This window comes from Zingiber officinale, chromosome 2B (genome assembly GCF_018446385.1).
Source record: "Zingiber officinale cultivar Zhangliang chromosome 2B, Zo_v1.1, whole genome shotgun sequence".
NCBI lineage: Eukaryota > Viridiplantae > Streptophyta > Magnoliopsida > Zingiberales > Zingiberaceae > Zingiber > Zingiber officinale.
Window position 1 is genome coordinate 135468864 of NC_055989.1, and position 72089 is coordinate 135540952.

At 42.8% G+C, this 72089-nt stretch overlaps 2 protein-coding genes across 4 annotated transcripts in view; both read right to left on the bottom strand.

Moving 5' to 3' along the window:
* The window catches only part of LOC122047387 (probable mitochondrial adenine nucleotide transporter BTL3), a 14972-nt gene extending 9671 nt beyond the window's left edge, over positions 1-5301 (bottom strand). The window contains exon 1 of the mRNA XM_042608638.1: positions 4616-5301. Coding sequence (XP_042464572.1) covers positions 4616-5085 — 470 coding nt within the window. The 5' untranslated portion in view covers positions 5086-5301. The remainder of the gene's footprint in view (positions 1-4615) is intronic.
* Positions 5302-39976: 34675 nt separating this feature from the next.
* LOC122047388 (macro domain-containing protein VPA0103-like) lies at positions 39977-57090 on the bottom strand. 3 transcript variants are annotated; one of them, XM_042608640.1, is made up of 8 exons: positions 56704-57090; positions 42386-42434; positions 42189-42312; positions 42006-42101; positions 41827-41901; positions 41674-41743; positions 40331-40418; positions 39977-40213 (listed from the first exon to the last, which is right to left on the bottom strand). In XM_042608640.1, the coding sequence occupies exons 1-7, from the start codon at positions 57022-57024 to the stop codon at positions 40332-40334; spliced, it is 822 nt and encodes a 273-aa protein (XP_042464574.1). In that variant the 5' UTR covers positions 57025-57090; the 3' UTR covers positions 39977-40213; position 40331. The 3 variants fall into 3 exon arrangements, with proteins under 3 accessions (XP_042464574.1, XP_042464573.1, XP_042464575.1); XM_042608639.1 differs by having other exon boundaries at positions 39977-40248; XM_042608641.1 differs by having other exon boundaries at positions 39977-40418; positions 42189-42291; positions 56704-57088.
* Positions 57091-72089: the final 14999 nt, after the last annotated feature.

The window sequence follows — 72089 nt, forward strand, 5'->3', positions numbered from 1 at the left end:
ATTTTGTTTCCCATCCTTTAACTTTCATCACTTAATTCTTGAAGTCGTGTATATTTTCCTTCTATTGATACTATGATTGAGGTGTATATCCAACATTACTAACCTATGTTGGGTAGTTAAGCTTTCTCCGAAGATAACCTTACAATATTTACAAATCTTTTTATCCCTCTTTCTAACCATAAGAAAGTCAATTTACGATTTATTATTCCCACTTTTGAACATGATCAAGTGTTCTAGTGAGACAATATAGAGGAAATCAATTGTAAATAAATTTAAAGTTATGAAAAAAAATTAAATTCAGATTTGATATCAATTGTAAGCAAAAGTGAGATTTTTGTCCAAATAAGATGGAGACAATATAGAGGAAATCAAGAGTTGCCTTCTCGTATTTCACCAAAGGAAACGAAAGGAAAATACCACCAGTATCACCTTATTTTCCTTTCTGGGTTCCTTCCTCTATTGGAAGCACACCCTAAAGAGTCTCATAATGATTTAATCTCTTTGAGAAACACCCAGCATGCTACTGCTCAGATGTTAGGCAAACAAATTACAGCACCTTCATGTCATCCAACATGAAGAAACCAAACGAGAAAATTGAGCAAATTCAATCTCATAAAGAATTGAAGCCATTGAATTGAAAATTAGCAAACTAATTAAGATTTTCATATGTATATGTTGTTTTGTAATTATTTTGTGACTTTAAAGCTTGTTAAACAAGAAAGTTAATTTTCTTGTCTACTAGTTACCATTATGAGTTTTGTAGTGAGACAAAACTAAAAACACATGTCAAGGCTAGAAAAATAATTGTATTGGGCAATAACTACTAGAAGTTATTTATGTCATAACAATCTTAGGCACCTTCATGTCTATTTAGTCATGCTGTAAGAAATGTCCGTACTAATACATATTCATTTAATTTACAAACTCATTTAAAATTAATTTAATTTTAGATTTAACAAATGTTGACTTATTAGGATACATTCAAGCCTATATCTTAGGATGGTGACTTTATCACAAGATAAACTTCTTTAGTTTTCGTTAAGCTTCTTTAGTTTTGGGTTTGATAGATTCACCCTCAATAATCATTTCCATATCTCATAGTTGCTACAAAGAATGTTAACTTTATCCTCGCCACGTGATGATTTGAGACATTTTTTTAATTATTATATTGGGCAACCAAAAAGTATTAGAATAAAGTTGAGAAATCTTTAAGATTAGAAGGAGAAACGATACAAAATTTTCTCACTCGTTACAAGGGATGATGAAGAATCTAATAAAGAAATCATATTGAACAAAGTTAGCAACACAATTATTCCTTAAACTTAGAACAAAAGAAAGATGCTTAGAAAGTTTTCCTAAGTGTAGGAGAATAATACAAATTAAAAAACTTATTTCAGCTTAACTTTGCAAAAAAAAAAATAGATCCTTTTATTTAGGATAATAAATAAATCTCCTAATTGAAAGTAGGAGAGTTATTCCAAGTTTGATTTAGGGCCTTATATTTTCAGGTAAGATTCTTTAAAAAGGAAATACAATTCCCAATACTAGAGCATCTTTGCTCTTTGTGAGTTTTTGTTCTTTGCATGAGAATGCTTATATCTTGCTGTGTCAAATGACCAAAGATATCCCTGTGAGTTTTGACATGCTTTTAAATGCATTAAAAACTTTTAACTTTACACCAGAGCTAAGAAAAGTTATAGTGAACCCTTGCTGAAATGCAAATAATAAATCTAGTAAACCTTCAGCAAAAGAAATGATCTTCGATTTTTTTCCCTTAGGTTGCATTTACTTTGATGGAAAGTAAAGAAGGGGGAAAGAAAGACTCAAGAAATTAAATATTAAGCCTCATCATTATATAAATCTTTCGTCATTTTTCCTTCTACTCATATCTTACTTTCAAGTAAAGTCAAGGTAAAAGTAAGGTGAGATAAACATAAACGAAAATGGCATGACAAGAAAAAGATAAAAAGTTGTTGGTGCAATCATGCTCCAAGTGCTTTGGTGCAACCATGGATTTTAATGTTTAGGCAAAGGATTTAAATTAAATTTGCTTTGTGATTTGATGTGTCGACTCTGAGTGTGTAGAGATTTAGTCCGCACATGGAGACAATTTTACGCAGCCAAAGTTGTGGTTAGCTTATGGCTCAAGGTTCATGGAGATTAGAGAAGGATGCGGCATCAGTCATTCAAGGGATCAATGGACGAGGAGCATCAAAGTGCAATAATGAGTAGGTAGCGGACTATGTAAGTGAAGAGTGAAGGATGGCACAAAGAGAGAACAAAGGAATCGGTACATCCACGGGACGAGAAGCTTGACAAGAGAATACTCGGACAAGGGTAGCACTCAAGTTGGGCGGACTCAACTATTAGATTGGTTGTAGTCAACCTACTAGTTGACTAATGATTGAATCAATTGGGTAGTCTATTCAAACACAAACAAAAAAAAATTCTTGAAATCTAGTCGACTAATGATGATGATGATGATGATGATCAAATGATCAACTAGACATTGTTCATCAATTAACTAACTGTCACGCATAACAGTTGACAGTCAACTGCCTGATAGCATATAATGGTCAATTGATCTGTGCCAACGCAGCAAGATGAGTTGTCAATTCAATTAAAAGAAGAGGCTATTAAAAGGGTTTTAAGGGCTATGAAACATATTCAACAGTAGAGGCAATAGAAGACATTGACACTCTTATTCTTGTTATTTCTCAAGCTTTGTTGTAAACCCTATTTACCCTATTGTAAGTCTCTTATGCTAAACCTTTATACAACTTGTAAAAAATTTCTCCACCTTTGATGTTGCCATGGAGGAAAAAATATAGATGATTCTGGGAGCAATCCAACCAAGGATCATAAGCCATGGTGTAGGAGCCACGAGCCGATGAACTACGTTAAAAGCCTGTGTTAGCATTGTGGTATGTGTTTGTGCTTTTATAATCTATTTTTGTTGCTAACAAGGAATATATGACTTATTAAGATCGCAACAAAAGTATTAGTTTTATATTCATAGGCACAAAATATATTCACCTCCCTCTACAAACCATCCTTTCAATCTATGTGTTCCAACAAAAGTAAAGCCAAGTAACATATTGTTAGTGCAATCATCCCCTTTGTGGTTTGGCTACCTTGGATTTCGATGCTTGAACAAAAAGTTTAAGTTAGGACTGCTTTTGTATCTTATATGTGTGCAAGATGGTAAAGGAATTTAGCTTAAATACATATAGAGACTTAGTGTGGCCAAGGTTAGAGATTAAACCAATGGCTCGAGGTCAGTTGGAGATTGAAGATTAAAAAAGGATGAAATGTGGCATCCAAGGGACCACAGAACAAGGAGCATTAGAGTGTAGCTCAGTCGAAAAAGGCAGATCATGTTGATGAAAACTGAATGATAGCATGTGAAGCAAGCCAAGGGTTCAGTACATCCAAAAAATGAGTGACCTTATAGGAGATGGTCTTGTGGGCAAAGAGGAGTTGTAAGGTAAAACTCTTAAGTGATTTGAGAGACTCATACTTAGGAGACGAAAGTTATCAATTTATGTGAATACTTGACCATAGGATGGTCATAATCAATGGTCCAACCGATTAAAAGTAATTTTCAGTCAACCGGTGGTTAGGTTGACTAGGAGTCAACTTAAGTTGATCAGTCAGTAACTAAATGATTCTATTCATGGTTGAGTCAACTGAATAATCAACTAGCTTAGAGTCAATCTGATGTTGGATTTCAACCAACTACGGACTCATATGAAAAGCTAGTTATTGATAGGACAAATTAAACAATAATGGTCAGATGATCTAAGGGCTATAAGAAATCGACACAATGGTCGCATGATCTAAGGGCTATAGGAAACCAGTCAACCTGTGTGGCCATTGGTAGACTGAAAATTATTTCGATCAGAAATATAGTCCACTTAATGGTGGATCCAGTCAATTGATTGGCGACAGAACAATAGAGCAGAATGTGAAGTTGAAGATGTTTGAAGGGTATTATAAAAGGAGAACTAAAAAACTAATTCACCCTTCGTTTCTAACCCCTGGTCATCAACCCACCCTCACGGTCCTAACATATATAACCTATATTCAAGTGTATGAATAGGATTCTTCAGAGTTGAGCAATCATATAAACTATGAGCACTTTATTTATTGGGTCAAAAATCATAGTTTAGTTATTATGCATAACATGCAGTATGGGAATGAAAATTTGTATAGCAGTTTATTTTGCTCTAGTTTGTGGCTAGGGAAAAAAATAACAATCAACAACTTAACTTCAATATCCAACTGGGAGTACAAAAATACATTGTTTTTTATGTAATAACAAAATGATACAGCAATCCTGAAAAATCCTTAAATGTTGTCATCTTATAGTTACCCAAGAATAACTGAAGAGTTGAGACAGAGGACAAGGAAAAAAAAAACTAGGTATTTATGTAAAACTAAATAAATGACAAAAATGAAGAACAGTATAACTAAGTAGAAAATATAAGTCACACAAGAAAATTCAGTAGAAAATACAAGTCGTGGCCTTGTGCACAACAGCAACCCAATATGATTAATGAAACCATTCCCTTGTAATCACTTGAAAAGAGAATAAGAAATGTGTTCCCAATACCTTGAAACCATTGCTGCGACAGCTCCAGCCCAAAGATGTTTGGTAGTGTTCATAGCACCAGCTCCAGGCCCTCTCACCCGACTATGTCTATTCTTATTTTTATTTCTGCTCTTCTCCTCCTCCAAAACCACCAATCCGCCGTCCTCTTTCCCTTCCAATGCTGCCTCCTCCGACCTCCTTACCTCCTCCTTCCCCAACAAACCCGCAGGGTTCCGCATAAAAACTTGGCTTCCTTTGACAGAGAAGCTCATCGAAAGGAAACCGTCGCCATCGGCGCTCCCCCAGCTGATCCGAGCCGCAGGAGCTGTCTTTCCACGAAATCTAAATGGCAACTTGGGTGATGAATCAGGGGAACAGGACTCAATGAAAAGGCCTCCTCCTCCGGCGACGAGGGGCGGAGAGGAAGGTTCGTCGTGGAGACGGATGGGGGGAAGGATGGAGGCGTGGAAGCGTACCTCCAAGCCGGTCATCTCGAGGGATTGGTGGCAGACAGAGGCTATAGGGCGCAGAAGGGATTGCTAGGGTTTGGATTTGGAGGAAGAGGGACATGGATATTCATGGGAGGACTCGATCCGTGAGGAACAAGAGAGAGGAGAGAATCGCGTGCTTTATTTTTTATTTATTGGCAAAATGGCGACATTGGTGCATCTGATTCATTCCACTAGTTTCAATGTGGAGGAATATTGCAGCTTGCAATATGGATTAATCGACAACAGTAGATACATTACAAGGCCACGTTACATTAAAGGGACAAAAAATAAAAGGTTGTGCAACTACTTAGGCTTTGTGCTTATTCTAAGTAATCGATCCCGAGGACGTCTCAGTCATTAGACGTTAAAGGAAGAGACAGTTAGCCAATGTCGTAAAACATGATTTATTCATCCCAATATCTTCTGCAGGAATTTGATAATGTATTTGTTTTTTTTTTAAAGTTGTTGATGGATTGCCATCACTTCGGAAAATAGTTCACAAAGTTGATTTCGTTCAAGAAGCAACGGATTGACTAGCTTATTAGAGCAATCCCAAGGATACAAAAGAGCTTCAAATGCAATATAAAGAGTTGATTAGAAAAGGTGTTATTAATAAGATTATAATAAAATATCGTCATCTTATTTCTAAATTAGATGATATAATACATGATTTTTACTTTTTCTCTGAAATTTAATTAAAGTTTAGTTATCATCCAATTCACATCCTTAAGGAAACGAATGGTTTCCTTAAGGAAAATTGCTTTGAAAGCAAGAACAACTTGCTTGAATGGTTAGATATTGCATTTAGGTTAATTAATATTTTCATTAGATTAATAAATCATATCTTTCATGCCTATATTGGAAAGTTTGTTCTAGTATATTTTGATGATTTCTAGATTTCTCAACTTGTTTTGTGAAATTGGAAGTTCTATAACTCCAAGGTTGTTTTGATATGATCAACAAGTTAAGTTAGATCCTGTCATATTTTTAACCTTGTGTCTAAGTGTGCAGGAGCTTAGGAGCACATGGAGTCGAGCAAAAGACGCAGCTAGCGAGAAGGACGGCGCGGGAGGGAGCCGACGGACTCAGTGCGTTTGAGGTACGAGGCGTTGTGGAAGAGTACGCATGCGGACGAGAAGGAAGCACGCGGCGTTTCCGAGGGACGAGAAGCCGGAGTAGAAGGTTGCTCGAGAAGGCCGAAAGTTGGGTTCGGCTGAGCCCTATTCCGGATGACCGAGATCACCCAAGCGAGTGGAAGACCCGGACTGAGGCGAACGGAGCATGAGCAGAAGACCCGGGCTGAAAAATTCAACAAGGTTGACTTTCCCCACCCGGGGCGCCAAGAACTGTCCGGGGCGCCCGGAACAGTCCGAGGCGCCCGAAACAGCCCGGGGCGCTCGGAACAGCCTGGGGCGCCCGGAGTTGAATCTTTGACCAGGATCACATCAAACGCGATCCATTGCGAAGGGATAAAATTTTATCCCCCTCCCAGGCGCCTGGAACCCTTCCAGGCGCCCCGACCAAGGCTATAAATACAGTCTTGGTCCAGAAGCTTCATATCATCTCAAGAATTGTAATTTCAACACTTGTGTGCTTCCTTTAGAGCTTAGCTTCTTTCTTTTTGCGCTTTCACTGTTGTAAGAAGTTTCTCCGCCTGAAGGAGATATTCTAGTGAGTTTCACTCCTTGGATTAACAATCTCCCCGGTTGTAACCAAGTAAACATCTTGTGCCTTTTTGTTCTGTTTTAATTTATCGCTTTTCTATTTTATACAAGTGTTATTTTGAAAGTTCGAGAATGGTTGGTTTTAATTTTGTAGGCTATTCAACCCCACTTCTAGCCGGCCGCCGTGATCCAACACTATATATTGGACAATATGTTGCCAAAGATTTTTTAGAAAAAATAATGAATTTACAAACTAAATTCAGACTTATCTATTGAGATGACCTGAGTAGATAATCTCTAACTATCGGTCTTAAAAGTCAGGTCGAGCTGTTAGGTTGTCAGGAAGATTGCTGCTTTGTATCATCGAGTCTGAAAGCAGAGTTGCTGAGTCGGGAGTTGGAAGCTAAGTTAGGAATCAAAGTCGCCAGTCATGAAAGGAATTTGTCGAGGGAGGTGTCAAGTCCTGCACTCAACGCAGTTTCCTTGAAACAGATCATTCGCCCAACTCTAGCTATGCTTCGAGGTTCTCTCGAGTCATTTATTTCTCAAGATACAACGACAGAAATATGCACACAATTAAGCACTGGTTGTTCATGGCAAACTGAGAATGCACTTGAGTGTTATCATGAGTAGTTCAACCGAGTGGATGCACGATTGAGAGGAATGAATTGGGGAACGAATGTGGAGAAAGTCTTTTCCTTTCGCTTCTTGTTCTCTTACTCACGACCTCCTTTTATAGGAGGGTTCACCCATGGCTGCAAATGAATGACTGAGTTATGGTCATTCAATGCTTGGTTTAATGTCAGACATTATTATCGAGATGTTACTAAATCATTATTAATGGATTTAATATCAAACATTATTATCGAGATGTTATGGAATTGTCATTAATGAGTTTAATATCGTCCATTAATTTCATATTAATATTTTTGTTACACTCTTGAGTAGGTAATAAAAAGATATTCAAGTGGCAAAACATTGGCTCATTTGTCTGGATAAATTTTTCTTCGATCAATCTATCATTCAACTCATAGGTCGTGCTCTCACATAAGTCAACTTGATTCAGTACACATCTGGGTCATAGATTTTCACCCCCTATGCACTCACGCATGAGAGAGAGTCTCTCCCCATATATTTGTTCAGATCATCAATGCATGTGTAACAATATAAAGCAACTATAGTGCCTTGAAACTTTCAATGTAGGACTAAACTCATACATAAAAGAGTCTCCTTCTTCCTTTCCACATCCTTTGTCATTCATATTTCTAACAACCCCCCCCCCCTGCCCCCCGTAAATGGAAATAAGGTATATATGTGATAACATTCAATAATTGAGTTAAGTGTAGGATAGGTATATTTTACCCTTTGAACCTTTCTTTGTGAAGCTCTATTTGCTTAGTGGTTGACAGTAGATACGATGTCCTTAAACTATTCTATCATCTATATAAACATTAACATATATCACCCAGGACTCTCCCTAATACAACTCAGTTCTCATAAGTATGTTCGTTCTTGTCCATAAATATGTCGAATACAACTCAATTCTAAGAATTATGTCTCCAGTCTTGTTCGAAGTGGTCCCACTTCTTTCTCACATAAGTGGCATCTTCAGAGTATGCCACCTTACTCTACTTGATCATTAAAAGTTATGTATTTAACCTCCATTCTTCATTTATTTATTGGGTTGTTTTCCCATAGTAAGTAATTTTATCGGTACAGTTAGTGTATCCCCTTGAACCTAGTTCTTGGGGTCTCCAATCTATTAGATCGTAGAGCTCGCTAGAGGGGGAGTGAATAGCGATTTAAAATTATGAATTAAGTACGCATGGGAAATATGAATGGTAGTGCTAACACAGATTATTTTTACTTGGTTCAGAGCCTTCGTTGACTCCTACTCCAAGGCCCGCACTCGTCGAATGCTTTCGTTGGAGAAACACTAATAATTCGCAAAGATGTTACAAATGTAAGTACAAGAATAAAACAATACCGATAACAAAGAAAAAAAATCGAGCATAGGTTGTCGGAGGGGCTTCGCGGCATCACAAGAGCAAAGCGTAATGGAGTAGTCGTAGAAGCAGTTCTTGTGTTTGATGTTCCGTGGAGGTCTTCTTTTATAGGCATGCTCCAGGCGCCTGAATCCCTTCCGGACGCCCGAACCATGGTGTAGGTCTAGCCAGTCAGCGAGCTCCAAATCTACGACGAGATAGATTTTGCCTTCCAGGCGCCCAGATCCCTTCCGGGCGCTCAGACCAACTCCAAGCGCCCGGATCCCTTCCGGGCGCCCAGACCACCTTTCTCCAGAAATTCCTTTTCCTGCAAGAAAATGTTAGTCTAAGGTAAAATAAAAGTTAAACTACCCTGCAAAACGGAAGTTAGCACAATTCATAATCAAACAAAGTAGTAATTAGATTCCGTCTCCTCAAGACTGGAATCTAGTCACGATCTCAACTTAGATTTCTGAAATAGATCTAAGTTGGATCGACGCCTAAATTACCTGACCAGGAACGCATTCTCACAAGTCACTCCCCTCCAGTGACTTACCTTAACTTACCTGCTAGACGTCCGGTCAGTCCGTCGACCCGTCTGGACTTCGTGCTAGCTATCAGGTCAGCCCGTCGACCTAGCTAGACTTCGTGCCAGACATCCGGTCATCCCGTCGACCTGTCTAGGCTTTGTGCCAGCTATTTGGTCGGCCCGTCGACCTAGCTGGGCTTCGTGTCAAACATCTAATCATCCCATCGACTTATCTGGGCTTCGTGCCAGCTATCCGGTCGGTCCGTCAACATAGCTGGGCTTCTCCTGCACACTTAGTCAAAGTGTTAGATCATAACAAAACTAACTTAACCTACTTTATCATTCATAAAAACCTGAGTTAGACCGTCAGTGCTAACCACACCAACACAATCTACATAGGTTGGTTTCTTTGCACCAACATTTCTTATTGGCATCAAGTTCATCCCTCACGATGAACTTGCAATTAACTCTCTATTTAACCCTTTAATTAACAGATCTGTTAAGTTATCCTTTGATTTCTTATAGTCAATACTGCGATTAAGAATAATTGTATAATGATTTTATATCTATGACATATATATCTAAACTTACTATTATACAAATGGCTTTGTACCTAGTCAATTGTTGATTAACTATCGCAATGTATGTAAATTGTTGGTACCGATTTCGACCATCGAGGAACATCTTTTAAGAATTGACATAGCCAACCTCTTCACCATATTTGTCAACAGCTACAAACTTGGATTCCATCTTGGATCTAGTTATTACAATTTTCTTAGAAAATTTCCATAAAATGATTGCACTTTTCAAAGTAAATACATATCTACTAGTAGACTTTGAGTATTTCATGTCAGATAGTTAATTCGTATCATTATATCCTTCAATCACAACAGGATATCTTGTATAATGTTTGTCTATATTAACGAGTATACCGCAAGCACCTCAGTACTCTTGTTATCCCGTTCCAATGCTCAACAGTAGGACTACTCGTATATTGACTCAGTTTACTTACTACGTAGGCTAAGTCTGATCGTGTACAACCTATAAGATATATCAGACTTCCAATCACTCGAGAGTACTCTATCTGAGAGATACTTTCTCCTCTATTATTCGATAGATGTTGACTCGCATCTATAAGTATTCTTGCCAATGCAGTATCACTCTCAGTGAATTTCTCAAGAATCTTGTCCACATAATGTGACTGACTAAAAATAAGTCCTTATATGGTTCTAAGAATTTTGATTCCTATAATCACATCAACTAAACTCATATCTTTTATGTCAAATCTTAGTTCAACATGTCTTTAGTAAATTTGATTATCTTATTATTACTCTCAATAATAAGTATATCATCTACATATAGACACAAGATGATATAGTCATTCTCTGTGACTTTCATATTGACATATTTATCACATTATTAGTTTTAAATTCATATTCCTTTATAACATTATCAAATTTTTAATATCATTATTTTGATGTTTGTTTCAAGCTGTTTAACGACTTTACCAATCTATTTTTACCTTGACATAGAAAACCTTTCAGGTTGCTTAGTGTAGATTTTCTCTTTTAAATCCCAGTTTAGAAAAGTTATCTTTACATCTATCTGATATATTTTCAGATTTCATAGAGCGACGATAGCCAATAATACTCTAATAAAAATTATTCTCGACACGGGAGTATACGTATCAAAGTAATTAAGACATTATCAATATCGATAACCTTTAATTACCAATCTAGTCTTGTATTTATCAATTATCCATGTGATTTCACTTTCTTCTTGAAAATCCACTTGCAAGCCAGTGGTTTACTTTCCTTAGGAAGATCCATAAGTTCCCAAGTATGATTTTACAAAAGAGAGTCTATCTCAAATGCAATTGCCCCTTTCCAGTGAGATCCATCAAAAAAGTTTACTTCTTCTGAGTAACTTTGAGGCTTACTTTCTAAAATAAAAGTGATAAAATTCATTTTGTAAGATTTTTTCTCCTGAACTCTTTTACTTTGTCTTATCTCAACTCTAACTGTTTATCATCTTCTTCTTCCTCTTGTATTTCAATTGGCCATTTTGAGGAACTTACTTTCTTTTGGGTCTTATACCGAAATACATGCTCAAAGAACAAAGCATTTTTCGATTCTATTATCGAGTTCTTGTGTATATCCGATATTTGTGACTCATACATAAACAATTGTTACGCATTGCTATTATGTGCATATCCAATAAATATGTAATCAACAGTTTTTTGTCATATTTTAATCCTTTTCATATTGTACACCAAAACTTTAGCAAGACACCCCCTATATTTGTAAATATTTGTAGGATAGTTGTCTTCCATTTCATAACTCATAAGAGCTCTTATCTATTTACTTTCGGGACACCTTATTTAAAAGTAATTAACTATGAATATAGCTTCTCTCCACATGAACTATGACAATTTAGAACTCAATACAAGAACATTCATTATCTCCTTTAGAATGTGATTCTTTCGCTTAGCAACTCTATTTACTGGGTAATATAAAGAGCTATTGTTTCGTGTCTAATACATTTTCACCTTCTCAGTCAATTCGAACCACCTTAATCCTTTTATTAAGCTGGTTTTCAACCTCATTTTTATAGAGAATAAATTTCTCTATAGCTTTATTTATACTTTTAAGAATATACACATAACAGTATTTTGTATTATCATATACAAAGTGATGAAATACTTATTCCACTACTTGTCGGTGTACCTTTTATGTCACATATGCTGGTGTCAATTAGGCTGAGTAGTTCGTTACTTTTTTCAGCATGTTGAAAGTAGGGTCGTCTTAAGATTCCATGAGGCCCTAGGCCAAAAAAAATATTAGGTCTTTAATAATTTTTTTAAAAAAAATAAAATTTTTCCTCATCCTTTTTCATTCGGACTTGGGACCGACAATGGCGGGTTTAATTTTTTTTTTAAAAAAATAAATATTAATTTAAAAATAAGTTTTTATATAAAATTTAGTTTTCTAGCTTTTTGAGATGCAAAATTATTAATTAAATTTTTATATTCAAGTTTAATAAATTATTTTCAATTGATAAAATTGCTAGATTATTTAATCTTTCTTAAGACATTGTTGAACGTAAATAAGACTTTATTAATTTTAATTTTGAAAAACTTCTTTCTGCTGAAGCTACACTGGTATAGTTAATAATATTCTATAAGCTATCTATGCATTAGGAAAATAATTTAATTTTTTTATAAGGTTCAATACCTCAAGTGTGGCTTTTAATTCTGGATTTATTATTTCTTTTAGTTCTAAAAATAAATCTAAACCATCAAGATCAGATAACATGTCATGTGTTAAAATTTTTTCAAGATTTAAACATTTTATTTTTAAAAAATTATTATCAAACAATTTTAACTTTTCTATGTCATATAAAAAATTAAAATTATCTTCATATATTTTAAATTGTTCAAAGCTATTTGAAGTGAAGAAATAGCATGGTCAATAATATAGTTAAAGTAATTAATTTTAAAGGATTCTTCAGGTAAAAACTTCACCTCATTAATTTTATTCTCATTTATTTCTTCTAATTACATGTATTTCACGAAATTTTGATTCTATATTCATTTCATTTATAATCTTTTTGGCAGAAATCACAGCAAATATGAATCCATTTTCTCTATAACCATTAAAAAAAAGAAACAAGACCTTTTAACTAATCTAATGCAATAGCAATATTCATATTTTTATATTGTAAATATTTACTAACAGTATTAACCGCAAATAATATATCATATCAAATAATCATACCTAATAAAAATTTAAAATTTTCAAACTCATATGTTTGTAAACAATGTGCTTCACTTTTTGTTTTAGGATCATCACTAGTTTCTTCAAGTTTATATAAATCTTCTTTTATCTATGGAGCTTGATATTTTATTACTTTAACACTTTCAATATGACTTTCACAACGTGTTTGTGATAATGGTTTAAGAGTTAAATTAGAAACATGGTGTTGTAAAATTTTCCATCTTTTTGTAGAAGAATAAAATAATGAGTAAATACGTTGTATCACACAAAAAATGTTATAGCACTAGGACAAGAATTAGCCGCATCACATGGTACTAAATTAAGACTATGACAACCACATGATGCATAAAAAGCTTTAGAATTTATATCTAACAATATCTTTTGTACGCCTTGTTGTTTACCTTTCATATGAACCCCATTATCATATCTTTGCCATCTTATGTCATTTACATCCAGTTCAATTTTCTTTATTATATTAATAAGCGTATCAAAAAGACATTTTCTGATGTATCATTTACTTTTAAAAAGTCTATAAAATATTCTTCTATTTTGATTGGACTTGTTGAAATATCTACACATCTTAATATAAGAGACATTTGTTCTTGATGACTTACATCAGGAGTACAATTAAGTATAACTGAAAAGTATTTTGTAGGGGTGTCAAAAATGAACCCGACCCGACGACCCAACCAGAGTCGACCCGAAAAAAATCGGGTTCGGGTTGGGCATTTTCGGGTTCGGGTCGGGTTCGGGTTGGAGGGTTGGAGAGTAAAAAAATTTCGGGTTGGGTCGGGTTCGGGTTGACCCGGGTTGGCTTAAATATAGGGTTTTATGGGTTTTTTTGGGGTTAAATCAAATTTTATTTTAAAAATTTAGATGTTTTTATGTATATTAATATCATGTTTGTATGATAATGATGGAATATTGAGATAAAAGTGAAGAATTATAGGAAAAATAGCCCAAAAAAGTCGTTTTGAATCGGATTTTCGGGTTATATGGGTCGGGTTCGGGTTGAGGTATTTTGGGTTGAACTCGGGTTCGGGTTGGGTTAAAAAAAAAAAAACTCAACCCGACCCAACCCGACCCGACCCACCCGAATTAACACCCCTAGTATTTTGCTTCTTTTATTTTTTTAATTATAATATTGTTTACTTCTTTTCCTAATATATTTATTAATTCATTTTGTATATTATGACCAAGATAATGATTATGAATTTTACGATTTTGAATACGTTTAAGGTGTTCTTACATTATAGGATCAAATTCTGCAATTATTTCAATTAAACCTAAAAAATTTCCATTGTTATCTTGATAAATTTTCTGATTTGTACCACGAAATGTCAAATTATTTTTTGCAAGATTTTTAACTATAGCAATAAATCTTATTAATACATTCTTCCAATGTTCTTTTTCTTTATTTATTTTTTCTTGTAAATTTTGATCAATGGTTTTATTTTTAACCAATCTCATTTCAATATCAAACCAAATTTTCATATTTATAATATGTTCATGCTTATTTCATGACTTTTAAACTTAGCACTAAGATTTTTCCAATCTCGACACCATTCATTTGCTAATTGAATTATAATTGATTTTTGACTAAATAATTTACAACAAAAACAAAATACTTTATCTAATTCTTTTGAATATATTAATCATTTTCTATCATGTTTTTCGCAATTTTTGAATATAATGAATTATAGAAAATGTCTAGAATTTTCATCATTTGGAAAAGAAATATTGATTTCTCTAATTGAACATTTTTCAGCTAATAAATCTATTAAATTGATATTTATATTTTTTCCATTGTGCTGAATCATATATATTTTGAATAATAGTTTCATCAATATTATTTAAAAAATTATCTTCATGATCTATTAAGTCATCTTTTTCTTCCTCTGAATTACAATTATTTTCTTCATTAATATTAATATTTGATGAATTCAATTTGTGATCATTAGAAAGTTCTTGATAGATTCCTTTTTATCCTAAAGTATTATCTTTGGGTGAAAATTCAATTAATTTTTCATTTAAATTTTCAATTGTATTATTTTCTAAGTTTTAATTTTGATTATTAATAATAAATCTATCAAGTGCACCTTTTTGAGATGGAATAAATTCTTCTGTTTTTTTTCATACGTTTTATATATCTAGAATCATATTTTTTTTACAAACATATTTATATTAAAATCATAATAACAAAGAAAATATAAGTCCCTACCATTTTATCAAAGTAAAATTACTTAGAATTAAATTAACAATAAAATCTGATTTACGCGATGTAGTTTTAATTTGATGATATTTCAAACTTAACTATTACCTGCACAAATATAATAAGAAAATAAAAATATTAAATTTAATTTGAATCGATCAATTTAAGTAGTATATAATAAACTACACTTAATAAGTATATAATAAATCAAATTATTGCAGTTAAAAAGTATTAAAAATCTATGAATTTTATTTTATGATTTTTTAATTTCATAAATCAGGTTTATAATATACTGTTAGTAATGCATCAAAAAATAAAAAATGGGGAAAAAATTTCATACAATTGCTAATAATCTATTTTTCCAACGATATGGTTCATTCCATCTATAATTGATTATTTATACAAAATAATAAAAAATATTTCGAGAAAGGAGAAAAAATCAAAAGAAAAAAAATATTACCGGATGATCGAGGAAGGCAAAGGATGTCTGGCGATGAGGGAGAAAAAATACAAAGAATGAGACTTCAGTGAATGAGCGAGAATATGAGAAGAAGAATGTGAGGAAAACAAAATGAAATTCAGTAGTGGTAGGCTGATAGCTTTAGATAGAATTGTATATGAATATAATAATTATAACTAATATATCATTAATTAAAGTTTCCATTGGAATTAATAAATGAGTTTGACTGTCACGTTTAAAAATTAAAATGGAATTGTCAACCGTTTTATCATTTGTGTAGAATTAAATTTTAATTATTAAATATATTTTAAAAAATTAATAATAATGGGCCCCAATTTTATTGGGACCCTAGGCATAGGCCTTAAAGGCCTATGCCTTAAGTTGGCCCTGGTTGAAAGGATGCCCTTATCATTTTCGATTAAACGCAAATTTCATACTTGTGTTTCAAGTCAAGGTGAAATGTTGGTATGTTTTTCATGTTAATTAATCTATTCAACACATCGTAGTTAATATTGTTGGTGCGGTTAGCACTAACGATTTAACCCAGGTTTTGATGAATGACAAATAGGTTAAGTTAGTTTTGTTGTTGTCTGACACTTTGATCGAGTGTGCAGGAGAAGTCCAGCTAGGTCGACGGGCTGACCGGATAGCTGGCGAGAAGTCCAAGCGGGTCGACGGGCTGACCGGACGCTTGGCGAGAAGTCCAGCTAGGTCGACGGGCTGACCGGATAGCTGGCGAGAAGTCCAAGCGGGTCGACGGGCTGACCGGACGCTTGGCGAGAAGTCCAGACGGGTCGACGGGCTGACCGGACGTCTGGCAGGGGAGTGACTGCGAGGACGCGTGCCCCTGAAGGGAACATTAGGCGTCGATCCGGCTTAGATCCATTTCGGATATCTAAGTCGAGATCGTGACTAGATTCCGGTCTCAGAAAGACGGAATCTAAGTCATACTCTTTTTATCCATCTGTTAAACTTTAACTGTGCTAACAATCTGTTTTACAGGATGTATATTTGCCTCGGACTAACTTTGTTTTGCAAGAAAAAAGAGTTTTTCTGGAACAAGGTGGTCCGGGCGCTCGGAGGGGATCCGGGCGCCCGGAGGTCCGAGCGCCCGGAAGGGATCCGGGCGCCCGGAAGGCGAATTCTATCCAGCAGAGTCGTCGCCACGTGGAGCATCATGGTTTGTGCAGCTACGTCACATTCCAGGTGCCTGGAACAGCATATAAAAGAAGCCCCAGACAGGAGCTTCAGATCAATCAAGCTGAGAACTCTTCTACTGCTGGTCTTGCTGCTCGACGTTCAGTGCGACGCCAACAAAGCTCCGACACTACGCTCCGTTCTTTTCCCTTTTTGTCGGTATTTGTTTTCAGTTTTCATTAGCATTCCCTGTACGGTTCTTTTGTAATCATCATTTCGAATTGCTAGTGATTGCCCAACGAAAGTGGTCAAGGACCACGGGCCTTCGAGTAGGAGTCGTCACAGGCTCCGAACGAAGTAAAACCATTGTGTCTATTTTACTTTTCCGCTGCGTTTAAACTCTTGTTTTTCGAATCGATATTCACCCCCCCTCTATCGAATCTAATGGTCCTACAAGTGGTATCAGAGCAGGTACCGCTCTGATTTGGTGCAACCACCAATCAGACAGGGGGTGAATTTTTTTTGTTCGATAATTAATTTTAAAACTGGTGTTTCGTTAACTTAATATCTCTCTAATCAATTTAAATTAGTGCAACACGAATCTATTTTTTTTCTATTTTTCTCTTCCCGCACTACTAATCCAAGACCAAGTCTTGGGATATTTTTTGGTTATTTACCTGTGCACAGAATGTCCCAACAAGAAGGATTCAGCACAGTACGACCTCCACTCTTCAACGGGGACAACTTTCCATACTGGAAGAAGCGCATGGAGGTCTACCTCAAAACAGACTTCGACCAGTGGATGAGCATTACGAGACCCTACAAAATTCCAGTGGACAACTCCGGGAATCTAGTGGATCCTGAAGACTGGACAGCAGATCTGAAGAAAAAAGCATCAACAGAAAATAAAGCGATCAACACTCTACAGTGCGGATTGACAAGAGAAGAACTGAACAGAGTCGGTCCACACAAAAACGCTAAAGAGCTATGGGACAAGTTGATCGAACTGCACGAGGGAACGTGCGACGCTAAGGTAACAAAACGAGACCTGCTTTTAAATAAAATTTTTAATATAAAAATGCAGGAAGGAGAAACAGCGAATCAACTCCACGCGAGGATCAAAGACATCCTCAACGGGTTTCATGCGATAGGCCACCAGATGGAAAACAGAAACTTAATAAGGTACGCATTAAACGCCTTTCCACGTAATAGTTTGTGGGCATCAATAGTGGATGCCTACAAAATTTCTAAGAATCTTTCTGAATTAAAATTAGACGAGCTTTTCTGTGAATTAGAATTACACGAACAAACTAATGCTGGAGCCGAGAAAGGTATAACTCTATTTGCAGGTGATCCTGTCCGAACCAGAAGTCAACAGACGCTGGGCACGTGGCGCTCTCCGGCTCGCTGATGTAGATCTCCCACTGGTGGCGCGATGCTCCGGCTAACCTGCACAGAAGTCGAGCCGGGAAGGGGTTCCCGGCGGCGACCCTCCGACGCTCAAGTCAGGTAAGATACGATGAACAAAGTGGCTTCCAAAGTCTCAGAATACGCACCACCAAAAGATCCTCCTTCCGGCGAAACCTGAGGTTCTTTATATAGAGCTGTGAAGGGTTTGGGCATGCATACCTAGGTGCATACGTGTCCTCTGTCCTTTCCTAGGTATGCGGCTGTCAGAAAGCTTACCTGTCCTTTCCTAGGTATGCGGCTGTCAGAAAGCTTACCTGACCCATATCGCTACAGTCAAAGCATGCCCTCGATGGGACAGCAGAATCCCCTGTCACAAGATTTGGAGCATGGCACACACGTGAAACCTACCGGCTGTCAGAGAAGAAATCCTCGGGTCTTTTCCCTTGCTCCAAACATGTCGTCCGAGCGGACAGCTCCATCAACATCCGACCGGACATACGCAGTAGTTTACTTGTGGTTTGTGGAGACTAATAAACAGGGGTGCTTTATGACTGTGGTCGGTCAAAAGGTCAGCTCGGTCCATGACCTTTTTAACTGAGCGTCGGAACCCCGATTTGACAGGGTGCCTTCCAACCATAAGTGCGAGCCGGTCGGACCCATCCGGGTATTCGATTCCATCGGCCGGCCGGCAGTCCGGTCGGACTGCACTCTCCCCGGATGGGCGGCTACTCCGGTGACTTCCACTTGGCGTTGACTTTGCAAAGGGGGGGGCCCGCTCTTACTACCGGATCACTTGCCTCCCCTTCAAGTCTAGTCGAAGGAGGCGAATAGTCCGACTGACTGGACTGTGAGTCTAGCCGAACGGCTCCTCCATACTAATACTCTCCGCTCGGCCAGCCGTAGAAATATCCTTGAATGAATCAACGATGGCCTCCACCGGATCTCCTCGCGTTCTGCGCCAATCTTCGACATCAAGGTCGATCATACCTTCATTAAATGCTCCGAATGATTGATTGCCACGTGGAGCAACGCCACCAGAGTACGGAGGCGGTTGCATGATATTTTGATGTGATCGAAGCAATTCGAAATAAACGGCTAGATGTATGCTTTGCTTCCCGTGACCTGGATCCGACGGTGGAGGCCGCCCGGCCCTCGCCCTGTAAATTCCTCGTTTCCTTCTCACCTTCACATGCCTCCATTACCTCTACTGCTGCTCTCTGCGCTTTGGAGCTCCGGCGATCTTGTTGCTGCCCTCGGACGCTCTCCGGCGCCTTTCCTCGATCCGTCTCCCCTCAGTAAGGTTTTAGGTCTTTCCTCCTTCCTTTCTGGTATCTGATTCGCCTTTCTTCCCCTAGCTCCAGTCTTCGAAATTCCATTTCTTCGTCTTTGGAACTTCCTTTTTTGATTTCTCCTATCCGGATCATGGCCAGTTCCTCTCATCCCGAAGAGCAATCCCTAGGCCCCTGGTATACTACCATGCGGTCCCGTTTCGAACAACGGGATTTTGATATTTTGGCTGACAATTTCGAAATTCCCGAGGATATCGAAGTTCGTCTAGCTGGTCCCGCCGCTCGGCCACACAGACCGTCGCGCGGTGGTTTCTGTGTCTTTCGCGACCAATTTACCGCCGGTCTGCGGTTCCCCGTACATCCCTTTATAGCAGACGTCTGTAATTATTTTGGCGTGCCGCTCGGAAGTTTAATACCAAATACCTTCCGTCTTCTCTGCGGCGTTGTCGTTTTGTTTAAGATTCACAACATTCCCCTCCGACCGGAGGTCTTCTTTTATTTCTATTATCCTAAGCAAGCCGAGCCGGGCACCTTTATGTTCCAAGCTCGGCCCGGTCTGGTCTTCTTCAATAAACTACCCACTTCCAATAAACATTGGAAGGACTATTATTTCTACCTTCGCATGCCCAGTCAGCCAAACTTTCCGACCCAGTGGCAGGTCAGTCTACCTCCTACTCCCGAGTTGAAGAAATTCAAGACTCGACCGGATTATCTTCACATCGCAAATGTACTAGCCGGTCTGCGGCTTGACATCAACAAACTTCTTCACGAGGGAGTGATGTACATTTTTGGGCTGAGTCCTATACGGACCCCACTTCCGACCGGCTTCGGTAAGAATTTTAATTGCTAACTGATTTCTTCTGCTTTTCATGCAGCTGACATCGTCATGGACTCGGTGATGGCCGACGTTCTAAAGAGAAAGGCAGCGGTGCTGGAGGCCGCGGCGGCAAAGGAAATGGAGGCGCTGGGTATTCAGCCGGTTGGTTCTCACGAAGGAGAGAGCGGCACCCAGGCTGAATCGGCCGCTCCGGCCTCTCAACAGCAGGTAGCCAGCGGAGCTACCCCCTCCAGGGAACCAACGGTCCCAGAGGAAGGGTCCGCTCGGGAGGAGGAACAGCCACTGCAAAAGAGGCGCCGGGTGGAGACTCCGCTACGCTCGGCTACCTCCGCGGTCCAACCCTCCGACCGGGCCGCCGTGGCTGCTAAAGGCAAGGCGCCTGTGCCCGAGACCATCTCGTCCGACCGGACTCCTTCTGACTGGGACGAGCTGACTACGCCGGTCGAGGCCACTCCGGTCGACACTCTCCCCCCTGCTCGCCGTTCAGTCCAACGTTCGGCCATCCATTCGCGATTTTCTGCGCCAGCTTCTGATCCCGGTCGGGCGATCCCTGGTCACGGTCGCACAATACGAGTCACTCTTCATCTTCCAACTGAAGAGTTGCTACCAGAAGCCGACCGGCCCAACGCGCCCGAGTACACCATTACTTTGAAAGGGCCCCTCGCCGAGATGTGGGCCGACGCTCGGGCGCGAGTAGCAATGATCCCTCTCCAGAACTTAGCCAACAGCCACATGCAAGCGACTACGGGGGTAAGTTTGTTGTCTTTTGAAGTTTTGCCTGAATATTTCCGCTCGGCTTTTAACAACTGCGCCCTCTTGCTTCAGAGATGGGTGGAAGAGATAGCAGTTGCCAGCCGCCTGGCTGTGGCGGACGAGGAGATAAGGCAACTGCGGGTGGCGGGCGGTCCGGGCGGCTCCCAAGGCCCTTCCTACGCCGAGCTGCAAAAAGAGCTGAAGAAAGCTCAAACTCTGCTGGCTGCTGAGCAGAAGAAAACAGTTGACCAGGCCCACGCCCTAGCCGAGTCCGAGCGACAAGTCAAGTCGCTTGACACAAAGATAACTTTGGCCACCACTCGGAAGAACACAGCCATCTCCGATCTGGAGAAGAAAAACGTGGAGGCCCGGGGCCTGGAGTTGAAGATAAAGGAGCTGACGGAGCAGCTTGACCGGGAGAAGGCAGGCCGCTCGGCCGATGCGGAGAAGATTGAACGTCTGAATGAGGCCCTCACAAGCTCCCAGGCGACCTTCAAAGAATACCAGGATGCCGAGCCGAGCCGAGTCGCCGCTCTCCGACAAAGCCACATCCGCTCGCCCGAGTTCTCGGAGAAAATTTGCGAGCGGATGTACTCGGCTTTCGACTTGGCCATTAAGGCCACTATGACCTACCTGCAGTCGAAGGGCCTTCTTCCGGAGTCCACCAATATTCCGGTCGGCGATCAGGTGGAGCTCCTGAGCAACATTCCGAGGGACCTCTACGACTACATCGAGTAATTCTTGTAATATCGCCGCTCGGCTGAACATGAACCTTTTTGTATTTAGGCCACTCGGCCTAAGGTTTTAATTTTAATGAAACGCTTTCCTTTTGTGTACTCTATCTCTTTGCACTGTCCTCTTGCTAATACTCGTGCTGTCCGCCCGTCTGCTATCACACCTTTAGCATTCGAGGTGCATTCTTGCAAGTGTTTTCCCCAGCCCTTCCGTTCGGCGTCATATCATTCTGTGCTGCTAGCAAGAATAGCTCGTTATAAGCCGATCAGAACCTATATACCTTAGAGTCTGAGCCGGCACAGATGTTTATAGCCGGACGGCGCGGCTCTCGATCTTTAACGACGGAGCTCGTCGGCACGGATGTTTATAGCCGGACGGCGCGGCTCTCGATCTTTAACGACGGAGCTCGTCGGCACGGATGTTTATAGCCGGACGGCGCGGATCTCGATCTTTAATGACGGAGCTCGTCGGCACGGATGTTTATAGCCGGACGGCGCGGCTCTCGATCTTTAACGACGGAGCTCGTCGGCACGGATGTTTATAGCCGGACGGCGCGACTCTCGATCTTTAACGACGGAGCTCGTCGGCACGGATGTTTATAGCCGGACGGCGCGGCTCTCGATCTTTAACGACGGAGCTCGTCGGCACGGATGTTTATAGCCGGACGGCGCGGCTCTCGATCTTTAACGACGGAGCTCGTCGGCACGGATGTTTATAGCCGGATGGCGCGGCTCTCGATCTTTAACGACGGAGCTCGTCGGCACGGATGTTTATAGCCGGACGGCGCGGCTCTCGATCTTTAACGACGGAGCTCGTCGGCACGGATGTTTATAGCCGGACGGCGCGGCTCTACGGTTTAACGTCTGGGCTAGACGGCCTTTTAGGTTAACTCCTTACCAGGTCGAGCGACCTTGGCCTTCCTTTCAGCAAAGAATACTCAATGTGCTTTCATCTTTCTACTTCCTGCATCGCAAGGACATAGGCGACCAAAAAGTATATAAGTTTATATTTAGCGCACCTTTCACCCAACTTGGAGAACGTACTCCTGGCCGAACGGCTCAGGGTCTGCTTCGTCGGGCCTTTTGGCTCGGATAATTTACCTCCGGCCGAGCGGCGCGGGGCCTTCGTTCCTTGAGCGCTCGGCTCGACCCATTTACCTCCGGCCGAGCGGCGCGGGGTCTTCGTTCCTTGATGACAATGCCTTATATTCGTTCTTTTGACTTTTCATTTCTGCATTTCAAGTATTCAGTCGAAAAATGTACATAGGATGATTTACATAGGCACACCTTTCACCCCGCCCGGTAAGGCTAGAGGTGGTTCGCGCTCCACGGCCTGTCTAGTTGCCGACCTTCCTCATCCTCCAAATAATACGCTCCCGAGCGGAGCTTCTCGATGATTTTGAAGGGACCTGCCCATGGAGCTTCAAGCTTGCCGACGTCGCCGACCGGCTTGACTTTCTTCCAGACAAGGTCGCCGACCTGGAATGATCGGGGAATGATGCGCCGGTTATAGTTTTGCTTCATTCGTTGACGGTACGCCATCAGCCGAACGGACGCCTTTGCCCTCTCCTCTTCTACCAAATCCAGCTCTATGTTTCTCCGTTCGGCGTTGTCCTTATCGTAGCTCTGGATCCGGGCGGACTCCACGCCGACTTCAACCGGAATGACGGCCTCGCCGCCATATACCAAATGGAACGGTGTGACTCCTGTCCCTTCTTTTGGCGTCGTGCGGATGGCCCACAAGACGCTCGGCACTTCATCCGGCCAACTTCCTCCCAAATGATCGAGCCAAGCGCGCAGGATACGGAGAATTTCCCGGTTGGCCACTTCAGCTTGACCGTTGCTCTGAGGATAGGCCACGGATGTGAAATGTTGCTCAATGTCGTAGCTCTTGCACCAATCCTCTAACATCTTCCCTGTGAACTGCCGCCCGTTGTCGGACACTAGTCGGCGAGGGATGCCGAACCGACAAATGATGTGTTGCCAGATGAATTTTTTAACCATTTGTTCAGTGATCTTTGCTAGCGGTTCGGCCTCCACCCACTTGGAGAAATAGTCTACCGCCACTAGTAAGAATTTCCTCTGCCCGGCCGCCATCGGAAATGGACCGACAATATCCATTCCCCATTGGTTGAACGGGCATGAAACGCTTGACGCCTTCATTTCTTCGGCCGGTCGGTGGGAGAAGTTGTGATACTTCTGGCATGAAAGGCAGGTAGATACTGTCCGAGCGGCATCTGTTTGTAAAGTTGGCGAAAAGTATCCGGCCAAGAGGATCTTCTTGGCCAATGAGCGCCCGCCCGGATGACCCCCGCATGATCCTTGATGTACTTCTTGGAGGATGTAAGCTGAGTCCTCCGAGCTTACACATTTCAGCAACGGGCGCGAGAAAGCTTTCTTGTAAAGCTGGTCTCCGATGAGTGTAAACCGACCGGCTCTTCTTCTGAGGAGCCGGGCTGCATATTCATCGGAGGGTGTGGTGCCCGAACGGAGAAATTCTATAATAGGTGTCCTCCAGTCGCTTGGAAACGTGAGGCCTTGCATCCGATCGACGTGCGCCACCAGCAGTACTTTTTCAATTGGTTGCTGAATGGCAACTGGTGTTATTGAACTCGCGAGTTTGGCTAACTCGTCTGCTACCTGGTTCTCCGTTCGGGGGATCTTCTGTATAAGAACCTCTCGGAAAGTAGTTTTGAGTTTTTCAAAGGCCTCAACGTAGAGTTTAAGCCGAACACTATTGATTTCAAAGGTGCCAGAAAGTTGTTGAGCGGCCAACTGTGAATCCGAATAGAGAGTCACCCGACCAGCACCCACATGCTGGGCTGCCTGCAATCCGGCTATGAGGGCCTCATACTCTGCTTCGTTGTTGGTAGCTTTGTAATCCAGCCGGACGGATAGGTGCATCTTCTCTTCTTGAGGTGAGAGCAGCAATATTCCAATCCCACTTCCGAGCCGAGTGGAGGACCCATCCACATATATTCTCCACATAGCTTCCGGCTCTGACCTTTGCACTTCGGTCACAAAATCAGCCAATGATTGGGCTTTGATCGCCGAGCGGGGCTGATATTGGATGTCAAATTCACTTAGTTCTGTCGTCCACTTGATGAGCCGTCCGGACGCTTCTGGATTCAACAGTACTCTTCCGAGTGGACTGTTCGTCCGAACAATGATGGTGTGAGCCAAGAAATATGGTCGAAGGCGCCGAGCGGCTAGAACCAAGGCAAAGGCCAACTTCTCGAGCCCGGTGTAACGAGATTCAGCATCTTTCAAAATGTGGCTTAGAAAATACACCGGCTGCTCTTCGCCGCTTGCCCTCACAAGTGCTGAGCCTACAGCATGCTCAGTCGATGACAAATAAATATAAAGTGACTCACCCCCGATCGGCTTGGCTAACACTGGCAGAGAATTAAGATATGTCTTCAATTCTTCAAATGCTCGGTCACATTCTTCATCCCACTGGAACTTAGTAGCCTTGCGCAGGATCTTGAAGAATGGTAAGCTCCGGTCGGCGGTTTTGGAGATGAATCGGGACAAAGCAGTTATCCGACCGGTCAACCGTTATACTTCCCTTGTATTTCTGGGAGGCGGCATGTCTTGCAGAGCTTTCACCTTGCTGGGATTGGCTTCAATTCCCCGCTCGGTCACTATATACCCCAAGAAACGCCCCCCTTTTGCTCCGAACAAGCATTTCTGAGGGTTTAGCTTGACTCCATATTTGCGTAGCGTTCGGAAGGTTTCTTCCATGTCCTTGAAGAGATCGGCCGCTCGGACGGATTTGATAAGAATGTCGTCCACATAGACTTCCAGATTCCGCCCGATCTGCTCCCTGAACACTTTGTTCATCAAGCGTTGATAGGTGGCCCCGGCATTCTTCAAACCGAACGGCATCACATTGTAACAATATGTGCCGTCGGCAGTCACAAAGCTAACCTTTTCTTGATCTTCACGGGCGAGCGGCACCTGATGATAGCCTTGGTATGCGTCGAGCATGCAAATCAATTCGCAACCGGCCGTAGAGTCCACGAACTGATCTATCTGGGGCAAGGGATAAAAATCTTTGGGGCATGCTTTGTTTAAGTCCCGAAAATCGATGCAAACTCTCCACTTGCCGCCCGACTTGGAGACCAATACTACGTTGGCCAGCCAGCTAGGGAACTGCACCTCGCGTATGTGGCCGGCCTCCAGAAGTTTTTCTACTTCCGCCCGGATGATGGCATTCAGCTCGGCACTGAAATCCCTTTTTCTCTGCTTTACTGGCCGAGCGTCCGGTCGGACATGCAACTCGTGCTGCGCTAGGCTCGGCGAAATTCCGGGCAACTCATGTGTCGACCAGACGAAAACATCATGATTTCGTTGGAGGCATTGGATCACCTCCTCCTTCTGCTCCTCCTCCAGATCAGAAGCGATAAAAGTCGTGGCCTCCGATTGGGTCGGATGGATCTGAACCTCCTCCTTTTCATCATAAATTAAAACAGGAGGTTTCTCGATTATGGCGTGTACCTCGATTCGGGGCGTCTTCCGAGCGGAACAAGCTTCTGCTCGGACCATCTCTATATAGCACCGCCGAGCTGATCGAACGCCTTCTTAAATATGATGTTGACCGAGCTCCCTGTGTCAACAAATATGCGGTGAATAGTATAATTTGCTATTACCGCTTTAATGAGCAGAGCGTCGTCGTGGGACACTTCTACTCCTTCTAAGTCTCCGGGCCCGAAAGTGATTTCCGGTCCACTTGCCCGCTCTTGGCTACAACCGACCGCGTGGATCTGGAGCTGCCGGACGCCCGCCTTTCTGGCTCGGTTGGAGTCTCCTCCGGTCGGCCCACCAGCAATAACGTTGATCTCGCCTCGGGAAGTATTGCTTCTATTTTCCTCTTCCCGAGTGGACGGTCGTGACCGTTCTCTGGACGCCCGGCGATTCTCCTGTCTCGGAGATCTGTGCCGATCGGGCGTCTGTTGATGTCGCCTTTCGGTGCGGGCCCGGTCGGCTTCATGGGTCCTTTGTCTCCTGTCGATGGGAGGAGACCGTCGTTCGGCTTTCCTGGGAACGGGATTGGCCACGAAGGGAAGACTTCGACAATCCCTCGTGTTGTGCGTATCCGTCTGGTGGAAGGAGCAGAACATAGGGGTCCACCTCTTCTTTGGCTTGGGCCGAGCGGCAGCCACTTCTTGTACGTGCGATCTGGCGTGGGGGGATCGAATTGCTTCGGTCCTCGGTCCTCTGGGTGGCTGCTGAGCGGCGTTCTGTTTCCGCTCGACATGAACAGGTGCACGCTCGGTTGGAGTTTCCTTCTTCCGAGCGGCTTGCGCTTCTTCCACGTTTATGTATTCGTTGGCCCGATGCAGCATGTGATCATAATCTCGGGGCGGCTTTCGGATGAGCGACCGGAAGAAGTCCCCATCCACAAGGCCCTGCGTGAAGGCGTTCATCATCGTCTCCGATGTGGCCGTTGGGATATCCATCGCCACTTGGTTGAATCGCTGGATGTAAGCTCGAAGCGATTCTCTCGACTCTTGCTTGATGGCAAACAAGCTGACACTTGTCTTCTGATAACGCCGACTGCTAGCGAAGTGGTGGAGGAAGGTCGTTCGGAAGTCTTTGAAGCTAGTGATGGATCAGTCCGGCAGCCTCCGAAACCACCGTTGAGCCGATCTCGAGAGAGTTGTAAGGAAAACGCGACACTTTACTCCATCTGTATATTGATGGAGTGTAGCTGTGTTATCAAACTTACCCAGATGATCATCCGGGTCCGTTGTTCCGTTGTACTCGCCGATCGTCGGAGGCACGTAGTGCTTGGGTAGAGGGTCTCGTAGAATAGCCTCCGAGAATTGGCGATTGATCCGCTCGGGAGATGAGTCCGCCCGGGGAGCTTTCCCTTTTCTGTCATCCCGCCTTGGCATTTCGTCTGAAGAAGAGCCTCTATCTCTTCGAGCTGGTGCGGCTTCAGGGGTGCGAAATAAGGCCCGGTGAAATGCGACGGTGGCCTGAGGTGCTTCCGCCCGGCCACCCGACGCAGATGTTGCTTGTTGCTCCGGCCGCTCGGCCGCTGCTTTCTGTTTTTGCTCCACAAGTTTGGCGACCCTCATCTCGACCAGAGCGTCGAGTTCTTCTGTTGAAAGCGCCACCGTGTGTTGTCGTCCAGCCTCATCCATCGTTCCCGTTCGGATACAGGAGCGTTCCCACAGACGGCGCCAAATTGATCCTGTCCGAACCAGAAGTCAACAGACGCTGGGCACGTGGCGCTCTCCGGCTCGCTGATGTAGATCTCCCACTGGTGGCGCGATGCTCCGGCTAACCTGCACAGAAGTCGAGCCGGGAAGGGGTTCCCGGCGGCGACCCTCCGACGCTCAAGTCAGGTAAGCTACGATGAACAAAGTGGCTTCCAAAGTCTCAGAATACGCACCACCAAAAGATCCTCCTTCCGGCGAAGCCTGAGGTTCTTTATATAGAGCTGTGAAGGGTTTGGGCATGCGTACCTAGGTGCATACGTGTCCTCTGTCCTTTCCTAGGTATGCGGCTGTCAGAAAGCTTACCTGTCCTTTCCTAGGTATGCGACTGTCAGAAAGCTTACCTGACCCATATCGCTACAGTCAAAGCATGCCCTCGATGGGACAGCAGAATCCCCTGTCACAAGATTTGGAGCATGGCACACACGTGAAACCTACCGGCTGTCAGAGAAGAAATCCTCGGGTCTTTTCCCTTGCTCCAAACATGTCGTCTGAGCGGACAGCTCCATCAACATCCGACCGGACATATGCAGTGGTTTACTTGTGGTTTGTGGAGACTAATAAACAAGGGTGCTTTATGACTGTGGTCGGTCAAAAGGTCAGCTCGGTCCATGACCTTTTTAACTGAGCGTCGGAACCCCGATTTGACAGGGTGCCTTCCAACCATAAGTGCGAGCCTGTCGACCCATCCGGGTATTCGATTTCATCGGCCGGCCGGCAGTCCGGTCGGACCGCACTCTCCCCGGATGGGCGGCTACTCCGGTGACTTCCACTTGGCGTTGACTTTGCAAGGGGGGGGGCCGCTCTTACTACCGGATCAGCAGGTTCTTCCAAAGAAAAGAAAAGCAAGCCTGAATTTGAAGAAGAATCTGACCAAGACTCCGAAGACGAAGAACACCTGGTGAACTTGGTAAGAAAAATGTTCACCGGGAGAAAGAGGAGCTTCAGCAAAAAGGATCTTCAAAAGATCAGCTCTCCCTCAGAACAAAAGAACGTGACTTGCTACGGCTGCAACAAAAAGGGACACTACAAGAACGAATGCCCAAAACTGAAGTTTGACAAACCAAAGCCAACCAAAAAGAAGGCACTCAAAGCAACGTGGGACGACTCCTCGGACGAATCGGAGGAAGAAGAGCAGAAACATCAGAGCCACCTCGCACTGATGGCCCGCGAAGCCGAAACAGAAAACGAGTCGGAAGATGAAGACGGGTCTGAACCCGAAACAAGCCACGAGTCCGTACTCGTTTCCGAAGGCTCGAATGAGGTATATTTTAATTTAAACAAAAAGTTTTTTAGAATCATTTCTTGTTTAAATAGTAAATTAACTAAAGTAGAAAATGAAAACAAATCACTTCTTGAGGAAAATCAAAACCTCAAGGAACAATTAAAAAATTCGAATCCAACTCAAGATCTAACACTTGAGGAAGAGAATTTATCATTAAAAAATGAAATAAACAATTTAAAGGAGATGTTAGAAAAATTCACAACAAGATCAAAAAATTTAGACTTAATCCTAAATAATCAAAAAGCATGTTATAATAAAACCGGACTAGGATATAAGTCGAATTCAAATAAAACCTTCAAATCATTAATAACCCAATACAAATCAACCAATCTAGCTTGGGTTCCGAAAGCGTGTCTGACCACGCAAGTAGGACTTAATCAATATTATATACCTAAAGAAAAAATACATTATATAAAATCGAATAAACCAAACCAAAATCCAAAATACAAACCTAAATCAAAATCAAAATCTAAACAGTTTAAAGATCAACAAAATTACCACCAAGTTAACCATAACTATAAAAAGAATCGACACAAGCCTAAAACCAAAAACTAAATTAATGGCCAATAATTCAGGGGGAGACTCCAGAATAGCTGGCACCTCCAAAACTAACTTACCCAATAGGGTAACCCAAAATTTACCAACCCGGCAGGGTAATTAAGATTAGTTAAAAAGAGACCAAGTTTAACTTGAATCATGGTACTGGTGAAATTTTTGGATGATAGTACGTTAGGGAAGCTTGGGCATCGCATGTCTAGAAAGATATGGCTTCGATCTGGTGCATTTGGCCAAGTGGAACTGACCGAAGCTACCCTTAAATGAATCCTAACCAGTTAGACCAAGATTTAGTACTAAGTTCCGTGGATAGGACTATTCGGAAAACCTCGAAAGGTTGGTTACTTCTAATGATGTCCATGTGACTCACCAAGCTTAGAAGTTTATCCGAAGAATGCCTATTTGTGGAAACCAAAACTAAATCTGAATCTAACACATGTTAAACCAAAACTCCATAATTAAAAATCTAATTTCATATCACAAAATCATAGGATTCCCTGATTGATAATATAGATCGAGTGAGATGAATAAGGCTTAAATTTTAAAGTTAAAAATTAATTTCAAATTTTAATTTTAAACTTAAAAATTAATTTCAAATTTTAATTTTAAACTTAAAAATCAATTTCAAATTTTAATTTTAAACTTAAAAATTAATCTCAAATTTTAATTTTAAACTTAAAAATTATTTTCAATTTTTAATTTTAAACTTAAAAATTAATTTCAAAATTTTAATTTTAACTTAAAAATTAATTTCAAAATTTTAATTTTAAACTTAAAAATTAATTTCAAATTTTAATTTTAAAATTAATTTCAAAATTTTAATTTTAAACTTAAAAATTAATTTCAAAATTTTAATTTTAAACTTAAAAATTAATTTCAAATTTTAATTTTAACTTAAAAATTAATTTCAAAATGTTAATTTTAAACTTTAAAATTAATTTCAAATTTTAATTTTAAACTTAAAAATTAATTTCAAAATTTTAATTTTAACTTAAAAATTAATTTCAATTTTTAATTTTAAACTTAAAAATTAATTTCAAATTTTTAATTTTAAACTTAAAAATTAATTCCAAAATTTTAACTTTAATTTAATTTCAAAATTTTAATTTTAATTTCAAAACTCTTTAAAAAAAAAAAAAAAAAAAGACCAGGGGCGGGCGCCCCTGGTATTCCCCTCCGGGGCGCCCGGAAGAGGATCCGGGCGCCCCGCCCTAACAACCCCGGGCGCCCGGAAAGGATCCGGGCGCCCGGAGTCCCCTATAAATAAGGGGCAGCAGGCGCCCCCAATCTTTGCACCACTAATTCTCACTTTTGCCAAGGTTCACTCCGAACCTCAGTGCGAAAGTACTCTAAATCAAAATTTTCTTGCGGTGAAGACGCTGTTGCGATTCAACCGAGGTCGTCAGATCTTTATTTGTCGATGGCTCCTCGGTAAAAAATTCTTCCCCTCCCTAAAAACTTTTTATTAGAATTTGGTCTCTTATTTTGTTTCTTAGAATGTTTTATTATATATATACAGTAGGAAACGAACAAATACTGGTGCTGGACCCTCCAATGCTAGTACAGACCCTAGGTTTCCCACAGACGAACTTAGGATTAAGCTTGAGTCAACCATCTATAAGGCCATTAGGACTACCTGCATAGATAGATCGTTCTTTCTAAGGTCATGTCCCTCCGCTTTAGAGGTTATAGGCCACTATAATTTAAGGAACCTTGTCGAATGTACCAGTCCAATAAACATAAGTCTGTGTGCCGAATTTTGCAATAACTTAGTGAAAGTAGACGATCTCACCTATACCACTAGGGCAACATGCACTGATATCACATTTTCCCCTACGAGTATCCGAGAGTTTTTAGAGTTGCGTCCATCTACTTGTTCCTTTTTGTGCTATCCTCCGAGGGATCTACCATTCGGAGATCCCTACTCACATATTACTCTCGATACGATTTATTCGTATTTTTTCGGGGGAGAGAGAGATCCCACTGTGACAGAGTTTAGGTCAGTAGAACTTCGGGTCCAGGACTACGCTCTTTATAGGGTTGTAGTCCTTTGCATTTTACCACTAACTACTCGGGACATCGCTGTGATGCGTCCATTCCATTCATTCTTACTCTATGCCATGATTCATAGGTTAGACATTGACATCAGCCTACATATCTTCTCCACCATTATCTACTCAGCTGGATTAGTGACTGATAGACGAGTCCACATACCATTTGGTCACATTCTGACAGCCTATATGTCCTCGTTGCACATTGATGTCACTAGAGGAGACATTGCCCATATGACCGAGTTCGATGTTATAGCAGCTCGAAACTTCTCCCTAGCTGGTATCCAGATAGATAGAGATGACGGGACTATGTCTTGGCGGAGGGGGGCACAGCACCAGCCCGATCCAGACGTACAGATGGACGAGTTCATGCTCGCACTATTTCCAGAGGAAGCCGCACCGGCTCCACCACCGCCCCGAGCTCGAGCTCCACGTCACGCTCCCCGTACTCTAGCCGACCGTATGACCGGACTAGAGAGAGCTATGGCGAGTCTCCAGCAGGAGAACTCTGACTTTCATCGGGACATTCGGCGAGAGATAGCCGAGTTACGAGCTGTCGGAAATACCCGACACACTGAGCTGATGGCACTTCTCCGATCCTTGGGATCTGGACCACCCCCTTCATCATCTCAATAGATCTAGTTATGACTCACTTCTGTAGCTACACTACCTGTAAAATATTTTGAATCTATCTAGTGATATTTCAGACTTACATCAATTATGTTCTATCTTAATAGACTAGGATTCTTTTTAAACTAATTTTAAAATAATGTTTTTTAACTAATAGGTTAAACTTATTTGTTTTCAAAACTTTCCATTTTTAGATTTTCAAAAACAGTTTTGGCCTTAGACTAGTTTTGAATCCTTAGAAAGCATGTACCCATAGGACTAGTTTTTGAGCATCTCACCAACACCTTAGGTTTACCTTGCTTGTGTTTGACAAACATAGAAAGGGGTGAGATGCATAGGCCAACTGTCTGGACTTAAGATGCTTATTTCAGTGCATCATCATAAGTCTGGACGTTAAATACAATTCAGATATTAATCAGATTAAAGTTCATCAGTCAAGTCAAACACTGACTGGTTATAATTAACTTAATCTGACTAACCAAGTGAAAGCTACTATCTTCTGATAGTTAGTTAGTACCTAATTGGTTAGACAGCTGGTTAAAGATAAGTGTCAAGTTCAGGGGGAGAAATTAATATGTGTTTGAAAAATATTTTTTTACATCTATGTTAAAACTAACTTATTTTTAAAACACCAGTTTTCAAAAAGTTAAATTTAACTAAGTTTAATCCCACCTAATTTTTAAACCTGATTTTAAAAGTTGAATATTGCAAATTTAAACTTATTCAGTTTTGTAACATATGCTTGAAAATTCAACTTTCCAAACTTACCTTTTATCAAATTAGCCTTAAAAATTTATTTTAGCAAAAATTTTACTTCTTGAAAAATTATTCTTACTTGCTTAATTTTTTCTTTGTTTTGAAAAATCGAAGTTGAAAATTTACCTTTTTGAAAAGTAAATGTTACTTAAACATGAAAAGTAAATTTGAAAAACCTGTTTTGAAAATTTTTACACGCTTGAAAAGTTACACTTGATTACCTTTAAATTTATACTTTTCAAAATTCAACTTGTCTCCCCCAAGTCAACTTGACTATTTTTTTAACTTGGTGTTAAAAATTGTACTTTTATCTTTCAATTTTTGAACCAAACTTAGATATGTTTCAAAATTTGATTACCTTTTACAGTAACTCTTCACTATGATTGTTTACCCTTGCTTATTTTTGATGAATGCCAAAGGGGGAGGGTTAGGTGGTTAAGTTAGCTAAACCAGAATTGAAAATACAAACTAACTTAAAAACCACATAAATGCATGTTGTTTCTTGCATATGTTTTCACTAACTTAACCAGGTTGTCATTCCATCAAAAAGGGGGAGATTGTTGGTGCGGTTAGCACTAACGATTTAACCCAGGTTTTGATGAATGACAAATAGGTTAAGTTAGTTTTGTTGTTGTCTGACACTTTGATCGAGTGTGCAGGAGAAGTCCAGCTAGGTCGACGGGCTGACCGGATAGCTGGCGAGAAGTCCAAGCGGGTCGACGGGCTGACCGGACGCTTGGCGAGAAGTCCAGCTAGGTCGACGGGCTGACCGGATAGCTGGCGAGAAGTCCAAGCGGGTCGACGGGCTGACCGGACGCTTGGCAAGAAGTCCAGACGGGTCGACGGGCTGACCGGACGTCTGGCAGGTAAGTAAGGTAAGTCACTGGAAGGGAGTGACTGTGAGGACGCGTTCCCAGGAAGGGAACATTAGGCGTCGATCCGGCTTAGATCTATTTCGGATATCTAAGTCGAGATCGTGACTAGATTCCGGTCTCGGAAAGACGGAATCTAAGTCATACTCTTTTTATCCATCTGTTGAACTTTAACTGTGCTACTGTTTTACAGGATGTATATTTGCCTCGGACTAACTTTGTTTTGCAGGAAAAAGGAGTTTTTGCCGGAAAAGGGAGTTCGGAACCAAGGCGAATTCTATCCAGCCGAGTCGCCGCCACGTGGAGTATCATGGTTTGTGCAGCTCGTCACATTCCATGGCCCGGAGGATCCAGCGCCCGAACAACATATAAAAGAAGCCCCAGACAGGAGCTTCAGATCAATCAATCAAGCTGAGAACTCTTCTACTGCTGGTCTTACTGCTCGACGTTCAGTGCGACGCCAACAAAGCTCCGACACTACGCTCCGTTCTTTTCCCTTTTTGTCGGTATTTGTTTTCAGTTTTCATTAGCATTCCCTGTACGGTTCTTTTGTAATCATCATTTCGAATTGCTAGTGATTGCCCAACGAAAGTGGTCAAGGACCACGGGCCTTCGAGTAGGAGTCATCACAGGCTCCGAACGAAGTAAAACCATTGTGTCTATTTTACTTTTCCGCTGCGTTTAAACTCTTGTTTTTCGAATCGATATTCACCCCCCTCTATCGAATCTAACGGTCCTACAAATATGTCCTAGTATGTCACAACCATGAAGACTCAAGCATATAAATGGAAGAGTTTTCAACTTTATTAACCTTAGGCATAATCGTCATTACACTGAGATTAAAGAGCATATCATTTATATAACTCTTTCCTAAAACGCTCCATTTTTAGATAAAAAAATTCTATTTGACTCAAACGCAATGCGATAGTCATGCTTGCTTAATAGTGATTCAGACACTAGATTCTTGTGAATCTCCGAAACATATAACACATTGTTGAGAGTCAACTCTTTGCCCGAGGACACTTCAACACCATTTTTCCTTGGCCCATAATATCCGAGGTTGTTGAATTCCCTATGAATAATTTTTCCTAACTTTGATTTCTTCAAAGTTGTGAAGCAACTCCTTGTTGTAGTAGATATGTATAGTAGCACCGGTATTGATCCACCATTATCGTGGATTTGAACCTACCATGTTTAATTTGGAAACCACGATATAAAGGTCGTTCATTTCTAGTCCCTCGTTCAGGTTGGTCTCTGCTTGTTCTTTGATTTTCTACACTCTGAAAATTTATAACTGACTCAGTCATAGTTGAAGCACTTTTAGAGAATTTCTTCTTATTTATGCCTCCTCTAGGTCTCATCTTGGAAGATTTAGGGTTATTCAGTTTTGAGTTTTGACCGTGCCCGACTATGTTGGTTTTTATTGTAACCTGAGAGAAAAACTTTTTCTCTGAACTCTTGTTGTCTTCTTTGATATGAAGTCTAACAATGAGTTGCTTCATGTTTATCTTCTTCTGCTTATGCTTCAGGTAGTTCTTGAAGTCCTTCCAGCTAGAAGGTAGCTTTTCAATGATAGCAGTCACCTAGAAGTTTTCACTCAGAACTATACCTTCCGTGTGGATTTTGTATAGGATCGCCTGAAGCTCCTAGACTTAGCTGATCATGGTCTTAGAGTCAACCTTCTTGTAGTGCAGGAATCAGTTCACGATGAATTCCTTGATCCCATATTCTCCATCTTGTACTTCTTGTCCAGGGACTCCCACAACTTCTTAGTTGTTTTCTTCATGCTATACACTGCGTATAGCGAGTTAGCAAGGCTATTGAGGATGTAGTTTTGGTATATGTACTTGGAATGAGTCTATACCTTTACTGTACTGATGGTCTAAATATCAACATTCTCAGCATGCTTGGGAAGATCCTCGGTCAAGAACGAAGTCAAATTGAACATGGTCAAGTAGAAAAGCATCTTTTGTTGCCACATCTTGAAGTGCAACCCATTGAACTTCTCTGGATTCTTTCCATGATTGATTGAAACATTTCCAATCAGGGTAGAGAGGGTCATCATGCTTTGAGTCTATTGCACCTCAACACTCTTCGTGGTTATCTCAATAAAAATACTCTATTTTAAGATTGTTGGGCAATCTTCCATAATGAAGATGGTTAATTAGAGATTACAAGGATAGTTGTTGAATTGAAATATACTCAAAAATATAACTTTAGACATATTGAGATGACCCAAACGGATAATCTCATACTAGTAAGCAGGAATGAGAAGTTGTATGGAAAACTAGGCTACCTAGAAAACTTAGCTGAGATATTCAACTGAGGCCGAGATGATAGTAAGAGTTGTTGAGGCTTGCGTACGCAATTTCTTTAAAACAAATCCATTCTCCTCCACTTGCGTTTTGAGGTTATTATGGATATCTGTTTTTCAAGATACAATAATAGAACTACATATACAACCAATCACTGATTGTTCGTGGCAAAATGAGAAAATATCGCAAACCACTGAGTGGAAATGTTTTACTACTAGCTCTCTCTTTATTCTGGATCACAATCTCCTTATATAGGAGGTTAGACTTTTACAGTATTCAATGGCCGAATTAAAACTATTTATTGCCTATACGTTAGTTCATTCTCTTGGACAAATTTTATCTCAATCGGTCCAATATTTAAAACCAGTTGTTGTTGCTACCTCCTCCTCGGTTCCTCCTTCCATAGCCCGAGCTCGAAGAAGGAAGAGATAAGAGGGTCCTATGGAGAATGTAGTCAGAAATTCATAATAGAGTCCGACCAAAATAACCGAATTTATTACCTTTATGCATGAAAATAATAAATTACCTAGTAGAAAAGATTTAAAAATCATTGCAAACCCTCTTTTTTTTCTATTACAATTTTTTTTGCTTATTATATGATAATTATGATAATTTGACAGTATTTAACGTGCACAAGTCATACTTGCACACGAATAAATTTAGTTCAGTGTAAATCCGGGTCCTAGATTTTCCCCCATGCACACCCATACTGAGAGAGTCTCTCCCCATATATTTGGTCACAATTACAATGTTTATGTATCAATATAAATCAACCAAAATGTATTGAAACTCCTAACGTGAGACTAAAGTCTCATTCATAATGAAGTATCTTTCCTCTCTACCACTTTTTTCATTCATATAAATCCAATACTTTAGAGTTTGATTATAGTAAAAAAGTGATTATGATCATCCTGATGCTCTTATAGCTCATCCCTAAGTTATGTGAAGAAAGATAAATTACAGAATTAATTTATAGTTAACCGTCAGATGATTAGAAGCTGAAATTTTTCTTCTAAAGATATACATCTATTAAAAATTAATATTTATTCTATTATAATAAATATATCACCTCTAATTAATTGGACACAATGTGAAAATACTATATGTTAGAGCTGGAGCCATTGGCGTGTCTCAATTTTCTTGATGTAGATTCTAATCATGGAGGCTAGGCTGAGCGTCCTAAGCTAAAGGAAAAGTATTATGTCTACATGTAAAAATACTTTATCACCCACGGTGTAATGTTTTATGAAAAAAAAAAAAAAGTTATCCTCAAATTGTTTTCCAAATAAATAAAATTGGACGCTATAATTTTTCTTAAAAAAATTCTTTCTGCCTTAATAAACAATAAAAAAATGGGGAAACTATCTCTTATAAAAAAAAAAAATATAAGATCCACTACCACATACTCATTATAATAATTTATTCACATTCCTTTTAACATTAACACTCATTATTTATGTCTCAAAGTCCATTCAGTCATCTTAAAATTATATCATATTAAATAAATATATTTTAGATATGTTTTAAAATATTTAAATTATTATTATTATTTTAATATTAATCTTACATTTTAAAATAATTTTACTATTTTTAAAAATAATATTATTTTTTTAAAATATATTTATTAAATAAAATATATGTATGTGGGTGACTAAATACATATTTAATTTTTAATTTCAAAAGTTATATTTTTTAATAAATTAAATTTAAAAAAATAAAAAAATAAACACATGGGGTGAGCCAGACCCTACATTGCTTGAATGCATTCAACGTATTGAACGTGTTCAAGCGAAAGAGTGTTATAACACTCATTCACAATGGTGCTTAACACCAAGGGGTGTTATAACACCCCATTAACATATGCAGTGTGGATGTCCTTATAATTATTCATCCGTGCTACTCTTCTCACATCTCTCGCAATGAAACAAAAAAATATTTATCTCCGGACTAATAGTTAGACTCTTCAATGAATAATTAAGGGATTTAAAGTTTGACTCTCAACTATGATATATTACAGAAGATTTTTTTTCATCTAGTGAAAAGTGAGCCTAAGAATATTGGTCATCTAAATGGACCTCAATGAATATTTCTTAATTTACCGATAAGAAACTTCTGTGAAATCGGATCAGTTACCTCCAAGATTAATTGGTTCGAAAAATTAACTGGATTACTAAAAAAAATTATTTGACTCCGGGATTGTAGTACAGTAAATATTCCAACAATTAATCAAGCATCTAAGATTCGCCAATTTGGACGAACCTAAGGATATTGGCCAATTTGGACGAACAATCACAAGTATTTCTTAATTTACTTGGTAAGTAGAATGTGAAATCAGACTGTCTATTCAATATTAATCAAATTATAAGATTTAGATACCTAATATAGAAAAACTAATTAAATATTTTTAAAAAATAATATTAATTTTTGACAATAATTAAAAGAGGATATCACATTTAACAGATCAATCAAATGAGTACACCTCTCTTATAAAAATCATCAAATATGCATCATATCATATATTTTATCTCAAAAATATTATGTTATCATAATACTTGTAGCAGTTAATATAATATTATTATAACATTATAGTAATTACTAATTATGCAGCAACTATTTAACTAGATGCTATAACTGTTTAAAACAAATTTTAATCGATTTAAAATAATTTTAATTAAATCATTAAAAACTATTTTAATATAATGCTATGTATAATTCAAAACTTTAATTACAATTGAATAAATACTTAAATAGCTACTACAATTCATAAATCGATTTCGATAGATTTTAATAAAATTTAAATAATTTTGATCAAATATATAATAATATTTATATATAATAATATTAATTAAAATAAAATAATAATTTTTTTATATTATACCAACTATTAAATAATACATTTAAAAATTATATTTTTATATAAAATATCTAATGCCCTTTTGATTATTTTTTTTAAATATCCAATTTACGATTCATTAATATTGTGAAACATCTTGTAATTTGTTTATCCATTATCATTTTTAAAATACATGTGTTACATTTTACTCATTTATTTTTAAAAACAAAATTGTTAAATTTATTTTAACATTTAGTTTGCTCAATTTTGCAAAGCAAGTTGATATTTAGTCTCAAAATCTAAAGGGTAAGAACGGCGGAAAAGTATGCTCGCCTCTTTTTTCTTGTTTTTTCTAAGGGTAGCGTGACTAATCCAGTTTCAGGTTGTGTTCAGGCGGGGTCGTAGTATACTAACAGATCAAATTGTGGCCAACTCTTTCCCGTTGTTTTGAGCCCAACAATAGAACTAAACTAAAAAGTGTTTATTAAAAAATAATACTAGAAAGATACTCTAGTATATTAGACTGAATGAAAATAAATATGGATATGAGTTTAATAGTAGGATAGAATGAGAATAGGAATGAAAATGAAACCCATCAAGTTATATGAGTTTGATGATTCCCATAAATCTAATAATCATTCCCAAAATGTCATTCTCAAACTCACAATTCAAACATTATTTTTTACTATCATTCTATTCCCTCATTCCCAAACTCATCAACCAAACACCCCATCAAATCATTTTGGTGTCATTGTCACCTAAGCATAATCTAATCCCACTGCACAGACAAGAGATAGTCTTTGCAATCCAGAGCTTCCTGTATAGATCTCAGGACACACACGATTGAGAATTCTGGATTAAATAGATGGTCAATGCATGGTTCTCATGGCATAAAATAATGAACCCAGCTCGCTGCGATTACATCCATACTCACATTAAGCAAGCAATTGCAACCCCGTCTCCTCACTTGCAGTTTGAAGCCAAACACCATAGAGCTCATCGGAGAACAACACAAAATGTATCTGCAAGCAAAATTTATCAGCATATTATTCAACTCAAGTAGATTACATTCACAATCTACAAAAGTTAATCAGATGATTAGTTTCTATGAAATACCTTTGCCGGAGAATGAAGCAACAACAGCTTGCAATTTAGGGATTGAAGAATCACTTTGAATTTACACGAAAAACGGAAAAAGGAATATGAATATCTTAACAATAAACAAATTATGAGTATCAACTATTAGGAGTCCGGAATTCGGTATATGGTTGTTATTCCATAAATGATCTCAAAGTTTGTTAAGAATATATCATTTCACATATTTAAACTTTTAAGTACACCTTAGATTTTTTTTATTAAGTTAGAATTTCCTTCGATCATTCATCTACCTTCACCCCTTCAATTCTAATTCCTTAAATCCTAATTTATTCTGCTTATGTAGTAATAAGTTTTGTAATTGCCATATAAGGCAATCTTTGAACATAATAATATCATCTTAGTCTGTTTTCTCACATTCAAAATTCTAATAGAGCTATGCTCAACTGATATAGGATATTAGCTCTTTTATAATAAAAATTCGTTTTTCTAATGTCAAATGTTCATTTTAGCATTTCATTTTAATCACACTAATTTACTAGATACTATTTTATAATTGTTCAATATTCCATAAAGTATATTTAATAGTGTCATATTCTTATAAAATATCAATTTTCTCAGATTTAATCCTAAGTGCACAACCATCAAACCAAACATGAAAAAGCAACCCTTCAATTTCTGTTTTCATTCTATCACTAATATCTTCATAATATCTCCTGGTTGACAATAAATCCAAGCTATATAATACCTCTTGCTTGTAAATATTCCCATCCATAAAACTTGGATAGCTTTTCACGTTTTCTTTTCTTATAAGTGATGTTGTATTTAATGCATTAAAGTTCATTTTTGCTTTGGTTAAAACCTTTTGGTTTTCACTTTTCTGAGTCGACAATTCAAGGTTCGAGTTTATTCTATCTAGCTATTAGCACAATATTGTCAGTTAGTACTAAGAACAGCATCAAAATGCTTATATACTAATGAACATTCAGATTCCATGACACTATTAACAATTTCAAGGCATCTATATAAAGAGAACAAAGCGAAACATGAAAATAAATATCAAAGTACAAAACTTGAAAAGACCTGATGAATGAACTTAACCAACTTTACAATATGAGCATATTTTTCTCCATAACAAGGAAAGTGTAATCCATTTCAAAGAGTATGTAACTACACATCTACCTCTTTAAAGGTGTCAGGGAACTCTTTCAACACTGATATTGCAATTCTGGAAGCTTCTTTGAAAGGATATCTTCAACAAAATAGAATGAAAAATCACAAGAAAACATGAGCAGCAGTTAAACTTACACAAGCATAAACGGCTAAAATGGATACCTGTAAACACCACAAGAAATGGCTGGAAAAGCAATGTATTGAATATTATTTTCTTTGGCAAGCTTCAAGCTATTTCTGCAATAGAGAATGCAGATAGTTGAGCTTTAAAGTGATCATCAGATTGAAAGGCAAGCATGTTTTAAGTTAGAACAGGCATCAATATAGGAAGCTCTCTTCACCTAAATGCATTACTGAGAGAAACCTCAGGGTGCTCATCTTCATCATAAATAGGGCCAACAGTGTGTATCACATAAAAAACAGGCAACCGGAATGCTCTGTACACCATGTAAGTCATTTTGTGGTAATTGACAGGTAGGGTTAGCATGCAACAAACTATTGCATTTAACAGAAATAAAACATACGGAGTAATTCTGGCTTCTCCTGTGGGGCAGCGTACTCCTCTGCGGACCTCTGGTACCTTACGACATGCATCAAGAAGTTCTGGGCCAGCAGCTCTATGTATAGCTGATAAAAAAAAGCTCCAGTCTTCAAAAGGGAAAAAAAGAATTAAAAAAAAGAGAGAGAAAGGATAACATCCTTGGCAGAATTTAAATGCTACCTCCATCCACACCACCACCTCCAAGCAGTTGTTTGTTAGCTGCATTTACCTGAAATTTACCACCCATCACTTACTTGCAAGTTTGCAACTCATACAATAAAAACTAAAAGGTGAGACCTTATATAATGCTGTTGCCTTTTCCAGAGTTAGAGGAAACTTATTAAATTGGCAAAAAATGCAAAGTAGACATAATTTAACTACTTCCAAAACAGCAGCTTGGACTTGACTCTGATAGAGTCAAAAATTTGTCACTCTAATTGTATCAAACAATTTTCCTCTATCATCATGAAATCAATTCATTAATCATTTGTCACTTGAGGCCACTAGTTATCCTATACACAAACAATCTGCAACAAAGGCCTTCCAAAACTCCAAATCTTAACCAACCACCATATATGGTAGAGCTGCTGTCAAACGGGTCGGCCCGTAGCGGGGCGGGCCGGCCATTTGACAGGGCGGGCTAGCTAGCTGACCCATCATCTTGACGGATTGGAAAATCTCCAACCCAACCCAAGGCGAGTTAGGCGGGCCGACCATTTGACAGGGCAGGTTGGCTGACCCGTCATCTTGGCGGATTGGAAAATCTCCAACCCAACCCAAGGCGAGTTAGGCGGGCCAACCACGAGCCCACTAAAAAAAAAAAAAAAAATTATAGAAAAGATTAAAATTTTTAAGTTTGGGTTACGGATTAGGCGGGTCAAACTCACGAGCCCATTCAATTTTCCACTTTAATTTTAAGTTTTGGCGAATTTTTTTTTCAACCCATGGGCCAACTCAAGCCCCACGCAAGCTGACATGCACAGGTCGCGGACCCAGGCAGATCATGGGTCGGGCCCAAGCAGATCAGCCTGTCCGGGTTGATAAAATTTCAACCCAACTTACTTAAATTGTTTGGCGAGGCGGGCAAACCCGAAGGACCCAACCCAAATTGACGGCTCTAATATATGATGGAGTCAATTCATCAACATGACTCGATGACACCAGATATCCTATTTGAAGACAATCTACAAAAGAAGGCATCTATAAAGCAAACCATAGCCAAGTTAATATTTTCTCCTCCGTACTATGGGTGCAAAAAAATTCTGGGAAAAGTTATTCCAATTAGAATGAATTTCAACCTTAATGAGTGAAGTAAAGTTGAAATAGTATACAAGCATAAATACTTTTTATACAAAGTCCAACGAACTCCCAATAAACAGGCTGGTTACCCTTTAATGTTTCAATAATACTTCATAAACTTGACCCGGAGGAGGAGCACAAGTATTTTGGTTAAGGGACAAAGAAATCAATATGCAGAAAATATTAATGATAGTGAAGTGTAGTTCAAAAATTTATACAGGCATAAGTTTTCGCTGAAGCATTGAGTGAACCGACAAGAATTAGGTGATTGCATTTTCAACTATATTTCATAAAATTGACCATGGAACAACAGCCCAAGTTTTCTTGGAATAGCTAAGAGACAGGGAAAATCAGTATGTAGTAAGAATGAGGAACCAATATATTAAAAGTGGTTTAGCTGCATCTGGATATGTATTTCTTCACCATATCACGTACATCTTTGCAATATAAATAATGATATTCAAGATTATGCTGGGCACATGTACAAGTATTTCTGGTTGTGAACTAACAGAAAATCAAATGAACAAACTCACTGATCCTGTCCGAATCGCTGAACCAAGGGACACTGGGCACGCGGCACGCTCCCAATCGTTGGAGTGAACCTCCGGCTGGTCGAACGAAGTTCTGGCGATCCTGCACCAAAGTCTAGCCGGGAAGGGGTTCCCGGCGACGACCCTCCGACGCTCAAGTCAGGTAAGTGGTGGAGAAAGTGGCTGCCAAATTTTTATTATGCGTACCTTCGGCGAAGTAATAGCCTCTTTATATAGGATGGAGAAGGAACTGATGCACGCCTACCGAGGTGCGTACGTGTCAGCAACCCATACCACGGTATGCACTTGTCAGAGAGCTTACCTGACACCATGCTGCCACCGTCGAGCATGTCCTTTGATGGGACGGTAGGACCACCCGTTGTCAGACTAGAAGTATGGCATAGCCATACGACTTGACGGCTGTCAGCAGACGTCCCCGTCTTTTACCCACCGTCTGACGGGGGTGCCCGGCCCGCCGAGCGGGCGATGAACGTCGTCCGGACGGGCTTGATTCTTTGCGCCGTCCGGGCGGCACCTCCTTCCGCTCGGTCATTATACACTGTTTCATTTGAGCGTCGGAACCCTGGTCCCTACCAGGGTACCTTTTACTATCAGATTTCCCTTTCTTCTGAGTCCGGTCGGCTTGCCCTTTTCTCGCGAACCACTAGACCCTTTGACCTCCCCTCAGCGTTGACTCCTTATGGGGTTCCGGATTTTTACCGCCGGATCACTTGCCTTCCTCTCGAGTCTAGTCGAAGGAGGCAAAGTCCGACTGACTGGACCGCCGATCTGTCGAACAATGATCATTGCCTTAGGCCGCTCGGCCATGCATAAGGATGCTCAGCCGAGCGGCGATATCTTTCCGTTCGGCGATACTCTGTCCATGCCTTGTACTTTCTTGGAATCGATGTCCGTTGTTCTCCCACACTACCCATCACGTGCTCTGCGCACGGTAAGAGGAGCTCATTAAATGCGGCTAGTAACCGGCTGACACGTGGCGACCGTGCATTTGTCAGAGTATGGCGGTTGCGTCACTTCCGATGGGACAGCCGCCGTTTGAAACGGACGATCCGATGACAACCTCGATATCGACGACCTGGATCGGACGGTGGAGATCGTTTCCGGGCGGCGATATAAGACCCTTGACTCGGTTTCCGCCGCATTTCGTCTTCTTCGTTTCCAGATTCCTGTCACTCCTCCTTTCGCCGGCGACTTTGTGCTCAGATTTTCCGACGATCACACGGCAACTTCCGATCATCTCCCTCGTTTGTAAGATCCTTTTTCTCGCTCCAGACGCATTCCTCTTTCTGTTAATCATCCTTGTCAGTCGGTTTTCTTCCATCGCTTGAACCATCTTCTTCTATCCCGCATTCTGGCCTTTCGATCATGACCAGTACCTCGCAGTCAACCGGCGGTGCTCCGGGTCTTTGGTACTCGAACATGGAAAGTCGGTTCGACGAGGAAGACGCCATGCGCCTTACTCGAGCATATGACCTACCGACCGACCACGAAATAGTGTTAGCCACGCCTTCCGATCGGTCTAACGATCCTCCGTCCGGCACTGTTGTCTTCTTCCGTGATCAATTCCTAGCCGGACTACATTTTCCTCCTCACAAATTTTTCTTAGAAGTTTGCAACTATTTCCGCATTCCGCTCGGCCAAGTAGTTCCCAATTCTATTAGATTGCTGAGCGGAGTGGTAGTTTTGTTCAAGCTGAACGGCATTCCCTTAACCCCAAAAATCTTCCACTACTTCTACTATCCCAAGCAAGCCGAGTGGGGCACCTTTGTTTTCCAATCTAGGATAGGCTTCGTCCTTTTCGATAATATGCCGAGCTCCAACAAACATTGGAAGGAGCATTTTTCTACATACGCTTTCCCGAGCGGCCCTTTCCGCACCAAGTGGCAGACGGCTATGCCTGCGCAACCGGAGCTCGGCAAGTTTAGAGGTGACGCAGACTATCTCCATGCAGCCGAACAGCTAGTCGGTCAGCGCTATCACATTGACAAGATGCTTCTCCCAGGAGTAATGCATATATTCGGCTTGTCTTCTACACCAGCCGATCTGCCTTGTAGCATGAGTAAGCTTCCCTATCTTCCCCTTTATTTTGTTCTAACTGATTTATTCTCTGCTTCTGCAGCTGAGGTCATGTGGCGGGCCAGAGCCACCGAGAAGGTCAAACTGAAGGCCGCTCGGATTGAGGCGGTGACGAGCAAGGAGGCCGCCGAACGGGGCCTTGCTCCGGCTGATCCGGCCGGCGAAGAAGGTGAGGGGACGCCAACGGTCCCAGAAGCCCCAGACGCCCCTGCCCCTCCTGATGAGGCCACGGGCAATATAGAACCTGCGAGTGAAGCTGAAGTGGAGGGCCGTTCGGCCGATGATGTGCCGCTGCGCACTCGGAAACGCCGGCGACCGGAATCCGCACCTGCCTCTACACTTGATGAGCCACAACCTGAGCGGGGTGCAGATGCGCCGGTGCTGTCCGGAACAGTTTCCCTCGAGAGTACCCCGACCCCTCAGGATTCTCCGAGGGCCAGCTTGGAAGTGCCGCCGTCCAGCCCTTCGAGGACTCGACGACGTCTCAGGCGTTTAGGCGAGCTACCCACCTCTTCTGCTGGCGGGCCATCTCAGAGCGGGCCGAGCGGCCAGAATCTACTTAAAACCGTTCTGCGCCTCCCTTCAGAGGCGTACATGGCTGCCGCCGATCGGCCGGTGTTTCCTGAGCAGATGATCACCCTGACGGGTCCTCTCGCGCAAGCTTGGATAGATGCTCGGAGTCGTATAGCCAAGTTGACTCCCGGGCAGCTCGGCGACAGCAACCTTCAATCGGCTACCGGGGTATAGCCCCTCTCCTTCCTTTCTCTCTTATTTGAAGTTTTTAACCTGCTCGTGTTTGCTAGCAGAACTGGGTGGAGCAGATCGCCATTAGCGATCGGTTGGCCGAGCTGGAGGAGGAACTGAAGAAACAAAAAACGGCGGGGGATGCCAGGCAGTCAACGACCGCTCTGGAGAAGGCCAAGAAATCACTAGAAGCCGAGCGGAAACGAACTGCTGATCTGGCGAGCAAGGTCGTTCGGCTCGAAACAATGATTAAACAACGAGACAAGGAGATCCAGACGGCGACCACTCGGAAGCGACAGGCCATCAACGATATGGACCACATGAAGGTGGAGATCCGGGGGCTGGAGCAACGCATCAAGGATCTCGACGCTCTGCTGGCCACCGAAAAAGAGAGCCGCTCGGCTGATCTCCAAAGATTCGATGGGGACTTGAAGGATCTACAAGCCGCTAGTGACGCTGCCCATGCCGCGCTCAAGGAATATCAAGAGGGGGAGTCGGCCCGCTCGGACGAAGTGAGGAAGGCGTTCCTCCGCTCGGAAGACTTCGGAGAGAAGTTTACCGACAAGATATCCCTCACGTTCGAGGAGGCCATTAAGGCGGCGGTGGGCTATCTGAAGACCAAAGGTCACCTGTCTGCCGAGCTGACCATCCCCGACGAGGATCTGGCGAGCGTGATGGGCACCATCCCCGACGCTCTTTTTGATTTTGATGTGTGAGGAGCGTTTCTGTTTAACTTCTTTTTGAATTCCCGCCGTTCGGCCCCGATTATCTGTGTAAATGACTTTTTTGGCTTGCATATCAGACAATCTTCGGTTCCTTCCTATTTTAGCGAGAAATTTTTCCCTCGTCCCCACTTTAAGTGTTTTTTTTTTTTTTTTTTTTTTAAACTCTTCCGCTCGGCACCACTGATGGCGCTCGTTCACTTGCTCGCATTTTTTAATTCTGATTAACCATCTTTTACTTCGCGCTCGGATGTTTATAGCCGGTCGGCGCGGCTCTCGATTTTTAACGACGGGGCTCGTCGGCGCGTCCGCTCGGATTATTTATAGACGCCGGCTCGTCTCTAGATATTTATCGTCGGAGCTCGGCGGATTTTATAGCGGCGGCTCTCGATTTTTAACGACGGGCTCGTCGGCGCGTCACTTCGGATTATTTATAGCCGACGCGGCTCTTGATTTTAACGACGGGCTCGTCGGCTTGGATATTTATAGCCGGTCGATTTTAACGACGGCTCGTCGGCACGGATATTTATGATACGCCGGCTCGTCTCTCGATTTTTAACGACGGGGCTCGTCGGCGCGGATATTTATAGCCGGTCGGCGCGGCTCTCGATTTTTAACGACGGGGCTCGTCGGCGCGGATATTTATAGCCGATCGGCGCGGCTCTCGATTTTTAACGATGGGGCTCGTCGGCGTCCCAGTGAGACTACACACCCGGCCGAACGGCTCGGCCTTCGTCGTCGAGCGCTGGGCTTGTGCATAATCATCCCCGAGGTAGTATCGGCTAAAATGTACCTGGCCGAACGACTCAGGCCTTCGCTCCGGGCAATAACCTCCCTCTATCACCCTGATCAGCGCAGGGTTTTGGTTTTCCTTCCTGCCACACTAGTATGCAGCCCGGCCGAACAGCTCGGGGTCTTCAAGCCGTTCATCGGAGAATGCTCAATGTGTTTTTATCTTTTTGCTTCCTGCATCGCAAGCATATAGGCGACGAAAAAGTATATACATTTATATTTAGCGCACCTGTCACCCAGCGCGGAGAACGTACTCCTGGCCGAACGGCTCATGGTCTATTTCGTCGAGCATTTTGGCTTGGATAATTTACCTCCGTCCGAACGGTACGGGGCCTTCGATTTTCGATGATAATGCCTTATTTTCGCTCTTTTGACTTTTCATTTCTGCATTTTCAGTAATCAGTCGAAAAATGTACACATGGTGATTTACAGTGATACACCTTTCACCCCGCCCGATAAGGCTGGAGGTGGTTCGCGCTCCACGGTCTATCTAGCTGCCGACCGTCCTCATCCTCCAGATAATACGCGCCCGAGCGGAGCTTTTCGATGATTTTGAAAGGACCCGCCCATGGAGCTTCAAGCTTGCCGACGTCACCGACCGGCTTGACCTTCTTCCAAACAAGGTCGCCGACCTGGAACGCTGGATGACGCGCCGGTTGTAGTTTTGCTTCATCCACGACGGTATGCCATCACCGAACGGACGCCTTTGCCCTTTCCTCTTCTACCAAGTCCCGCTCCATGTTTCTTCGTTCGCGTTATCGTCATCGTAGCTCTGGATCCGGCCGGACTCACTTCGACCGGAATGACGGCCTCACCGCCATATACCAAATGGAACGGTGTGACTCCATCCCTTCTTTCGGCGTCGTTCGGATGGCCCACAAGACGCCCGACTATCCGCCAACTCCTCCCAAATGGTCGAGCCGAGCGCAGAATCCGAAGAATTTCCTTGGCGACTTGACCGTTGCTCCGAGGATAGGCCACGGATGTGAAATGTCGCTCAATCTGTAGCTCTTGCACCAATCCTCTAACATCTTCCATGTGAACTGCCGCCCGTTGTCGGACACTAGTCGGCGAGGGACGCCGAACCGACAAATGATGTGTTGCCGGATGAATTTTTAACCATTTGTTCAAGAATCTTTGGCGGCTCGGCCTCCACCCACTTGGAGAAGTAATCTCACCGCCACTAGTAAGAATTTCTCTGCCCGTCGCCATCGGAAATGGACCCACAATATTCATTCCCGTTGATCGACGGACATGAGATGGTTGATGCCTTCATCTCCTCTGGCGGTCGGTGAGAGAAGTTGTGATACTTCGCATGAAAGGCAAGTAGATACTGTCCGAGTCCGGCCAGGAGGATCTTCTTAGCTAACGACGGCCGCTCGGATGACCTCCGCATGATCCTTGATGTACTTCAGGATGTAATCTGAGTCCTCCGAGCTTACACATTTTAGCAAAGGACGCGAGAAAGCTTTCTTGTAGATGAGCGTAAACCGACCGGCTCTTCTTCCGAGGAGCCGGGCTGCATATTCATCGGATGGTGCGGTGCCCGAACGGAGAAATTCTATAATAGGTGTCCTCCAGTCGCTTGGAAATGTGAGGCCTTGCATCCGGTCGACATACGCCACCAGCAGTATTTTTTTGCTGAATGGTGACCGGCGTTATTGAACTCGCGAGTTTGGCTAACTCATCGGCCGCCTGGTTCTCCGTTCGGGGAATCTTCTGAATAAACACCTCTCGGAAAGTAGCTTTGAGTTTTTCAAAGGCCTCAGCGTAGAGCTTAAGCCGAACACAGTTGATTTCAAAGGTGCCGGAGAGTTGCTGAGCGGCTAACAGTGAATCCGAATAAAGTGTCACCCGACCGGCCCCCACATGCCGAGCGGCCTGCAATCCGGCTATAAGGGCCTCGTACTCGGCTTCATTGTTAGTCGCTTTGTAATCTAGCCGGACGGATAAGTGCATCTTTTCCTCCTGAGGTGAGAGTAGTAATATTCCGATCCCACTTCCGAGTCGAGTGGAGGATCCATCCACATATATTCTCCACATAGCTTCCGGCTCTGGTCTTTGCACTTCGGTCACAAAATCAGCCAAGGATTGGGCTTTAATCGCCGAGCGGGGCTGATATTGGATGTCAAATTCACTTAATTCTGTCGTCCACTTGATAAGCCGTCCGGACGCTTCTGGATTCAACAGCACCCTTCCGAGTGGACTGTTCGTTCGGACAATGATGGTGTGAGCCAAGAAATACGGTCGAAGGCGCCGAGCGGCTAGAACCAAAGCTAAGGCCAACTTCTCGAGCCCAGTGTAACGAGATTCAGCGTCTTTTAAAATGTGGCTTAGAAAATACACGGCTCTTAGCGCTCGCCCTCACAATCTTGAGCCTACAGACGTACTCGATTGACACAGATACATATCTGATGACTCACCCCGTCGGCTTAGCAAGACAGCGAGAGAATTTAGATATGTCTTCATTCTTCAAATGCTCGGTCACACTCTTCATCCCATGGAACTTAGTAGCGTAGATCTTGAAGAATGGCGGGCTCCGGTCGGCGGTTCTGGAGATGAATCTGGATAAAGCAATTATCAACCGGTCAACCTTTGCACTTCTCTTATATTTCTTCGGCGATGTCTTGCGGTGCTTTCACCTTCTTTGGGATTTGCTTGATTCCCGCTTCGGTCACTATATACCCCAAGCCCTCCTTTATCTCCGAACAGGCACTTCGGGATTTAGCTTGACTCCGTATTTGCGCAGTGGAAGGTTTCTTCCATATCCTTGAAAAGATCGGCACTAGGACGGATTTGATAAGAATGTCATCCACATAAACTTCCATACCGATTTGCTCCTTGAACACCTTGTTCATCAAGCGTTGATAGGTGGCCCGGCGATTCTTGATCATCCGGCATCACAGCAATATGTGTCGGCCATTCTGACTTACTTTCTTGATCTTCAGCGGCACTGATGATATCCTTGGTAGGCGTCGAGCATGCAATTAGCCGACCGTAGAGTCCACCAGTTGATCTATTCGGGGAGGATAAAATCCTTGGGGCACGCTTTGTTTAGGTCCCGAAGTCGATGCAGACCCTCCACTTGCCGGCTTGGAGACCAATACCACGTTGGCCAGCCTCGGGAGCTGCACCTCGCGTATGTGGCCGGCCTTCAGAGTTTCTACTTCCACCGGATGATGGCATTTTGTTCGCATCAAGTCCCTTTTCTACCTTGGCGGCGTGCGGTCGGACATGCAACTCGCCGCGCCAGCTTGGCGAAATTCGCAACTCATGTGTCGACAGACAAAGACATCGTGATTTATTTGGAGGCATTGGATCGCCTTCTCATACGCTCTTCCTTCGGATCCGAGGCGATAAAGTCGTGGCCTCCGGTCGGGTCGGATGGATCTGAACTTCCTCCTTTCATCATAAGTTAAGCGGGAGGTTTCTCGGTTATGGAGTGTACCTCGATTCGGGCGCCTTCCGAGCTGCTCGGATCGTCTCTATATAGCACCGCCGAGCTGCTAGCTGATCTCCACGCACTTCTCCTACTTTGTCCTCCACGGGAACTTTATCTTTTGGTGGAAGGTTGAGACAACCGCTCGGAATTCGCCGGGCGTCCCAAAATGACGTTGTAGGATGATGGAGAGTCGACCACCACGAAGTTTATTGTCCGGGTCCTCTTGAGCGGCTCCTCTCCCAGTGAGGTGGCTAGCCGGATCTGTCCGTCCGGCTGAACTCGTTGCCCGTAAACCCGTAGAGAGGGGTCGTCATTGGCAGCAGCTCGGCTCGATCAATTTGCAGGTGATCGAACGCCTTCTTGAATATGATGTTGACCGAGCTCCCTGTGTCAACAAATATGCGATGAATGGTGTAATTTGCTATTACCGCTTTAATGAAGCGTGGCGTCGTCGGGCACTTTACTCCTTCAAGTCCGGGTCGAAAGTGATTTCGGTCCACTTGCCGCTCTTGCTCTAGCAGCGTGGATCTGCGGTATCGGACGCCCGCCTTCGGCTCGATTGAGTCTCCTCCGGTCGGTCCCGCAATAACGTTGATCTCGCCTCGGGAAGTATTGTTCGGTTTTCCTCTTCCCGAGCGGACGGTCGTGACCGTTCTCTGGACGCCGGCGATTCTCCCCTCGGAGATCGGTGCCGCTTGGGTGTCTGATGTGTCTCTCGGTGCGGGTCGGTCGACCGTGGGTCTATGTCTCACGATGGGAGGAGACCGTCGCTTGGCTTTCCAAAGGGAAAGCTTGGCAATCCCTCGTGTTGTGCGTATCCGTCCGGTGGAGGTGCAGAACATGGGGTCCACCTCTTCTTTGGCTTGGGCCGAGCGGCAGCCACCTCTTGTCATGGGGGGATCGGATTGCATCGGCCCTCGGTCCTCTGGGTGGGCTGTGGCGGTGTCTTTGCTTCCGCGGCGTGAGTAGGTGCCCGCCTGGAGCTTCCTTTTTCGGCGGCTTGCGCTTCTTCCACATTTATATATTCGTTGGCTCGATGTAGCTGTGATCGTAGTCTCGGGCGGCTTTGGATGGCGGCCGGAAGAAGTCCCCATCCGAGGCCTTGCGTGGCGTTCATCATCGTCTCCGGCGTTGGGATGTCCATCGCCACTTGGTTGAATCTCTGAATGTAAGCTCGGCGATTCTCGGCTCTTGCTTGATGGCGAACAAGCGACACTTGTCTTCTAATGCCGGCTCCTGGCGAGTGGTGGAGGAAGGTCGTTCGGAATTCCTTGAAGCTCGTGATGGATCCGTCCGGCACCTCCGGAACCACCGTTGAGCACCAGAGAGTGGTAAGAAAGACGGCATTTCACCCATGGTGTATTGGTGGAGCGTGGTGTGTTGTCAAACTTACGGATGGTCATCCGGTCCGTTGTTCCATACTCGCCGATCGTCGGAGGCACGTAGTGCTGGGGTAGAGGGTCTCGTAGAATAGCCCGAGAATTGGCGATTGGTCCGCTCGGGAGATGGGTCCACCGGGAGCTTTCCTTTTCTGTCGTCTCGCCTTGGCATTTCGAAGAAGAGTCTCTATCTCTCCGAGCTGGTCCGGCCGGGTGCGAAATAAGGCCGGTGGAATGCGACGGTGGCTGGAGGTGCTTCCGCTCGGCCACCCGACGCAGATGTTGCTGTTGCTCCGGCCGTTCGGCTTCTGTTTTTGTTCAACAATTTTGGCGGCCCTTATCTCGACCAGAGCGTCGAGTTCTTCCCTAGAAAGCGTCACCGTGTGTTGTCGTCCAGCCTCGTCCATTGTTTCCGATCGGATGGAGGAGCGTTCCCACAGACGGCGCCAATTTGATCCTGTCCGAATCGCTGAACCAAGGGACACTGGGCACGCGGCACGCTCCCAATCGTTGGAGTGAACCTCCGGCTGGTCGAACGAAGTTCCGGGGATCCTGCACCAAAGTCTAGCCGGGAAGGGGTTCCCGGCGACGACCCTCCGACGCTCAAGTCAGGTAAGTGGTGGAGAAAGCGGCTGCCAAATTTGTATTATGCGTACCTTCGGCGAAGTAATATCCTCTTTATATAGGATGGAGAAGGAACTGATGCATGCCTACCGAGGTGCGTACGTGTCAGCAACCCATACCACGGTATGCACTTGTCAGAGAGCTTACCTGACACCATGCTGCCACCGTCGAGCATGTCCTTTGATGGGACGGCAGGACCACCCGTTGTCAGACTAGAAGTATGGCATAGCCATACGACTTGACGGCTGTCAGCAGACGTCCCCGTCTTTTACCCACCGTCTGACGGGGGTGCCCGGCCCGCCGAGCGGGCGATGAACGTCGTCCGGACGGGCTTGATTCTTTGCGCCGTCCGGGCGGCACCTCCTTCCGCTCGGTCATTATACACTGTTTCATTTGAGCGTCGGAACCCTGGTCCCTACCAGGGTACCTTTTACTATCAGATTTCCCTTTCTTCTGAGTCCGGTCGGCTTGCCCTTTTCTGGCGAACCACTAGACCCTTTGACCTCCCCTCAGCGTTGACTCCTTATGGGGTTCCGGATTTTTACCGCCGGATCACTCACAAATAATTAACCTAGGTTTAAACAATTAGAATGAAATAATGTAAGCTAGGCATGCTAAAGTTAAGGAAAAAACTTGTGAAGTGTTCAATGGTTATTGTGAATATTGCTTGAGTAGTTAATAAACAAAATTAACACATAAGTGTCATATAACAGGTTTAGTTATTTTTTAAGCAAGTATTAATACAATCTAGCATGTGTAGTTGAAGTTTTATATGGAAGTTGCATTATTATTTTATATATACAATGTTTTGTTTAATTGTCAATTTAAAATGTATCATATTAATAAAGTACATATTCAAATCTTATTCATCAACCCGATGCCAAACTTGAATAGATACTATCCTTATGCATTATAGTCACCAAAATATTCTAAATAATCTTTGATCAAACATGTCACAAAGTTGTATTGTTGGTTCATAATAATCAACAAATAAATAAGCTAAAAAATTAAGTCTATTTGTCTAGACTTAAGTTTATCAAGAAGCTAAGTTTCATCTCTACAATTCTTAAGTATAAGGATATTGGCTCCAGTTAAGCTTGCCACTCAATAAAAGCAGAAACGCTGCTAGAGCTTGATGAACATTCGAATAAACAATTTTGAACACAAATTTGTTAGCTTGGTTGAGTTTGAGTCAAGCTTGTTTATCTTTTTAATGGACATATTTATGCAGACTGAACTTGTTGACCTCATTTCCATCCTGACAAGTATTTCAGTTGGCTCATTGAGCCCTAAGATAATTTATTTTGTTTGACCAAAAATTGTTTTTATAGGAGTGAATCAGATGGAGAAGATGAATAATCTAGTTAATAATTATCTTAATTAAAAAAACAAATAGACACAGTGAGAAGAGAAAAAGTCTCTTAGTTGTGAGCATGCTATAAGCATTGAGTAGGCCCATGGGATGTGGGGCATTGAAAATAGAAGAAAACTACTAATTCATCTCCGAATAGTATATGTCTATGGTGTGTGCACAAGAAAACTTTCAACTTTAAGCCATTTATTGAAAGGCGTCATTCAAGCAATATAGTTGGGCTATGGCTGAATCACATTGATTAGACCAAATTTCTATGAAAAATAGAACATAGGACTAATTAGAGCTCATTGCTACTCAATGGAGAAAAATGTCAGCTTGAAAGTGGAATGCAAAGAATCATATTTTAGTCTTATTAGTGGTTTCCCATTTTATATGTTTCCTTTATTTCTTTAATTTCTTCCTTGAGTAGTGTTTGGATATTAAAAACCACCTTAACAAATTGCGCAAAGATCTAAGTCTCCAGTGCAGATACCACATGCCAAACTACCAAAGCCATAGCTTTTGGTTGTGCTAGAAAACAGCACCTTCCATGAAACAAAGTGATGGGACTACATCATCACATATAACAATGGGTATTTTAAGTTGTATAAGAATTATCATTATTTGTTTTCTTATTGATACCCTGTGTAATAATCCATCTCCAGCGTAACGGCTCAGCCTACATGGCCAATTCCACTTTAGCAAACCCAATACATGTGGCCATGCTCCAGATATGAATTGGACATTGGCATGACCAGCACACGATTAGCAATCCACAAGATCCAATAATCCGTTAGGGTTTTGGAGCAAGAGTCTCTATAAATAGCACACCTAATGGTGGTCTCTATTATCAAAATTTAAATTCTCTACTGTTTTCTTCCTTTATATTTTTACTGTTATATTATTTCCATGGCACCCATGGTGACTTAAGCATTTGAAGGGCCGATGACTCCCAGCATTCTCTAACGTGTGTTGCTCTATGCCAGTCCAGCCACATCTCGAAAGGAAGCTTCGTCAGTAATTTTCAGCGAGGTAGCAGATTTCCGCTGCATCACTTTATAGTCTCCTAACTCTCTGGAGGTCATGCTGCTCAAACTGGTTGAAAGAAGACTTCCACTCCTTCAATGTGATTTATACTTAGTGTCCACAGATATAAGTTGCCAAATCTGATCTCTAGTTTGTCTCATTGTGGCAATATCTCAGACGTCATTGGGGAAGTCGCGCCTTAAGCATGATCTTATTACACCGGGAATGACAATGTCTTCCCATGAAGAACGATGGGCACTAAATGTTTGGGCTTGCATCATGCAGTCAGATGCAACTAAACAAATATAGAAGTTAATACAGAACACTACTCACTTCCCTATACCAGGTCTGAATCCCCAAAAGATCTTCCTAAACAAAACTAGCCTAGCTGAAAAATTCATATAAAAGAGGAGAACAACAATCAATATCACTGCAATAAAAATAAAGAAATGAGTTCAAATTGAAGGATGCCGGTTTTGCGATACTCACGATCGCGTCGGTTGACCCGTCCACGGACCACAAGGTGATATCTCCTTTCTGGATCTTAAGGACGCTCAGAGGAGAGAACTGGAAGGTTAGGACAGATCCACCGGCGGATGAGGCCGAAAACCCTGCCCTAGCAGCGGCCGGGTGGGACGCCACCTGTTGTTCCATGCCGCTGGAGGAGGAGATTGGGAACACCGGTATAGTGCGGAAGGTCCTGAGAGGGTTCTCGACTGCTGGAACCCTGGTGAACCTTCTCAGAGAGGGAGTGATGAGGTGCCGAGCGGCTTTTGATAGCAAGAATGACGATGAAGCAGACGCCAACATTTGAGAGGGAGCGTCGCGGAATGGGTATCCTTCTCTCCCCGGTCACTTCGTTTATTATTTTTTTTTTTTCTAAATTCCTTATTTAACCAAGAATCTTTGATTTAAGTTTACGATGATCCCTCACTCCCGGTAGAGGTGATAAATATGTCAGATTTAGATCAGATTTTCAATACTGTGGGTTTATATCGATCAGAAAAATGATATGAATCTCAAGAAAAAGTGAATACACACTGATCTGGCAGTACAGACAGGGGACTTCTTTTGAGGGAAATCAATGATACTTAGGGTCAAAAGTCTAAGGACAAGATAAGATTCGGTCGATCGGATAAGGGTCCGGTCAATCGGCCGAACGGGTCAGAACAGAATCCAAGACAGCCCGGCGGGGAGTCGGGTTTCCAACGCTCATGGTGAACAAGGTCGCCGGACCGAACGGGTAGCCCGCTCGGCCGAGGCATACGACAGCAAGGCCGTAAACGGTTTCAGCCGAGCACATGACCGGGAATCTCCCGAGCGTACCAGTACTTGTATCCGATCGGACGTGATGGGACTGCCGAGCGGCTGGATGCTCGGCGCGGGGACAGAAGAAACAAAAGGACAAGGGAAACATCGGGGAACATCTTCTGACAACAAGTGTGTTCGACGACTAACCCATACGCAGAAGCATATGACGGAAGGTTCTACTGTCCCATCAGAGAGGTGCTCGGACTGTAGCAGTATGGTGTCAGGCAAGCTCCTCTAATAAGCTCATACTGCGGTATGGTAATAGGACACGTATTCGCCTCGGTATGTGTGCATGAGCCTCTTCACAGCTCTATATAAGGGTCCTCACACTTCCCCGGAGGTACGCATGCTCTGATATTCGAAGTCACTTCCTAGTTTCCTCTTGCCTGACTTGAGCGTCGGAGGGTCGTCGCCGGGAACCCCTTCCCGGCCCGACTTCCTTGCAGGTTCGCCGGAGGCCCCTACGACCGGCCGGAGGTCCACGTCATCAGTTCGGAGAGCGCCACGTGCCCAACGTCCGTTGATTCAGCGTTCGGACAGGATCAAATTGGCGCCGTCTGTGGGAACGCACCTGAATCCGAGCGGAAGCAATGGACGATGCTGGACGACCGCATACGGTGATGCTCTCCACGGAGGAGCTCGACGCTCTGATCGAGGCAAGAGTAGCTAAGCTTGTGGAACAACAGAAACAGAAGGCACAAGCCGAGCGGATAGAGCAATAAGCGACGTCAACGGCAGGAGGCCGAGCGGCATCAGAGTTCCGATCGGTGAATATCTCAACATGGGGTTGAGATAAAGATCCGGTCGGCATTCAAAGGGAAAGAGGATGGCCGAGCGAACCACCTCCAGCCTTACCGGGCGGGGTGAAAGGTGCGCCAATGTAATATATTCTGTATACTTTCCGTCCGGCTGTATATTTGCAATCCAGGAGTAAAAAATTGGAAAATTAGGCAAGTATAAGGCATCGTCAGCCGAATCGGAAGACCGTCGAGCTCCGACGTTAAAAATCGAGAGTCGTGCCGGTGACTATAAACCCTCCGACCGGAAGACCGTCGAGCTCCGACGTTAAAAATCGAGAGTCGCGCCGGCGACTATAAACCCTCCGGCCGGAAGACCGTCGAGCTCCGACGTTAAAAATCGAGAGTCGCACAGGCAACTATAAACCCTCCGGCCGGAAGACCGTCGAGCTCTGACGTTAAAAATTGAGAGTCGCGCCGGCGACTATAAACCCTCCGGCCGGAAGACAGTCGAACTCCGACGTTAAAAATCGAGAGTCGCACCGGCGACTATAAACCCTCCGGCCGGAAGACCGTCGAGCTCCAACTTTAAAAATCAAGAGTCGCACCGCCGACTATAAACCCTCCGGGCGGAAGACCGTCGAGCTCCGACGTTAAAAATCGAGAGTCGCGCCGGCGACTATAAACCCTCCGGGCGGAAGACCGTCAAGCTCCGACGTTAAAAATCGAGAGTCGCGCCGGCGACTATAAACCCTCCAGCCGGAAGACCGTCGAGCTCCGACGTTAAAAATCGAGAGTCGCGCCGGCGACTATAAACCCTCCGAGCGGAAGACCGTCGAGCTCCGACGTTAAAAATTGAAAGACTATAAACCCTCCGGGCGGAAAACCGTCGAGCTCCGACGTTAAAAATCGAGAGTCACGCCGGCGACTATAAACCCTCCAGGCGGAAGACCGTCGAGCTCCGACGTTAAAAATCGAGTCGCGCCGGCGACTATAAACCCTCCGGCCGGAAGACCGTCGAGCTCCGACGTTAAAAATCAAGAGTCGCACCGGCGACTATAAACCCTCCGGGCGGAAGACCGTCGAGCTCCGACGTTAAAAATTGAGAGTCGCGCCGGCGACTATAAACCCTCCGGCCGGAAGACCGTCGAGCTCCGACATTAAAAATCGAGAGTCTCGCCGGCGACTATAAACCCTCCGGCCGGAAGACCGTTGAGCTCCGACGTTAAAAATTGAGAGTCGCGCCGACGACTATAAACCCTCCGGCCGGAAGACCGTCGAGCTCCGACGTTAAAAATCGAGTCGCACCGGCGACTATAAACCCTCCGGCCGGAAGACCGTCGAGCTTCGACGTTAAAAATCGAGTCGCACCGGCGACTATAAACCCTCCGGCCGGAAGACCGTTGAGCTCCGACGTTAAAAATCTCGAGTCGCACCGGCGACTATAAACCCTCCGAGCGGCCAAGTAACCAAAATTACTTCGTGAACCTCTGGCGAAAATCCCATTTGCGAAACAGGATATATTCAGCCGAGCGGACCAGCTACACAAAATACTTCGTAAAAACCCCCTTTCGAACACAAGAAAGGTTGGATGAAAAGCGAATAGCGAAGAGAAGTGAAGGAACATGAACGGTAGTTGACGAGCCGAGCGAACAACACTCGTGTTGATTAGCAAAAGAAAAAGCAAGCAAAAGCATAGCATTAGAGAAATTATGGCCGAACGGCCGAATTACAAAACAAGGATAGTTTTTGGCTGAGCGGCCAAATTACATGAAGACTTCTACTCAAGAAAATCATAAATGTCCTTTGGGATGGTGCCGAGGAGCGTCGCTTGATCTTGGGCCAGGATGATGACGGAATCGAGAAGATGACCCTTGGACTTCAAGTAGGTTGTGGTGGCATTCATAGCAAGCTCGAAGGCAGTGTACATCCGCTCGCAGACTTTTTCGGAGAATTCGACCGAACGGATGTAATTTTGCCTCAAGGCGGCGACCCCGCTCGGATCAGCCTCCTGGTATTCTTTGAGAGCCGCTCGGGAAGCATCGGCAGCTGTCTGATGTTCTTGCAAGGCAGCCTCAAGCTTCTTCACTTCATCCGATCGGGCCGCCTTCTCGCCGGCCAGATGATCCATCAGCTCCTTAACCTTTTGCTCCAGACCCCGAGCCTCGACATTCTTCTTCTCCAGATCGGAGATTGCCGTTTTCTTCCGCTCGATGGCGAGGTTTTTCTTCCGCTCAAGCGTCTTCACCTGCCTTTCAAGTTCTCCCAGAGTGTAGGCCTGATCGACCGTCTTCTTCTGCTCGGCTGCCAGTAGATCTTGGGTCTTTTTGAGCTCCCTCTGCAGCTCGGCGTATGATGGACCTTGAGAGGGCACGCCGCCCGAGCTCCTTAACCTTTTTAGCTCCTCATCCACCATCGCTAAACGGTTGGAGACGACGATCTCCTCCACCCATCTCTGTCAATAAATAAGATCATTAACGGCCGATCGGAAGAGACGTATAAAAGACTTGAAGAAAACAAACTTACCCCCGTGGCCTGTTGCATGTGGCTGTTGGCCAGATTGCTGAGTGGAATCAGGGTGACGCGTGCCCGAGCGTCGGCCCACATCTCGGCTAGGGGCCCCTTCATTATAATCATGTGCTCGAGCGTGGTTGGCCGATCGGACTCCGACATCAGCTCTTCGGTGGGGAGATGCAAGGAAACCCGGATGGTACGGTGCCGACCGGGAGTCGTCTGAGCCGAAGTGGGAGACGGATCGGAGGCCGGTGCAGAAAATTGCGACAAAATGGCCGAGCGTTGGACTCGGCGGGAAACGGGCGGAAGAACGCTGACAGGAACGACCTCGAGGGGGTCCGCGGACGCGTCCAACTGGGAGGGGGTCCGATCGGAAGAGATCGCCTCCACCGCTGGGGCTTTGCCTCGAGAATTCGCGGTGGTCCGCTCGGATGGCTGGACCGCAGACGTGGCCGATCGGAGGGGTTTCTCCACTCGGCGCCTCTTTTGCCTGAGCGGGCGCTCTTCCTCCTGAGCCGAGCCTTGCTCCCGGACGGAAGGCTCTCGACTAGCAGTTGCGCCAGCCGCTGGCTCCGGGAGAGAAGCCTGAGCGGCTGACTCTCCCGCATTCGTATCGCTCTCCCCCTCATGCGAGCCGATCGGCTCAATGCTAAGCGTCTCCATTTCTTTGGCAGCTGCGGCCTCGAGCGCCGCCGCTTTCCTCTTCAAAATGCCGGCCATCACGGACTCCATGACGATGTCCTCTGCAAAGGAAAAAAGGAGAAAATCAGTTAACAATCAAGACAAATGCACAAGTAAAATTCTTACCGAAGCCGCTCGGAAGGGGGGTCATAATCGGACTCAGGCCAAATATGTACATCACCCCTTCAGGCAGGAACTTATTGATGTCAAACTTCAGACCGGCTAACATGTTGGCAGCAGGCAGATAATCCGGTCGGGTCTTGAACCTTTTGAGCTCTGGGGAGATTGGCTGTCCGACCTGCCACTGGGTTCGGAAAGTGGCCCGCTCGGGCATACGAAGGTAGAAGTAGAATTCTTTCCAATGCTTATTGGAAGAGGGCAGCTTATTGAAGAAAACTAAACCGGGGCGAGCCTGGAACATGTATGTGCCCAGCTCGGACTGTTTAGGGTAATAAAAATAATAGAAAACCTCCGGTCGGAGGGGGATATTGTGGATTTTGAACAAGACGACGGCGCCGCATAAAAGGCGGAAAGTGTTGGGGACTAGGCTTCCGAGCGGAATGCCCAAAAAATTGCAAACTTCAGCGATGAAGGGATGAATTGGAAATCGCAGACCGACTGTGAACTGGTCGCGGAAAACACAAAAAGCTCCGCGCGGCGGTTTGTGTGGCCGAGCGGAGGGGGAGGGTAGGATAATTTCAAAATCAGAGGGAATTTCGAAAGAGTCCATCAGAATATCGGCGTCACGCCGATCGAAGCGCGACTCAATGGTAGTATACCATGGGCCGAGGGCTTGGTCTTGAGGCTGAGAGGAACTAGACATTGTCCGAACGGACGAAACCAAAAAAAGGCGAAGAAAGGCAGAGGAGAGAAGAAAGAAGATGACAAACGAAACAGAGCTCCGAGGACCAAAACTCGGGAAAAGGAAAGGCGAAGAAAATGCAAGAACCAAAGATAGAACATAAAAAGAGCTTTACAGAAAAGAAAAAGGATCGACGAAGAACGCGGGATCGCCGGAAAAAGAGAACCGAAGCTGCCGGAGCACTGAAACGCCGAAGGAAGCTTCTGAGCACGAGAGAGCAGAAATGCGGCGAAGGCGGAGAAGGCAAAGGCTTTATAGGGTTGAGCCCGAGCGGCCTCCACCGTCGGATTTAGGTCACAAGAACCGAAGCACGCATCGCGTCGTCTATTCAAGCCGCCTCGGTCTCGTCACCCGCGGCGCCGTCGCCGTATGATGACGGCAGCAATGCCACGTGGGATTCCACCACGGGAGAGCATTTAATAAGCGCCTTAACGAGGCACAGAGCGCGTGCCTGACCTTAATGTCGAAGATTGGCGCAAATTCCGAAGAGATCTGAGGAATATTATCGTTGACTGAACGCAGTAGCTACTCACGTGGGGGTCGAGCGGAAGATAGTTTCACGGAGAAGCCGCCTGGCGCAACTAACGGTCTAGTCAGTCGGACTAATCGCCGCCTTCGACTAAACTTGAAGGGGAGGCAAGTGATCCGGCAGTACAGACAGGGGACCCCTTTTGAGGGAAGTCAATGACACGTAGGGGTCAAAAGTCTAAGGGCAAGACAAGGTTCGGCCGATCGGGTAAGGGTCCGGTCAACCGGCCGAACGGGTCAGAACAGAATCAAAGACAGCCCGGCGGGGAGTCGGTTTTCCGACGCTCATGGTGAACAAGGTCGCAGGGCTGAGCGGGTATCCCGCTCGGCCGAGGCATACGACAGCAAGGCCGTGAACGGTTTCAGCCGAGCACATGACCGGGAATCTCCCGAGCGTACCAGTACTTGTATCCGATCGGACGTGATGGGACTGCCGAGCGGCTGGATGCTCGGCGCGGGGACAGAAGAAACAAAAGGACAAGGGAAACATCGGGGAACATCTTCTGACAACAAGTGTGTTCGACGACTAACCCATACGCAGAAGCATATGACGGAAGGTTCTACTATCCCATCAGAGAGGTGCTCGGACTGTAGCAGTATGGTGTCAGGCAAGCTCCTCTAATAAGCTCATACTGCGGTATGGTAATAGGACACGTATTCGCCTCGGTATGTGTGCATGAGCCTCTTCACAGCTCTATATAAGGGTCCTCACACTTCCCCGGAGGTACGCATGCTCTGATATTCGAAGTCACTTCCTAGTTTCCTCTTGCCTGACTTGAGCGTCGGAGGGTCGTCGCCGGGAACCCCTTCCCGGCCCGACTTCCTTGCAGGTTCGCCGGAGGCCCCTACGACCGGCCGGAGGTCCACGTCATCAGTTCAGAGAGCGTCATGTGCCCAGCGTCCGTTGATTCAGCGTTCGGACAAGATCACACACATAGCATAATAGGGTCCATAAAAATAAATGATGAGTCATAGCATAATAGGGTCCATAAAAATAAATGATGAGTCATGAATTTATGTATCTATTCTTGAACTTTTCCTTAAAATTTTTCTTTGTACATATCATTGCTCATATCCATCAGTATCGAATACCATTTTCATATTTATACCTATTAAGCATATGATATTTGATACATATTATGACACGGGTCATGATGAATAAATTTAGGAGATGACATGAAGGATAGATTAAGATGAGGTGATGGTTAAAGTGAAGATGGAGGGATATTTGATATTTCGCTCTGTTGATCGTTTGGCCTTAGAATCTTTAAATCTCGTCTAAGTGGTTCCAAAACAAAACACCCGTATAGGGCAAATTGGTTGTTAGTTGGGTAGAATGTAAGAGTTCTAAAGTTTTATGATGAAAAAGAGAAATAGGGCGCTAGGTCAGTTAATGGTCGGTATAACTTAGAGGAATTCGGTCGCGTGAAGTTTGGCTACGTAAGGCTTCTATGGACACTCGACCGGGCAAAAGCTCAGGTGGGCCTAAAGACAATTAGCTCTATAAAACTCTTAACATATGTTCGGACAAATATAGGCTAAATGGATATCAGGTTCTCTGTTAACACTCGACCGGGCAAGACTCGGGCGAACCCAGAGATACTTAACCTTATATAGTTCTCGATACGCATTCGGACGGGTAAAGGATAAATGGACATAAGATTCCCTTTGAACACCCCGTCGGGCAAAGGCCGAACAAATGTGAACACCTGGTCGGGCAAAGTCCGGACGGACTCAGAGATATTTGACTTTATATAGTTCTTGATATGCTCTCAGACGGGTAAAAGATAAATGAACATAAGGTTCCCTTTGAACACTTGGCCAGGCAAAGCCGAAAGAATGTAAACACCCGGCCAGGTAAAGCCTGGGTGGACCTAGAGATACTTAACCTTATATAGTTCTCAATACGCGCTCGGATGAGTAAAGGATAAATGAATATAATGTTCCCTTTGAACACCTGGTTGGGCAAAGCCCGAACTAATGTGAACACCCAGCCAGGCAAAGCCCGGGCAAACTCAGAGATATTGAACCTTATATAGTTCTCAATACGCGTTTGACCGGATAAAGGCTGAACGAATATAAAATTCTTTATGAGCACTCGTCCGAGCAAAGCCCATACGAACTTAATGATATTTTGTCCCATAAAACTCTTCATATATATATTATCGTTTGGATGAGGATAGATTGAGCATATGACTCTATATATGCTCGGCCTGTTAAAGGTCGGACGAGTTTGAATTATCTAAAGGTATAGTACCCCTAAAATATAGTTCTAACATACATGCTTATGACATAATAAGGGTATTATATTAGTTTTTGAACAAATTCTTACAGTATTTAATGTATGGTTAAGCAGATTAATACAACAATAAGTAACGGGACCAACCTGGTGGAGTGGCTAAGATGTATTCAGCAGACAAATAGCAGACAACGTTGGGATAACCTGTCATGATTGTCGGGAAATATTCCCTTGAAGTTCTTGTGAAAACTAGCTGGTTTCCCATTAATAAATTAGTTATAAGAGCATCCGCAATGTATCCGTGTTATACCACTCGTCACCTCATCAAAAGTATGGGGTCCATTGTCACATAGTCGTTATAACAACATCTCTCTCACTCACATTCTTTTTAACGTTAATACTCATTATTCATGGGTCTCACCATGCATTTTAAATTATATCATATTAAATAAATAAAATTTAAATGAATAATAATATTATTAAAAATATCTTTATTATTTATTAGTTACCCATTTTATTTATTTTTCTAATTTTAGGTTTTATTCAATTGTTAAAAAATTAAAAAAAAACACCATGGGTGGGCCAGCCGGGGGTGACTGGCCCACCCACTGTACAAGAATTGTACTTTGAACGCGTTCAATTGTTTGAACGCGTTCAAAGTGGGGGGTGTTATAACACCCCCTCCATAATGGGTGTTAACACTAAGGAGTGTTATAACACCCCCTATTAACAAGCATTACAACTACCCTAATAGTATTCTCCCGCAACAATTTCAGTAATTTTTATCTACCATGGAGTCACTACCATCTAATTCTTTTAGTGCATGTATGCTTAAAAAAAAGTTCGTTATCAAGTTCATAAAACTTCAAAGAATACCAAGTTTCCACCCATCAAGAATGTTGAAACTGAGTATAAGGAATTTAATGATGAAGTTTAGGGTTTTATGAAGAGTCTTGATGATCACCTTGACACAATGTCAACTTGGATGCAAGGTACAACCTCAAAAATATCATAAGTTCCTGAACTACTAGATAAGCATGGGTTAAGTGGTCTATATAGGTATACGACTTCTAAAATTATTTATCAAGATCCTTTGAATGTTGACTTGTTATTCAGTTTAGATTCGGCTGAAGTGAGGGCATATGTGCTCCCTTTAATAATAACTATAGTTTATTAAGATTCTGATTTTGGAATTGTTATCTTCAACTATTAAGGCTGATGTTTTATAGGTAGATTTATATTTTGCTTAAGTCTCATAGTTGGTTTTGCATTGAGACAACTATTTAGGTAACTCTCATTTTGTGTTAAGCAAGTAGATGATGTTTAAAATGACAATGGACAAGGTAAACCGGGAAGCGCATGCGGTGGTCAGCCTAAAAGCCAACATCGTTGGGTTGCGCTCTCCATTTGGAGGAAAAATTCTTATAAATATACTGTAGTTAGGAATCAAATCGCGAATGCCTACGTGACAACCTACATATTCTACTGTGGTACATAACCCCCGGGGACAAGTAATCACATGACATATTGCATATTGCATATTGCATATGCTGAGAGGCTTATGACATATTGCATATGTCGAGCTTATGCAAGTAATCATGATCAAACAAGCAATTAGATGATGCAAGTAATCATGATCAAACCAGCAATTTGATGATTAGACGACTCCCATAATATATTTCATATTTTTTTTAAGGTTCAACCATCCTATAATGTTTGTTTTTCCTTTTTAAGTGGTGGGTGTTATTTTCTTTTTTTTAAAATATGAATAATTATTTTTAAGAAAACATTTATTTCAATTATAATGATAATGGCTAAAAAGAAAAATAAAAAATTAATTAATAATAGAAGATGTGAAATATATAAATAAATTAAAATGAAAAAAATTAAATGCTTGATAATTTTAAAATAATATTTATGTTATTTAAAAAATAGAGAAATTATTTTTTTAATATTCTTAATGCATTAATTAATAAGAGTAAAATTGGAACTTTATTTGGTTCCCTTGATTCACTAACTCTGATATTGTGAGTGTTAATTTAAAGGCCGCTGCCTTCTCCCCCTCACATCGTCGATCGGAGCTCGCCCCTGCGACCACGCCTTTCCCGTGCTCACTACGCCTCTCTCCGACTTCGCCCTTCCTCCGCCTCCAGAGTCGACAGCAGGATTTGAACTTGCGCAACAAAGCTTAGCAGATTCTAACGTGCGTTCTCTCTTCTTGCTTTTCTTTCTTTCTTTCTTTTTTAATATGTTGATGTTTTTTTTTGAATTCTTCCGGGAGGGAATTTGTGTGAGCTAGAGACGAACGGGGCAAAACCTTTTAGGTCATATGTTTAATTTTCAGTTGTGTTTTGGTGAGGATTTACAGAGACTACGATCAGACCTTAGGGATTCCTTTTCAGATGAAAAGCGTTATTCAATGCATCGATGTTGGTGATCTTCCATTGTCACATTGAGATTCAAAATATCATAGGGTATTATTACAAGATCTAGGATATTTTGTGATCATGAGTTATTTTTTGGCGGCTGGATTGATTCATATTGTTGGTGCGGGAAGCATTCGACAATCGAATCTGAGTTTTGATTATGTCAAAAAGTCCAAAGTTAAGTTATCTTGTTATCTAACAAGTTTGAATGAGATTACAGGAAAGTCCTAACTGTTCTTAGGCAAAAGTCCTAGTGGATTCTAGGCAGGTGGAAAACCTAGGGGGTAGTAACCCTATGTCCTAGAGGGTGGTAACCCTAGGTGATGAAAAGTCCTAGCTGCGGTTAGACATGTGGAAAACCCTAGGGGTGGTAACCCTAGGTCCTAGGGGGTGGTAACCGTAGGAGGAAAGTCTTGGCGGATCGAAAGCTTCGGGCAAAAATCCTAGAGTCGACGACTCTAGGTTGAAATATGGTGTTGCGAGCTGGGTGGAAGTCGGGAAGGGTCATGGAGTGGACGTCCAACATGAAGATCGGAAGCTTCGGACGCTGAGCAAAAGTCCAGTTGGTTCGGAGGATCAATTTGACAACAGATAAATTCTCCTGAGAGAAGTAGGTGAGAATATGTGTAGGATCGAAAAGAATTTAGATATCTCTATAATGGTATGATATTGTCCACTTTGGGCCTAAGCTCTCATGGTTTTGCTCTTGGGGTTTACCCAAAAGGCCTCATGCTAATGGAGATATCCTTTCTCTTATAAACCCATGATCTTTTCCATGTGTTTTCAATGTGGGACTATGTTTGCAACCTTGCAACCCCAACAATCCCCCCTCAAATAAAGGACCACAGGCTTCCCACGTCCGATCCTCGACCCACCAGGTCTTCCTGCTCCTCGGTCCACCCGACCTACTAGGACTTTCTTGCCTAGCAGCAACTAGGACTTTCTACCTGGTGTCTGGTCCTCTTGATCCCAACATAAGAGCCCCCACTTTCTTTGTTCGAGGTCAATATTATACCTACATGACTCAATCAGACTATGCCTCTTGTGCACAGTCGACGGTTAAACCTTTTGACAGTCCGGGTTCTGATACTAATTGTAGGATCAACAAGAATTTAGATATCTCCACAATAGTATGATATTGTCCATTTTGGGTCTAAGCCCTCATGGTTTTGCTCTTGGGGTTTACTCAAAAGGCCTCATGCCAATGAAGATATTCTTTCTCTTATAAACTCATGATCTTTTCCATGTGTTTTCAATGTGAGACTATGTTTGCAACCTTGCAACCCTAACAAGACGCGTTCCTCGGTGAGGGAACAATAGGTGTCGGTTCTACGTAGGATTTCCGAGAAACTCGAAGTCAAAACCGGACAGTCCGAAAACTGTCAAATACTTTATTATTCATGTCTTTATTGTGCTAACTTTGTTTTATATGTTGTGTTTAGACTAACATATACCTTGCAGGAAAGGTGAATCACAATAAATGCTTGGATGAATAGTGTCCGAGGTGCCTCTGGGGTTGTTGGAGGCGCCTCGGGTGCCTCCGGGGTTGTTGGAGGCGCCTCGGGTGCCTCCGGGGTTGTTGGAGGCGCCTCGGGATGCCTTGGTTGTAGTTATGCAAGAAGTAGGGTAGAAGGCGTCTTCCAAGGACGCTGAAGGCGCCTTGGACAGCTGATAGAAGGTGTCTTCCATGGAGCTTGAAGGCGCCTTCGGATGGATAAGTAGCAAATACAGTGGAGCTAATCGATTCCGATTGACATGGGATAAAGCCTTAGCTGAAGGCGCCTTCCATGAAGGCTGAAGACGCCTTCAGGCTATATAAGGAAGTCTCAAGCAGATGCACAGTAACAACAAAAACTTGCAATCCTTCTTCCGTGTGCTGCTCTAAGGACGACCCGACAAAGCCTTAACTCTACTCCGACAACCGGAAGTCTTAATTTCTCTTTTCTTATTTATCGGTATATTTTTAATTATTGCATTAATATTGTAATTCAAGTAATAATTTTCGAAGCTATAGTGATTGCCCATCGAAAGCACTCTTACGTGCGGGCCTTGCAGTAGGAGTCGCCACAAGCTCCGAACCAAGTAAATCCTTGGTGTTCTCGATTGATTTCTGTTTATTCCGCTGCGTCTTTACTCAAAACGAAAGTGAAAGCCACGAGCGCTATTCACCCCCTAGCGCTTTTCGATCCTACACATATTAGATTAGTAAAACAATAGTCCTTCTTTCAATAGGTTTCCGCTGAATTGTTGGTTGCCGGCAAGTCTTGCAAGTTGATTTTTACCCAACTTGCAGTTTGATTTTCACTTTGGTATTTTGGGGTTCTTAGACATCCTGCAAGATGAGTTTTCCCCCCATTTGTATCAGCCACATTACCTTACAGTTTACATAATTTCATAATCCGTATACAAAGTACGAATTAACTTGCTTGGGTACGCACTGCCTAACTTTTCTTAATTGCAATCAAGCAAGATCAAAGCAGACATGATATTTTCAATTTTGCTTCATGTGGTAAGGAGTAGCTCGGAGTAAAGTACATATGCTCTGTAGAAATGTTTTGTGGGAAAATCAGATAACTCACCAAGACGCAGACATGCCTAAGTGCTGTTGAGGACCAAATGCAATCTGATCTACTCGAGAAACAATGTTCTATAACCTAGGAATATTTGGTTGCTGTTAGGTTTTCTGTGGGAGATTTAGATGTTGTATTCAATCTTAATATGAGATTTGTATAATCACGATGAATTACACTTCTAGTGCCTAGGAGAACACATGGAGTGGATGGGATTGTAACTGGGAGAACTTCAAGTGGGAATTTGTTCAAGCAAAGTCGTTTCCATTCAGTAAGAAAACAAAGGGTGAAGAAGGTGATGTTATTGAAGTGGAGGAAATTCATATAATTGATGAAGAAATCGTGGATGAAAGTGATCACATAGAGGATGAAGACGATGAAAATGTTAAGCAAGAACATATGCTTAATGCTGAAGAAGAACAACACAACGTAGTTGAAGAGCATAGAAAAATGGAAGGCGTTTGAAATATTTGATGCTAGTGAAGATGACCACAAAAAAGTTTGTCTCAAAGCAGGCGAAGTATGTTGTGTCAGAGCCAAAGACTCCTATGGTAAGTGGTAAGCAATGTGGAGTTGCTCCAAGTCAAGACAATGATACATTATTGGCGAGTAACTTCTCTCTTTTGACCTCTTAGAACTATCTTGATGCATGATGTTTTACTTTATACTAGTTTAGATAGGTTATAAAATTGTATGATACTCTACTCTTTTGCTTGTTACTTATCCTTTAATTTGCTTGACCTTTCTATGTCGATTGATATCTAGCTATCCTCATTTATGATCCATGCTTATTGCTCTTACTGGAATTGTTGTGATACTACACACTACTTATTCGATTGTAACTGACTTTTTCCTCGCTTGTCCTTTTATATTTTTTGTTATTTATGTTCTCTACCGGATGAAATTGTTAGTATTTTACTTAGGCTATCTATTGTTCCCTCACACACTACCTGAGACTGAGAGTCTCTGTCTACGAGTCCTGGTCGTGGTAATGTGTTATTGTCAGTAGAAAATGACTATCTATGTACTTTGACCACTCGCGAGACCCGTTTGTGGTACCGTGTTGTCGCATGCATTTAGTAGCTAAATAGCTTTCTATTTTTCATACAATTTTTTCATTGAGTTAGATTAATCTCATTTTTATTGCACCACATGAAATCATATGCATTTGTTAAGTCTAGATATTGTGTATAAATCAATGATCATGAGGAGGAATAATCCCAAGTACCCTTCATTACCATGCCTAGTACCGATCCTCATTTCCTGATTGAGGAAATGAGGCAACAATTTAACTGATGGGTTTATTAAATCATTATTGCTTGATATTTGAGCAACCCATTTATCTCTAAGTTTTGTAGGGATGCTATGGATACCATAGGTTATAGTTTTCTGTAGTCAATCAATTAACCTTGATGGGTATTCAGAGTTTTACAACAACCTTAGGTTAACTAGTTTACATATGACACTAGGGTAGGTTGCATGGACATCATTTTGATCCTTGCCATCATTAGAGATCACCTGGGTTGTCGTCCCTTGATGAACACTTTTATCTGTTTCCCTTTTTACTGAGCCTTTATCTATCCCATTTTCTGATCTGACTGTGGGCACTATGTATTCACATTTCTTTCATGGCCATTGACCACCCACAGTCACCTTCTTTAGTTCTGTCTATCTCAGTGCACCAAGCAACGTTTTGTACAAAGTTGTCATGGGTTATATTCTACAACTTGAGGTCAAGCTAAGCTCTGGCTACCTCATCGTTTTATAATGTACGCCCTCTATCAGTGACTTGACATAGATGTCATTTTACGGATTTTTTAGTTTATCATCCATTTCTCTATTCCAAGATAGAGAAGTATTCATATGCCCTTTTATTACATTTACATCATTAGGACTAGACATGTCCCGGGGCAATGTAAAGCGGGGGCGGATCTCCTGGACCAACAATCCCTGATCCCTCCCTGGACCAGAAACTTCGTATAAAACTGGGATCCTCACGTGCAAATC

Excerpts from the sequence above, each read along its gene's own strand:
- LOC122047388 (XM_042608640.1), bottom strand. The coding sequence starts at position 57,024 with ATGTTGGCGTCTGCTTCATCGTCATTCTTGCTATCAAAAGCCGCTCGG. Across the intron at positions 42,102-42,188 it reads GGAGAAGCCAGAATTACTCC|AGCATTCCGGTTGCCTGTTT; the intron begins GTATGTTTTATT and ends CATGGTGTACAG. Across the intron at positions 41,902-42,005 it reads TCTCTCAGTAATGCATTTAG|AAATAGCTTGAAGCTTGCCA; the intron begins GTGAAGAGAGCT and ends TCTCTATTGCAG.